Raw genomic sequence first — 71,483 nt, 5'->3', positions numbered from 1 at the left:
AATCTATTAGTTATATATGCCGATGCAATCGGATTGTGGATCCGAAACTTATAATTGTCGGAAAATTGCGGTCCATTGTTGTGTTAAAAGTAACGCGATAGGTGTACGTTGTAGTAGTTTTGTAAACTGTAAACCGGCATATGTTTTAATAAATAAATGTTGTTATTATTTTCTTAATATATGTGATAGTCCGATATATTTTATTTGTAACACGTGGGTCTCGTTAACCCGTCACACCACAGACTGGTTATATTAAAGTTTTATTAAGATAGAACAAACCTTCTGTCTCCAATAACGAAATAGATAGTGTCCGATAATTCATCATAGTCTGGATAACAGTCTGAAAAACCAACGAGAACAAAATTGCGGATGATTTTTGATTCCTCGAAACACTTGGTTGACTTCTGTCCATTCGTCTTTGACTTCCAGTTGATATTGGGAGATAATGTAGGAGTCTTCGATCTTCTAAACCAAGAATTTGAAAAGCATGATTCTAATTCAAGACTATATAAATACAGCTGAGTACTGAAATCCTGTCGACTGCACCAATTTGTAATATCACCAAAAGTTATGAATACAATGATTAAACTAAAAAGACAGGTGACCACACAAGCAGATGAATTTTACATCCATTCCACACATGTCCAGAGTGAAAGGTGGAACGTTTCTCTCCTCTATCCCCAGACCAAACTATTCCTTCCCCTTCGTGACCCCTAAGTTTTCCAAATTCTTCACAATCTGCAGATGTGGAGTTATGGGGAAGGGTGCTAATGAGTAGCAGATTTTAAACTCTGCTGACATATTATATATTCAACAACTAAACAATAATATTTCTCTTGGAATCAACATTCTGCTACATCACATATATTTTTTGTAATTTTTATTTTTTTCCAATTAAAGCAATTAAATAACTTAGAAAAATGGTGTGATTTTCAATACTTTTTTTTAAAAATTATGAATTGTATGTCATTATTAAAACTAGTACAATGGATTGAAATTTTAAACTTAAATCAAAAATAAAAACTTAATTTAAATAAAGACAGATTATATGATGATTTTTTGATCTTTAAAAAGTTTACAAGATCAGATGAAACATTTTGAAAGTCAATGTTTGCTGGGTTGAGTTTTTAAAATACAGTGGAATCTCGCTTAACAAGCATAATTCATTCAAGAATCTTCTTGAATGAATTATGCTTGTTAAGCGAGATTCCACTGTATTGAGAAACACTTGTTAAGCGAAACAATTTTTCCCATATAAATTTCATGCCGAAAAAATACTCAAATATTTTATGTATAATGTTTATTCAAAGAAAATTATACAATATATTACTACATTGTTAAGGAGTGTGAATCATCTTCATCTTTTCTTCTAGTTTGGTATGAACCAACCTGGAATGTGAATTTGATTTGCAGAAAACAAAAAAAAAGTCAAAATACAGTAATTTCTAATATTTAATTATAGCCTTTACATACCATAAGAATTTGGCATATTGTTTGGTGTGTTTATTATATAATGTGCTATGGTTGTTGATGTTTATATGTAATATGTCTGAACACAATTTTTGAAAAATGTGTGATCACAAGTGACACTAAGATGCTAGCAGAACTAGTGCTAAACAGACTGATGTAGCATGTGCACAATCCGAAACTTCCCTTCTCCTCGTCACTCATTATACAAAATGTCGCTCATTAAACGAGTCATTGTTTTACAATTTGTTTTGCTCGTTACGCAAATTACTCATTATGAGAGATGCTCGTTAAGCAAGGTTCCATTGCAGCAAAAGACAGAACTGGCCAAGAACTAAAAAATTAGTGTGTTTTGTATTATCTCTGTCATCATCTAATGCAGCCTGTAAACAAATATTTAATTCCCTAGGGCAAACTTGGATGAATGAAAGAAAGAAATTAACTATTGAGGACTGGTAAAAGCCAAACTGCAGGTTCTGTACAATTTCAATTTGAACTGTGAAAGATTTTATGAATTTATGAATGAAAATGAAAAGCTTTTAAAAGTGGTACAAAGTCAGAAAATATAAATTTAAGTAAAAAAGGGTTTTTTGTTTTCCTTTTTACTTAATCATTATAAGAAATTTGTGATTCAGTGTATTAATTTTTTAGTTCCTATATTGTTTATTGCAATATACATGTGTGTGTAATGCTGTGTATTTATTAGTTGTTTAATAGAATTGTTAATATGTAAATAAAAATTTTTAAATATAATTTTTTCGTCCACTTGATCTCCCAGAATGTCCTTAGACAAAATTGGCAATGTAAGTTGTACAGTGAATTTGCTTTAAAGGTTTTCTCCCAGAATCTCCCAGAATTTTCTATTCACGAAGTTGTCATACCCACAACCAGCCATTTAGAAGGTGGAAACTCTATTTAGCATGAATAAACAGGTGAAGTGGTGAAAGACCTAACTGAACTTTAAGTGAACTACTTGAGGTAACAGACAATGTCCTGTTAATGACAAGACATATGCTGTAAGCATTGTAAGTTTTTCTGAGATGCATCTTAGGACACCAAATTAAGACAACATAAGCAAATAAGCAATTTTGGTCAAACTACCATGGTAAATATTCAAAATATGGGATTCCCAGATCCCAGATCCCAGGTTGCAGATCCTAGGATTTTACCAAGAGCACTTCTGCACAACCAGAAGACCTACCAGGTTTTGTCTAGCACCATCTCAAAGCACAAAGTCCATAAAAAGCTAGAGTCAAGCAATATTCCAAGATACTTGACTGGAAAAGAAACCCATACTTTTACTTCAGAGAAGGTGGCTCAGCAAAGCCCCTCAAAGCTCTCTTGTGAGTAAAGGAACAATAATACTGTAGTTTTGTCAGGACCAGCAAGGGCGTTGCCAGGGGGAGGGGCAGAGGGGCAGTTGCCCTCCCCTAGAAATTCGAAAAAGTTATTTAAATGCTAAGTTTTAATTAAAATAATTTTCTTAGGCTTCTTGTAAGTTAAAGAAAATGTTTTATTTGAGATATTTCTTTTCTGGTACATAGTAAATGATTAAAACTTTATGAATCGTTTCTATTTTACCTACATACAATTCATATCCTCTATCAATTTACATCATCTTGCCCCCCCTTACCCATTGGCTGGCGTCGTCCTTGAGGACCAGGCTGTCAAGAGGAAATGGGTGCTGGAGATATTTTCCTGGACCCGGAGAAAAATTATGAACCCATAGTGGTCCCTACTCCTATAAATTATGCTTTTTATGGACTTTGTGCTTTGCGAATGTTAATTTTACTAATAAAAATAAAGAGTGCATTTTATTAATAAAGAAACATTCTATGTATTTCATTTGTTCTAAAATAAATGACAAAAGGGGCCCACTCTACACCCAGACTCATGTGTTCTTGACAACTACACCAACTCTTGCACATTGGACAGGCTTCTTTGGAAAAGGTTTGACAGAGTGCACATAAACTTTCAACACAAATTAAAACATCATCATCAGCATATATCCCTGGACTTACAACTCAGAACCAATGAAATCTCTCAAAAGGCTATCTAAAACAAGACACCACAACAAGAGAAAACAAACACCACCTTCAGAACAACCTTACAGGACAGATACTCTTGGAAAAATTCCAAAGAGGGATATCATTATATTATGACAAAAAAAGCCTAAAATCAATCCAGTAAACAAAAATAAGATTGAAATCATGCTCAAATGCAGCATATTTACTATCCTTAAATGAAGTCTTATTTAAAGCACCCTCCACAATATTAAGAAAAACAGCTAATGCAATTTCTTTGAATTCAAGATCTCTCACAATTCAGAAAATCAAATTGTGTAAAGCAGTCTCATAAGACGTGTCTGGTTGATAAGTGAAAGAGCATGGACAGGAAACCTACCTAAACATCCCTCATATACCTATCAACAAGCTTTTGTATTGTCTTTAACATGAAAGACATGCATATACAATCAACTCAATAAACATTACTAATTAGACAATACTGAAAGATTCATAGAATTATAGAAACCCAATATGAATCCAGCTATATTATTTGATTAATATGAAAGACATTAAGCTAATGGTTCTAAAAGCCTTAGCTTCAGAGTAAGACTTCTAAATAAATATCACATTAACAGACTGCCATACAAAGGCATATAGCCAAATGCTAGACAAGCACAGCAGATGTGATAAAGAGTGGAAACCAAAGTATCAGCTCCAAATTGTAAGTGAACTAAAATATCAACATCAATTCCACATTACTTAAATGGATTAAGTGATTTAATAATCCACTTAATCTTAGAAGTTAGAGCCGCTGCAAACTAGCACTTTGCAAGAGCAAAATGCTAGCAAATGTGCCCTAGCACAACCAATGACGTCAAAGGCTCAGCCCCTCTCTTCTTGCTCACATGGTTTTTCCTTTGCTAGAGCAGCGATACGAGAGTACTCTCACTGTTCACAGAATTAAACAAGAGCAGTTACGCTAGCAAGAGAGAGCAGGGGAAAATGGATGACTACATAAACATGCCACATGTTGAAAAAGAAATAATAGAATTTTATCGATGTACATAAATTACATGATTAATACATTCAGTATTGAAAAGAAAATGGTATAAACGTTGTATATTAAAACAGTAAATAGTTATTTATAAATAGGCATAAGCCTAGTTAGTTAGATTTAACTAGTAGGCATATTTTTTTCCATGATGTTTCAAAGTTCAGAACAAAAACTGACTGATTACAAGTATAGGTTATAATAAAATCTTTGTTCTATAGCCAATTCACATCATATGGACTATGTTACGCAGCAAATGTTGTGTAGTTTGCGGCTGCTTCGTGTCTGAGTAGCTTACCTAACAAAAATGGCTCATAGCATCATGGGAAAAAGGCGGGGCTTCAGAGCACGACTGAGCGTACGCTAGCTCTCGCTTCCTGTAGTTTGCGGCGGCTCTTAAAACCACTGCTAGCCAGTTCAAGATTCCCTATTAGGCTTGGATAGAAACTTAGAAAATGTCAAAATCTAATTATAATCATGAATTATGGAGTTTGGAAAATGAATCTTAAGCAAGCAGAGGTAAAACCTTACTGATGGAAAGTTTCAAGGAACTGAGGGGTCTTTAGCTAAAATCCTTATGACTCTGGAACAGATGGAAACTTCAGAAATGATTGAGCAGAAGTTTTTCCCATTAAGAACTTTTTTTTTAAAGCTGTTTTGTAGTGAGTGAGAGTTTTGCAATAAACCTCCCACTGACCAATACATTTAGCATGGTTAAATAACTTCCAAGTAGAGACTTCAGAGAGCTCAACTCCTTGTTCCATGAAGGAGCCAAATAATGAATGAGCAATAATTGTTTGAATGGATAAAAGACTAACACTAGTAGAATGTCATTGCAATTTGCAATGTTATACAAGATATAATTCATTTGAGATGTAAAAATCAATCTGTAAGTGCCTGCCTCTTGTTTTGGGATTGTGATAACAAAAGAGGATAGGTTGCAATAAAGCTGTATCTTAATGATGTGGAAAATAAAAGGAATAAAATGGACAATAATGGTTGTATACAGTACACCTTTAAAAATTATGGCAGGAATTTAGTCTGGACCTGGATCAGTTATATTTAAATTGGCAACTGCCTGTAATACCGCTGAATAAAACATATCAAATGAGAAGCTAGTGGTAATGTTGGATGTTAGAGGAAAAAATGAAAGGCAGAAAGCCTTAAGTTCTTATTTCATAAGCAGACCAACTGATTGTTCTAAACAATTATTCAAACTGCTTTAAATTGATCACAATTCTACAGAAATTACACCAATTATTGAAATATATTTATTGTTCTTGCAACATGTAATGCCGATATTCAGCTTAACTGTTGAAGAACTAGAGAAGAATGAAACTTCTGCTGCAGATGTTTTCAATATTTTGACCAATGTAAGAAATAAGCTAAAATCTCAATATGATGAGGAATTTTTTGGTTTTCAAATTTGTCATATTTAAAAAAATTTGGTAATGATGAATCTTGAAAGATTATCGATGACATAAACCATCAGGCTATAATTATTATTGAGAAATTATAACCTGACAGTTTACAGCAGTTGAAGGTGTTATTACTATGTATTAGGTTTAGTAAAAGATGTTTATATGTATAAATGACTGATTATTGAATATTGAAATTATTTCTTCAGTAATTACTTAAAACACTTTAACTTTGATGAAAATTTGATATTTGGAAAATTGTCAATTATAAATCTTTTTAAATAATTCATTTCCAAAATACTAGAAATTTGTTGAACTTGTTGAAGATTTGAAGCCAAAAGAAAAGTTGAATTTGAATATGGATGACTTTTTTGATGAGGTACCATTAATTCAAAAAAATTTTGACTCTTCAAAGTCCTGAACATTTTACAAGATGCAAAATAAGTAGCAAATACCACTTGATTTAAAAAAGTGCTGATCATAAATGCATGAATATTTTAAAAAATAATTTCATATGTACTTTCAATTCCTGCAACATCAGCATACTGTGAAAGGATTTTTAGTGTTATGTCAAATAAATGGCAAAATGAAAGTAGGTGTTCATTTGAACTTATGAAAAATTAACTTTTTATATATTTTAACTGAAAAGAAAGTTGTTTAGAATTTGCCAAAAAATAAGATTGATGTGCATTTCCTCAAGTCTTAAAATTATACTTGTTCTGTTTTTGGCAGTTAAAATTTACTGTTTAGCAATATAAAAATCTTTCATTTTATTTTTTAGGTCTTTTCCAAAAAAGATGCTATTTTTTAATGATATTGATAATAATAATAATAATAATAAAAGGAATTAAAATATTGGGTTGTTCGGAAAGTTTGTAGCGATTTTTGATAGCTGACAGTTGAGACGCCAATTGACACAAAAATGATTAGAATTGTACAAACCAATGAATATTACGATAAATGACCTTGAGATGCGTCCGTTACACAAAAACCGTTAAGATTATTCAAATAGCATTTAATTTGTCTCATTGCAAAAAATGGATGCGAACAACGTGCATTATCAACACTTGTTTCTTTTCTTTTTTCGTAAAGGCAAAAATGCTGTACAAACAGCAAAAAAGATATGAGATGTTTATGGTGGGAGTGCTGTATCAGAATCAACTGTTCGAAAGTGGTTTGCAAAATTTAAAACGGGTAATTTCAGCCTTGAAGATGCTCCTCGCTCAGGAAGACCTCCTGTTATTGAAGAGGACCACATCAAAGCATTATTGGATAAAAACCCTCATTACACAACTCGAGAGATTGCAGACATAGTGAAGTCATCAAACAGTACTGTATTTCAACATCTAAAGAAACTTGGATACGTGAATCGTTATGACATTTGGTTACCTCACGACTTAACAGAAAAAAACTTACTGGATCGCATCTCCATTTGTGATTCTCTTAAAAGACGAAATGAAAATGACCCTTTTCTGAAGCATTTAGTGACAGGTGATGAAAAGTGGATCATTTATAACAACATCAGCCGAAAATGATCATGGGGTAAGAAAAATGAATCACCATTAAAAATTCCAAAGGCTGGTCTTCATCCAAAGAAGGTCATGCTCACTGTCTGGTGGGATTGGAAAGGAATCCTGTACTACGAGCTGCTTCCACAGAATCAAACAATTGATTCTAATAAGTATTGTTCCCAATTGGATAAGCTGAACATGGCAATTAAAGAAGAACGTCCGGAACTGGCCAATAGAAAAGACATTGTGTTTCACCAAGATAATGCCAGACCTCACACGTCTTTACGAACACGCCAAAAATTATTGGAACTAGGCTGGGATATTTTATCCCACCCCCTTACTCACCCGACCTTGTCTCGTCGGACTACCATTTGTTCCGTTCTCTACAAAATTCCCTTCATGATAAAAACTTTGATACTTTGGAAGCTTGCAAAAACCATGTGGATCAGTTTTTCGTGGGAAAAACTGGAAAGTTCTATGAAGAAGGTATCATGAAGCTGCTCCATAGATGGCAACACGTCATTAAAAACAATGGCGCATACATAATGGAATAAAAGTATATTTTTAGTTTTAAAACAATTTCTTTTATTTCTCTTAAAAATCGCTATGAACTTTCCGAACAACCCAATATATTTTGTGTGTTCTTTATTGTGAGTTGGCAATCCTATTTAAAATCACCATGTAGAAGAAACAGGTCTTCACAGGTCATCCTTCTAATACCTTGTGTTTCTTCTACATGTAAATTTTATCTCAATAACATATATTGTATGTGCAGATGTTATCATTAACTAAAAATATAGTCTTAAATGATAATATTAAATTAAAATAATTGCAAGAATATTTTTTTAAACTATATGACTTAAATATCTTTATATCTTAATATCAGTTATAAAGAAATAATTTGATTTTATGCAAGCAATTGATATCTTTTATGTCCAAATTCTAAATCAAGAATTAAGAGTTAATAAATAAGCATTCGTGTACATAAAGTAACATAGGTAATTTGTTAAGTTCTAACTCTACTCTTAATTCATGATTGAGAATATGGACATTTTACTTTAGCATATAAAAATAATATAAAAGAAAGGGTTAAAGTGTACCTAGGTAACCCCTATGGCACGGAATCTCAATAGCATTTGTGATTATAAATGTAAATTTTTAATTTTTGTGGGCCCAGGGATGCACGTTCTAACCTAACCTATTCTAATAAATTACCAAATTATTCTTTTCTTCTGTTTGCTGGAATCAGGGAACATGTTCTAACTTATTCTATTCCCTAATAAATTACCAATAATTTGGTAATTTATTAGAATAGGTTAGGTTAGGTTAGAACGTGAGTCCTTGGGCCCACAAAAATTAAAAATTTGTATTTCTAATCGCAAATGCTATCGAGATTCTGGAAGTGCAGCCATAGGGGTACCTAGATACACTTTAACCAAAGAAAGAATAAAATTAATGTGTATTAAATTAATTGCAATTAACAATTCAATATTAACTACAGAAATAATATGATGGTATTTTATTGTAATAAACAATTGTATAAGTGACATCAGAAAAGTTATCAATTTCTATTCCATCAAACCTATGTATATAAACAAAATTAAATTACATACAAGTGATATAGCTGACCAAAACATAGAAATCAAACATATATATTGCATCTTTCAATTAAATAACTACCCCAACAAAATTATTAGCAAATGGCTACATAACCACACGATAAAACAACTGATACCTAAAATACAAATAATTTAAAGAAAACTAGATTATACCCCCATAATTTTTGAAAACATCCAAAAAATATTAACATCATAAAATATCATTCTAGCCCCCACACTGAATAACAAAATCAAAAATTTCTTAAAAATCAAAGAACCAAATTAATAGAAAAATAGATGTAATGTTAAATAATATTTCAGTTTACAGCTTCACTGTACTTGTCAACCAAAATATTATTACATAGGTGAGATGAGTAGAATGTTAAAAATTAAAATAAGAGAGCATATAAAGGCCGTGAATTATAATTACACCAACTCAGCAGTTGCCACACACTGCAATCATGCTGGTTGCAAGATCTCACTTGATGGTGTCAAAATTCTTAAAAAAGAGAAAATATTAATAAAAGAAAATTTTTTGAACATAACTGTACCATATAAAGTATCTGATAAACATCCAGTGAAAGCTTTTACACCTTGTTTTTAACCAGTTTTTATTGATTTAAGGATATTATGTTTTTACTACTTTTATTAGTCAAATTTTTTATATATTTTAACCAAAATATTTTTATTTTTACAGGTATATCCTCTTATTATTTTTTAAACATTTTATTATATTTATATATTTACTTATTTTTTAATTTATTTGTTTTACTTATTTCTCCCCACGATTTTATTAAGTAGTTATTCCAGCTGTCACTATAATTATTTTTAGGTAATTATATTTTAAAAATTTTTGTACACATATGTTAAATATAATACATTCTGTAATTTCTTATAGTTTTTACCAATATACATAATATAATAAGAACTGAAGAGGGACATAAAGACCGAAATGCATATCTGTTCTATATTATAGAAAAGAAATCTACTTTTTCCATCAAAAGGAGTGTTCCTGTATGATTTGTTCTCAATAGCAACTTTATGCTAAGTTCCAAAGAACATTCAATTGTATGTGTTGAACCTGAATCTTTTGAGGCATATTGTTATATGTAACAGACAACAATGAAAAAGAAATGTCCTCAAAGAAAAACTTTTTTGTCAGAATCATTCCTTGCAATTTAAAATATTACTCATATTATTGAACTTGCATACTGCAACCATTTATATAAAGAATTTCAATCAATGTATTGATTGAAATTCTTTAGATATACAGAAGTTGTTTATCTTCAGTTTTGTCAACTCTGTTAAAGCATTCAGCCCAATTAATAGAAAAAATATTCTTAATTCTACAATATTATGACCAAAATAGTAAAGGAAAAATATATTTTGAGTTATCAATTTCATTGAATCTCTGATAGAATTTACCGGTATATGAATTCAAATAAATTCTTATTTTATATATGTAATTTTAAGTTAAAATAACACATCTTTTTAATCTAAAAGTCAGAAACAATCTTCAGTTAAATATATCCTGTATTTGATATTAAATCCTTTTAAATTTGTTCAATCATTTCATCTTTTTTTAATTTGTTTGGTTCACAAGAAACTGATCTAAATCTGAGAGAAATCTTGAAAACTGATATCTAATATAGGATTTCTTCAGTGTTTATTTGGAACGTTCAATTTAATTAGGAGAAGTAAAAAAAAAGGACTTAATTAGCATACTTTTATTGAATATAAAAATTTGTACTGAAGAATATATCAATGTTTTCAATAATTGATCAAAATAGATTTAAACAGCATATATAAATTATAGTTAGATTAACTTTATAAAGTTTAACTTTATGTATTAAACATAGAGACTGTCCATAATTATGTAATTTAGATAAGTGGATGGATATGCAGGTAATCATTACAACGGGATGGGGTGTTTACAAAAATATTGCTTAATGATAGGCAGAGGCATAGCTACCGTGGAGCAGTTGGAGCAAACTGCTCCAGGTGCACAAATTATGAGGGTGCCAAGTTAGAAAGGGCAAAATAAAAACTTGTGAAAACATTTGTAAAAAATTTTTGTATTGAATCCGTTCGACAATTATGTACACTTTTCAAGTGCTTATCGCCTGCATATCTTAAAATTGTGTCACCTGATAAAAATATTCTGGGACAATCAGAATTGTTACAATCGGCATATCCCTTTGACATTCGCCCACTTTTGGACCTCAACTGTTTTGATTTAAAATGTGTTTTTATAGTCAGGTAAAAGAAATTACTTCTATAAGCAAAGTTGCCTGAACAACTTTTATTTCACACCACAGCCTCAAATAGGTTCTCCAACATTATTGCAGCATGCTTCATTATTTTAAATTTACGAGCAACGACAATGACAGCATAATGTTTTTCAAAACTGAAATTAATCAAAACTTATTTAAGAAGCAGCATGTCACAACACCGTCTTAACTCTGGTTACTATATCCAGGGGCGATTCCACATAGAGACTAATAAGGCACCCCAAGTGTTAAGGGCCCACAAAAATTGAATTATCATCATAAATTTTTAATACTTTTTCATTAACAATAAGCATTTATCATATAGTAAAAACTAGTTAATATTAATAATTTATAGTATTATTTGTACTAACAAAAAATGAGTCCCCATTGGACTTCAATAAGCCCTAGGCCCCAAAAAACCTAGATCTGCCTGACAATTGAAAAACCAATAGCTTGTCAATGTGATCTGAAGAAAGTGATTGACTGATTTGCAAACAAAAAAGCAAGAAAACAATTTTGAAGTTTTTTTTAATGTATTATTATGTACAGTAGACCCCCTATAACATGGGTTCTTGTAAGACGGATTCATATAACACAGCAGAAAAATTGTGATCATGTTCGTATAACACACTAAAAGAGGTTCATATAACACGGTTAAAGAATGAGAGATTTTCATGGCCAACTCATGTCTCGACAGGAATGACTCGACATTGGTCGAATCCGGACCAATAGCGGATGAGCAGTGAACCTACTTGATAGCTACCAGCATAGCGAGGACACTGACTGGATGACCGCCGTCCAGCGGCATGCATATATATGGACAGTTTAGGTGGGAAAGTTGAGTTTTCTTGTGGAAAAAAAAACATTTATTATTCAACAGTCATAAAAATTGTTGTCATGTAGTGCCTTAAGCCTGATTACTAAAGATAGTTATTTTAAATATAACAAGTAAGTTAATCGCTTTGGGCAGTGAACGGCTCATATATTTGTAAAATCTAAGTGACTCATACAACACGGATTCATATAACACAGAACATATCTACCGTGTTATAAGGGGTCTACTGTATTTGTTATGAAACTAAATTGCTTACATTTTGTCAATACAGTTTACATAATATGTAGTAAATATTATTAGGTACTCCATACCTAAAGAATTATATTTTGTTTTATTATTATATTTATACTAGCAGATGAGCTCGGTGTTGCTTAGGCAAAAGTAACGATAGCAAAGATTAATATTATTAGATTATAGGTGATCTTACTTGTTTTCACTGGGTGCAAGAATTAGGTCCCAATCTTCTGAAACTAATTAGAGAATTTTTAGATGGGTCTAAAATATGCTCGACTTCTCGCAAATACGCAAAATATTGCATCTAAAATAGTACAGTAGAAGCTAAGTTCTTCAGTAATCCTTAACCCTCTTCCTCTCCCCCTGCGGGGAGGGGAGAATTTCGAAAAATCCCTTCTTAGTATGCATTGACACGGTGTACCCTGTGTACGAAATTTCAGCTTTTGCCTTCTAACCGTTTGGGCTCTGCACTTATTATTATCATTATTAATGTTATCAACCCATCTTGATTATATTATAAGATTTATTAAATTGAATATCTTATTGTTGAAATGCCTTGAATCTCAAATAAATTGTTATTAAGTAAAGTTTTAAATCGAAATAATTAGATATGTTTTTAAATTAAATGTTCAAAATAAATTTTGTGAGACATCTTCCAAGGAACAAGGGGGCGCACCGATTCTACTTGCTCCAGGGCATTAAATATGTAGCTATGCCACTGATGATAGGATTTTTAAATTGGCTAGTTTTGTTTGTAAAATATGTAGGAATTTATTAAGCTACCAGTATTTTTTTCATCAAATGACAACAACTTATCCTGTGCTGTATATTTTTCCTTAGTACAATTAGAGGGGTTGATTGAGGATATGCATTATGTAATCTTAGGGGTGGATATGTGCAACAGTGTTACAGGTGGATGGGATGGTAGTTGAAAAGCATAAAAACAGCATTTTGTAATTTACAGGTGATTCCTCAAGATAGATTCTTTTGAGCACTCTGTACTCCATCTGGTGGCATCATGAGCCAGATATTGTCTTTTTTTGGGGGGGGATCTGTCTAGAAATAATTATACATTATCTAAAAAATAAGAATTTTATTTTTATGAAATTAAAAAAAATTACAATTGAGTTTGATGTTTTCAAGAGAAGAAGATTATAAGAAATATTGAAGGATAGTGGTTTTAAAGCCACCTTTCCTGCTAAAACATCTGCCTCAACACTCATCCATATGAGAAACAAAGTTGTGATCTATAAAAGCTGGTCTTATATGTGTTAGTTATGGTATATTTAGTGATGAAACAAGTTTTTCACATTATGACAATAATGGAGACTTGAGTGTGATAAAGACATTTCATCTCTAAATTCTGAATTTCAACCAGACAAAGAAAAGTTTGAAAAATTTTTGTATGTTGTTCTATGTATGTGTATTGTGTATACACCAGTGGTTCCTAACCTTTTCTAGGATGTGGAACACTTTTGTGAGCAATTTTCTTTAGCGGAACACTTACCTAAGTTAATATGAAATACATAAGCTTGTCATCAGTTATTTTATTATAATTGAGCAGTTATAATTCAAAATCTCTACTCATATTATTAACGCCAATTCTAAGACAGGAAAAAATATACCTAAATAACTTAAATGGGAAACTTGTGCCTGATGTTTTTTACATATTTCATTCAGTTTTTATCATTGCCTTTATCTTATTCGAAACAGTAGTACACTCCATAAGTACGAGTCGTACATATATATTTAAGTTTATAAAAATTTTATGATTTTAATTTTTTGATATTCGGCGGCTCGAATACGATTGTACACTTTCTGATTTGCGACTAAATCTGCGGAACATTTGGGAGATGCTTACGGAACACCAGTGTTCCGCGGAACACTGGTTGGGAACCACTGGTATACACAAAGTCACACGTGATACTGATACATATGCATGTCCTCATTTTTTAGAAGTTTGTAAATGGCCACCCTAATTAAACAATCTTAACTGCCCAACAATATTATAAAAATCAATAAACAATATATCAGGAGAATCTAAATTTTATCTTTGTATAGAACAGATTCATAAATATATATTCATTTATATAAAATTTTTGATTAAAATTTGACAAATTTTAGGAAATTTGGTATATATGAGTCTTTAAATTTTTTTAATATTTGAGTCTAATATTTTTGCATTTCTTTTCTATATATCAAAATGGATATTTCATTATGTGTTCCTTCACTTTGTGTCAACTTGTATTCTTCAGACCTAACAAACTTTATTTAGTTTTATAAGAAAGAAGGAAAATAGAATATTGCAAAGCTAGAATATTAAAAGATGCTAAAGATCAACAAGTTATAAACAATCAAACTTGCACATATATTCAAATAGTAGAGATATAGAAGCATTGTCTGAATTACAGAAATTTTTACTTATAGAACCATAGAACCCATACTTTTTGAATATGTAGTTCCATAATAAAATATGGATATTTTTCCTTTCCTGTTTATAAGAAAATAATGATTCAAACTCATAGGATGTGATCTGTTCAGTGAATTTATGAACTTCTTATATTATTATATGTGATTGCTATAAACCAATCACATACAATAATATATATATAACACATGTGTATTTTTGCATTGTATTTGTGTAGTTTTATTCAAACAACATTCCATACTTCTTAATTATTTTAGCTTCACTTCCTTCAAATTTTTGGCTGTTGTATTCAAACCAGCGCCGGATTAAGCCTCTAGCGGGCCCTAGACAAAATTTAAATTGGGGCCCCATTTAAATAAGTTGCTTCTAAACAAATCTTATATAATGTGACATTAGCGTAGCTAGCATGGGTGACATCCGGTGCGGATATCGTGGTGTCACCCCAAGTCACACCGTAGTGTCACCCTTTTTAACTCTTTTATAAAACACTATTGAATTGTAATATCTTCGCACTCGAGCAACTTGAACGCTACATCCAATGTGCGATGTCGCGACATATAAGTTTAGATTTAGAAAATAAATCATAACCATACATCAGTACTACCACGAGAGGCGGCCCTACGAATATTTCTAGATGGTGCGAGAGATCTCGTGGCGCACATTACTTCTGAAGCACGGGTGGTGTTGACCTTTCTTTTTTCTTTTCTTTAGATAATGGCTAGTCGAGCGGAGCTTAGTAGGAATTGTTAAATACAGCCTTTTCTGTCCTATCTAATTTCTTAAATAATTTTTAACTCGTTTTGAAACAGAGAAATCTTCTGCACTGAAGCCGGGCCCCTCCGAATTATGGGCCCTAGACATTTGTCTACTTTGCCTATTCGATAATCCGGCCCTGATTCAAACCATAATAATTAATCAGTATGTGAATTTACGAAAATAAAATTATAAAATTAATCCAAAAAACAAAGAATCATTTATGAAAAAAAATATAAAATTAAAACTTTTTTGATTTTTAAAAATTTTATTATTATTCAATTTAACTTTAAAAATTAAAAGACAAATAATTTTTTAAAAAGCACTTATGCACTTATATATTAAATATTAAAAAAGAATAAACGATAAATAATTTAGAATTAAAAACTAAAAATTAATTTTTCTGATAAAATGGATGTTAAATTTCAACTCTTAAAGAAAAAAACAATAATTAGTTAATTAATAAAAAATTAAATATATGTTTCTTAAATCGTAAAAACATTATGTAACATTTAAATCAGGATAAATAAAATAAAAATAAAAATAAATTTTTATGAAAATTCCTTCTGTTAATTAAATATGTTTACTTTACTCTAAATTACTTTCTAAGCTCTTCACAATTGACTTATTATTTTCTTCTTCCTCTTCTTTTTAACTTTTTTTTTTATAATTTCGAATTACCCGATCAGACAATTTAACTTGTTTATTAAATACTTATACAAAATTTCACCATTTGTCGCAAATAGCAGAAATTTAATAAAACAAAATGTAAAGCAGATGTTAAAGTTCCCATTTTTAAACTTAAAGAAAGAAGGAAAAAGAAAAAAAAAAGCGCATCTTCCGTTCGTCACATCGGTCTGGCTTCCGTTTAACTTCCGGTTATTTTATAAGAAATTTTTGATAGAAAATAACAAGTTAGTTCTAATATATCCTTTGTATTATTCTTTTAGTTAATCTAAGTCATTATACCCGATAAGCTACGAGTTTTTTAAAAGAATAAAAGCTGGTTCTCTTAACGCGTCACCGACATAGTGTATGTATGTATATATATATATATACATACATATATAGAAGTCTACATGTTTACTTAAATTTACTTTCGAAAATTAAATTTGGAAAGTAAAAATTCTACTTATAAACTATTTACTAAAAAGGAGAAGATTCCTTCGAATACTGTTTATAAACAAACTGCTATAAATTATTCCGAATAAATGAATTTTCTTACAGCTTCAGTATACATAACTATGTATGCTTACATGTATTTATTTATTTTTTCTTTGTTTATCTTTGTAAACGAAACTTATATATATATGGCTATTGTAAACTGTGTTTTAAATATTCAAATTAATAATTTTCGTGCGTAGTTGGTGTAAACTAGTTTAGAAATCCTTATGCAAATATTCAAATTAGTTGGCCGGTGTTTGATTGCGACAATGCCTCCTGGCACAGTTTGAAAGTTGAAATATTTACATCATCGCTAGCTAATTCCGAAAAGGTTTTCGGAATTAAAAGCTGTTCGATGGAATAATACAGAAGGAAGGAAAAGAAAAAAATAAATAAATTTGTAAAAGTATCTTCTATCCGTATTTTTATAATTCATTCCTTCTTTTTTAAATCAAGAGAGTTGAGATAAAACAAATCTAGATTAGAATTTATGTAAAATAATTTAAAATCTAATCAAGTTATCACTATTTAAAAAATTCAAGAATGCTTTTAAGTAAATTTATTTTTTATTAAAGAATATCACAACAGAAATTAAAACTTTCGATTCATTTCACGAAGCATAAACATATCGAACCCTACATGGTTACAGACACGTGCTTACTATAAATAACAACACCTAATACAGCCTTAACTGTAAAAGTACTTATAGTGTTTAACGCTAGATGGTAGCACGTCCCATCGAGGAATTAATAACAATCATTACTGTGACCTCGTTCCATATCACTTCATTGTGTATCCAATCGTATGAGCTATTCAACCAAAGAGCGCAGTAACTAGGGAGGGTGAAACATACACATCGTTCATCTAAACCACAACCTGTTGGCATTTGAACTGAATCCAGGAAATGCTGCAGAAAATCAAGAACGATGCCTGCAAGTATTCATCTTGCATTTTTGTTAACAGTACAAAAAAATAGATATTATTTTTTTATATTTATATAATAAGTTATATAAATATATTTTACAATTATTGTTACAAATCTTATCAAGTTACACAAACAATCATTTATAATGTATATATATATATAGTCTGTACTCTTCCTGTATAAGTGGATATCAGTTTTACTCTTACGCCAGATTATATTATTATAACTGTTATCGATGCAAGACAAAGTACTCAATTCTACTCTATATTTAGCAAATTAATGATAAAAAATTTCAGTTTAAATACGAAATTATTTTGTAATCGTCGATGCTGTTTTTGAGACAAATTTTTAAAAATTATTATTCCTTACAAAATACAAGTTAGTAATAAATCGCCAACGGAAAAATAGGTTAGGTAGGCGTAGAATAAAATGTATTGAATTGATGTTTTCAAAATGTTTAGTAACATCTATACTGTAAAGCGGATAAATATTGTATATCATCTTGTCTCAATTGTTCGAAAGGGTGTTTATTTTTAATTCCTTTGAAGTAGGAGTTGTTAAATTTATTGACTTTCAAACAGATTGCTTTAAAAAATAATAAACACACAACATACCAACTGTATTATATATATTGTATATAATCTTATAATGAGCTTTAACCTGTAAAAAACATATAATTTTAAGCTTCAATAAAAGAATAAATATAACATAAAATAAAATGTAGTTTAGAAAAAATTATTACGTAACTTTTTAATAAAATATTCCAAGATAAAAGGCTGCCCAAAGTCAGTTAACCATTGTAAAGTCTAAACTTGTTTTATTCGAACACTTAAACACTTAATGGAAACGCAATTTAAAGTAGTAATATTTTTTAAAGAATAATAAACGTTGTTTTAATCTTGATTTACTAAATAAGTCCCATTTTGAGAGGTCATATATCGAAAAAAAATAAATGGGAATAATTTTCTCGTTACGGAGTATACAGTAAATTATACAGTAAAAAATTCTATGTATAAATAAACAGAATAGAAATTATTGTATATTATCGAAAGATTAAAATAGTTCATATAACACCAATCTTTATACAGTTTTTTAATAATGAAAATCGAATGAGATCATAAAACGACTCCTTAATAACATTTGCGTTATAATATATACTGTATTATCTCCATAGAAACATTATTGATTATTAACGAAAAGATTTTAAAATTTTGCTTCGTTTTATGCGTGGAGCCAAATTTGATCAAATAGTAATAGTAATAAATGTCTGAAAATTATACACATATTTTATAAGTATGTATAAGCTATATTAGGCTTGTCAAATGAATAAGCATGGCATTACTATTGTATAGAACAATTGTCTATTCTGTTAAAACCTGTACCGCATTTCTAAATATGATATACTCAATAAGAAAAGTGGAACACGGAAACAAATGATGGAATGAAGTGCAGCGAGAACAGAACACGCCAAAGTCTACTTTGTCTAGATCTGAATTTGATCTAATACGGGTTTTATATATTAGATTAACCTTAGATTGAGACAGAATATCGAAAGAAACTCTTTTGAAATTCAATGGATAAACAAACGTTGAATGTTAGGTTCGATCTGGTTTTATATTCGTCTTTCGAATTTTTCCTGTTGTTAAGGGGAAAAATATTTTTAAACTTTTTATTGAAATTTACTCATTAATTAAACAAATTTAAATTTCGATTGTTTAAAAATGATAAAAACTAGAAGTTAATTAGAAAAAATTGTTATATAAATCTATCGCATATTTTGCAATTTTTAACAAATAAATTTACAAATTATATAAAAATATCGAATTATTTAATTAAATTAGATATTAATTTATAAAAATATATATACATAAATAGGTTGATATAAAATATATAAGTTTTATTGAACAGAAATTTAAATTTTATTCTAATCAGTTTAATCTACTTTTCTAATCAGTTTCATTCAACCATCGCACGCAACTACCAATTATAATTCGAAGCAAAGATCACGTGGAGCACGTAAGACTGGTTATTGAGAGCAACTATCGAGTTAAAACCGATATCGGTCTTCCTTCTCAGCTTTAAATATCTTCAAAGAATGATAATATTCGATCAGTATGCAATCTATAAAAGTACTTTGCTACATATTCTACAAATTTGCGGTAATTAAAAAGTTGCACAAAATAAAAAAAAATATTAAATAAAGCGTTTAAAATCACACTTTTCCATTTGAAAATGTAAAATTCCTCATACTTTATACACATTTATAAAATCAGATATGCAACTTTCTCGGCTATAATCCATTCTTGCGTAAATATTAAATATTAATATTGAATATACAACTCACGCCAGACATATTTATATACGTATATATAAAATTTTGATATCGTTTTAATCTGACATACCTAAAGGGTATTTCACAATACAAACAATATAAAAAATTAAAATTTTTAATCTTAAATAATTTAAAATAATAATTTTACATTCTTATAAATTAACTATTAACTAATTTGCATACTTTGCAATTTAAAAAAATAAATGATGATAAAATGTATAAATTGAGATAAAAATTTAATTAGAATGCATCGTTTCGGTTTACATACATTTTGTTTTTTTTATTTAATTTTTTTCTGTGAAGAATTGAAAGAAGTTGCATAATAAAGCGAACACAATTGGCCCTTTGATTACCATTTAATAAAAGCATTAATAATGGTTTTACAGAACTTAAAGTCATCCTAATTTAGTTATTTTTCTGTTTTTTTTTTTTTTTTAAGCACTAGAAAGTGAAATAGAGGGGGGAAAGGAAAGAAAGAAAATTTAATTAAATTTACTAAAATTCATTTAAGATCTAATATTTAAAAATAAAATATTAAAAAAAAGTTTATTTATCGGTAAACTAGTTATCGGATTTACTGCATAATGAAATCGTTAAGGATTCTCTCTCTTCTCTTCCATTTCTTTTATTGATTTTTAAATTTGCTAGAATGAAGTACGAATGATGGAAATATGAAGACATACCCGATCTTTTTATTGTCATTAATGTAAAGAGAATAGTTCATATTTTTTATATTATTATTATCAATCTTTAAAAAACTATATCTTTATATGATAGATAATAAAATCTATTTATATAAATTGTATTAAAATTTAAAAAAAATGTTTTCTCATCCTGGATAAGAGGGTTCTTTACAATATATATACTGTATGTATATACACAGCAGCAGGAACATCTTTAACTTCAAGTGGTTAGTCTGGCTTCATCTATAAATGTGGAGTTGCAAACCGCATTATTGTACGCATCAGAATCTTTTTTTATTTAAAGAATTATATTTCTGAGGCAATTGTAACAAGTGGTTGGGTTAAATTCACGTTGACAAGTTTGATATCACGCGCCAGACTAAAAGAAATAATACTTTTAAAATAGAACTATAGAGCCGTCATCTACAATCAAAATTTAGCTTTATTTAAACTCACAATTCTTAGAATCATCGAAGCGATATGGTATATAAATACACTTCGTATAGAAGTCAACAGCTAAACATCTCATTCTTTTTTAAAATATAAAAAAAAGGGTAGAAAGATATATTTACTAGACTCTAATAAACTTTTTACGGGGCCCAGAATCCCAATTTCCGTGCCAGGGAACCATCTCGAAGCCTCGGAACGAAGACCTATCAATTGACTGTAGAGGAAATATCCGCAGCCATATCTGACAGTAACAAACATTTCCCGAGCTCGAAATTCGATAACAAGACGCAAAAAACAAACAAACAAAAAAAATATATATAAGAGAATTAAACCATTGAATCGATTTATGTTTTGCCAGTATAACGACACCGTTTCTAGTTAAAACTAATAAAGGAAGATTGTTACGAATGAAAAGGAACTAGACAAGTCTAGACATCATCACTCCTCCTCCGACATCACCAGTTGAGAACGTAAAATCTACACACCAATTCTTATTGTAATCTACCGTACTAGATCGATAAGGTAGAAGCCGACTACTACACGAAATCGTCAAGCGGCAAACTCATCCACCTTTTCCGGCTTCAACCGGCTGAGATTGCCGTTAATTCATTTTCTCTTGACACGAACAGACTGTATCCTACTTGTTTAAAGATGGCGACTTTCTTCTAAAAAAAAAAAAAATTATAATTCGAATAACAGGAAGACTAAATAATACACTCGATGCCTTGTAATGTAAAACAGGTTATACCAGGTTGTGTGTTGTTGTTATGTTATTGTCTAAGTACATCATCGACATAAAAAAATCTTTCTCGTGTTTACTTTTTGACGTGTACAATGTTTGTTTATACAAGAACTTCACAAATTTGTTAATTCATTCTATATAAACAACTCTAACAAAATGTCTGGCTATATTCTAACAAATATGCATTCGTTTCGAGACGGACGGCACTTCCATATGTACTGTACTGTGCGTACTACTACTACGTTCTTCATCTGCATCGATCTTGTAGCTACTACTCGTTCCTTCCGAATTTTAATAAGCCAAACCGCGTACGTATGGTACATAAATATAAACCAATCTTATTATTTTTTTAAAAAACCCTCTAATTACGGAAAAAAATAATAATTCCGTGACGTCTACGTTACGGCAAGCCGATGTTGTTTTAATTAAGTTATACATAAAAAGAGATCGTTCCAAGTTCCATTTAGTTTATTTCAGCTCAGAAAATACAAAAGTCACGACAGCACATTAAAACAACTGTTTCACTAAACAACTTTTTTCTTTTTTCTTCTTTTTTAAAACTTTACAGAAAACGAAAAAATAAAAAAGTAAACTTCATGGGGCATAGTCTCCATGTTCAGGAAATGATTGGAACAATTGAAAGGCACAGTTCTATTAAAGTGGTGATTTTTTTTTTGTAACTTAACAGTAGAAATTTATATCTTAACAATTCCAAAAATTTCACAGAAAAACGGACAAAATATTGACAAGTTAACAATATATATCTTTTTTCTTTAACTGGTTTTTTTTGTACGAGTCAATATTTTGGCTTTCGTCAATGTTTATAAATTTATATGAAAAACTAGCTGTTGTAATACTTAATACATCAGAAAACAATAGAATATGAACACTGACAAGGAAAAAGCACTTGTTTCCTTGTTAAATATATTTTATATATTTATATATATATATATGTATATAGTCTCTTCAATTGTTCTAACTGTACCATGGTGACAAACTTTGCTGCTTGTTTATATTATACATTATGAAAAATTACAAGATATTAAGAAATATTTAAATGAGGTAACAAACAGCAGCCCCAAATGTGATGAACTCAATGAGCAATAATTCAAAAACAAAATGAATAAATGTTTACTTAGGCATGTGTGATGACTTTAGCTTGTCTGTAGCAATCACCGAGCTGTTAAGCAGTGAAGTCTACCAAACATTCAAAAAAATTTTTTTTAATAAAATGATTGCTACAGAGAAGCATATTAGGAGAAAAATGCAAAATTTTTACACTTTTTCCAGGTAAACCATCTACATGAAGAGGATTTTCAACATATCTCCGAATTCACGCCTAAGTACATAAGCATGTTCACTTGATGAGCTGAAAATTAATGACATGATGACATGATACACAGGGTAACAAACCTACTCCAAAAATCCCCTACATGAAGTATCATAGAACTATGAACAGGGAGTTAAGGACAGCAATAATAGTGTCCTTTGGCCAACTTCAATGCTAACAACACTGTGAACCACAGATGCTTCACTCATCATCCTCGTCCTCTTCCTCCTCTTCGTCTACGTCGTCCTCTTCTACCACTTCTTCCTCCTCTTCCGGGGATTCTTCTTCCTCGTCGTCCGATTCGTCTTTCTTTTTGGCTCCTCCGGCCTTAGCACCGCCACCTGCCTTAGCCTTCTTTCCCTTGTAAGCCTTTACTTCCTAATTGGTTTTTTAATATATAATTAGTTTACTTATTAAAAAAAGAAAATTTATTTGAAACACACCTTTTCGTATCTGGCTTTATCTTTAGCAGCGAGAGCTTCGTATTTTGCCTTGGTTTCGTCTGTAACTTCGTTCCACCGTCTACCGAGTTCTTTGGCAATTTCACCAACAGGAGCATCTGGTAAACTTTCCTTTGCCTTTGGACGTTCATCATTACAAAACCAAAAGAAAGCTGATCTAAAGGGCGAATAAGATAGTTTCAACAAACAAAATAATTTTTAATTTATTTGTATACTTTCTGAAATAACATCTTACAAGGCCCTTTTGGGAGCATTTGGATCTTTAGTACGTTTACGCTTCTTGGTTTTTTCTCCCTTTACCGGTTTGTAATTTGCCATTTCGGACTCGTATCTCTTTTTATCCTTTTCGGCCATCTGATGGAAACGCTGCTTTTCCTTCTCGGACATTGTCTTTATGGTAATGATTAAAATAAAATAATTTAAAATCTGTCACGCGTAAACAGAAAAACCGACTTAATTAAATACTCTAAACAAGAAACGATCTCACCTTCCACCTTTCGGCACATTTTTTGGAAAATTCGGCAAAAACGACATTTTCGTTAGGATGCTTCTTTTTATGTTCCTCACGGCATGTCTGAACGAAGAAAGCATAAGCAGACATTCTGCCACGGGGCTTATTGTCACCTTTGCCCATTTTTGAATACGAAGACCTGATAGTGTGAACGCCAATTACGATTCAAATCCCCCTTTTTTTGTACGTGTAAACACTTGTAACAAAACGAGCGAAGATAAGTCATTTACACTTTATTATTTAACACTTCAATAAAATGAATTATTATTATTCCTTCCATATAATTTAATAAGAGCAATAAACAATATAAACAAACAAGAGACAAGTGATCCACTATATAAACAGTGATCATTTGCCTTAAAAATAAGATATAAATAAACAAACGAAAAATTTCTCTTATTTAATTGCACTTAACAGTTATTCGGTCTCAATCAGGGAAATTTTCTACTTATTTTTTAATTTCTTTTTAAAAATCACCTCGGCCAAATCAAACATTCTGATATTTATAAAACTACGGCAAAGGCAAACATCAATTATTTTTAATTACCTAGTTCGATAAAGGAAGATTAAACATTAAAACATTCCTTCTTGTCAAAAAAGGACGATTCTCCAACAATCCTATTAAACCTGCATCATGCAAACCAATTAAGGGCAATTAAAGATTATAAGAGCGATTTCCCTGAAATAAATTATATAAAATATATTACATACATACATATTCTATTCCTACATAACTTTATTTCTTTTCTTTTTTTTTAATTATTAAATTTGTTTAAATGTCATACCAGCAAAAACCGTTACTATTAACCAGTTCAACAACCGCGAGAATCAAAAACAAAAGAAAAAGAAAAAATTAAAAAATAAAAATGGCTAAGAACCTGGTTTTCATGAATGAAACCCCCGTTATATTATGTCCTTGAAGTCGAGAATGTATTGTACATTAAAAAAAACCAAGCGAAAAAAGGTTTTCGAAGCCATTTTTGACGAAACATCGCAACCGCCGAGCCTATACTGTAGGATTCAGTCCGTACAGTACTGTATGAGTTGCTATCTAATAACGTTGTTGTTGGCTTAGGCAGCCATTGACGACTAACAAAGAAACGATCGTTTTTAAAACGAGTTATTTCCTTCACCCGTCGTATAATCGTCGAAATTAATTAAACCGTAGCGTAGTACCATCCTTCGTCTGTCGATTCGACCCGATAACCAACCGATCGTTTAATTTATTAATAAGAAAAATCGTCAAATTGCATCCTTCTACTCGGCCTCCATTGCTACACTATGGCGACCCTTCTTTGTGCAACGTTCATACTAAGCCTATAGCAATGACTAATAGTGAAGTAGTAGGAAAGGCGTTTGATCGTCGAAAATACGATCTGACAGCATAAAACTTATTCTTCTACATTACCTTTTGTCGAAAACGTATCTTGGAAGTCGATTTCTGAATCTCTTTAACGATTATTTACAGCAAAAACATCTTACCTAAACAACTGCCTAGTCAACGCCGCGTTGGCAAAACGAACACCTCACGCGCTCGCTTGTACGTTTCAAAGGGAGAACCGTATCATTGGTCAGTTCGCTACCGGGATTACGAATTTAGCCAATGAGACGTCGCCTGGCTATCACGTGACGTGTGACCGTCGCTTTGTTTAACCAATGGTATCGAGTATTTAAAACCGAAAAGGAAAGGCGCGGAATACGGAATCGTCGTCTGCTTCGGTTAGGGACTAACAATCGTAACGGATTTATAATGGCTGGCGGGTGTACTTACTATTACATTGTCTCCTACCTATAGAATTAATATATAAGTAATTTTACGTAATAAAAATTATTTAATTAGGATTTATTACGACATTTGAAGGGAGTTAATCGCCATCATCATCACTTTAAAATTTTATTTTCGTATCTTATAACCTAGAAATTTAAAAATTTCTTTCAAATTAAACTTTAATATCGGTTTATTATTTGAGAAAAAATATTATAAAAATTATCTAATATTAATTTAGGGATAGAGAGATATTTTTTTCTATTTTTTAATAAAAAGTTTCCATTTTTTTCGCTATTAAATGGCATTTTTTGAAAAAATGAACGCAGTATACAGCTTATAATTATTTTTAAACGCAATATTCTTAATATAAAATTAATCTTCTCGATTCGATATTTTTTAAATTAACTTTTTAAAATTTTAAATTCAAATAAACCAATCGTGATCGTAGCGTTTACGTATATATTTGTGTATATTCTAAAAACACTTAATTTAAATGCAATGCGTTAAAACGATAAATTAAAAAAAATGAATAAAAATAAAATGTTTAATCAACAAAATTTTATATATAAATTTCATGATAATGCTATTATCCTCATATACATTTTTAAAAAATAAATTAAGTTCCCATGATACATAACATATTTATATAAAGGATAAGTGTTAATCTATAATTATAAATTTTCGAGGAGAAGAAGAAAAATTATTATAATTATTGTTATTTTTAAGTTTATAAGCCAATATACATATGAAAGGCACTCGTAGGGGTCTATTGTATGAACCCTGCACTCCCATGATAATCCAATGTGGCACACGTGTATGAGCTTGTCAGATACGTTTACAAGTATTCTTAGGTTCTTTGTAATTGCACACGCCTTAAAGAATACCATTTACATATATTTTCCACCATAGCTAACCTTTTATAGCTATTCGAGTTAAAATATCAATATTTATACTACTTTTATAGCTTGTATCGACGCGAAATACGACTTTAAATATACGCTTTTAATACGATTTTTTTGTGTCTTAATGATATTATTGATAAATTTTTATTAATTATGAGTAAATGTAGACACTCAATAGGTAGCCGGAGACTTATAAAATTCGTTTATAAATACTGTACTGTAATAAAAATGGCAGCCATGTTTTTTTTCATTTTTTAAATTACGCGAAAGCGTTATATAAATACCATAATCTGATTGGTTAATTTTGAATCAGATAACGAAGCCGTTTTGAAACGGTTGACGCTACTAGTTATTTTTTGAATTTAAACCGTCCAATAAACGCTTTGATTAAAAAATTATTATTAAAAAATGTGTTTCTAATTAAAAACTCTATTCGATGATTCCGACGAAACTCAATGAGCGCATTGTTTAATTAATAAAATATTTTTACTTTTATTAAATTATTATAGGAAAATAAAAATAAAAAAATAGAAAAGAAAACCTGTTTACTTTAACATTAATTTTAAAAGTGAATGAAAATTGCCAATTTTGCAATTTTTATCCTTTATAAAAGATAAATATTTGCATCAATAAGATCCATTAATCAGGATTTATAGTTTCTACATTCAATTGAGTGATTTAAGAAAAAATGATGACTTATCAGTGAAATTTCTCTGGATTATGATTCTTGGATAAACATGCGAATTGGAATCATTTACACGATATAGCTGATGTTTTCATGACGTTCACTCGTCTATCCAGACTTTATCGCATAAGATATCATTTAATATACTTGAACAAAGAGCGAAGTGCACCGATTGGGGTATCTCAAGTGGTAACCTTTTCGATGCAGTATTAGCTGGGATATGATATAATTCTGTCAAAAAATAGATATATATAAAAATGAAGTTTAAATAATAAATTGAGCTTCTTAAGTAGTTTGCATAGATGTGAATATAATTTTTTCCAATTTCTGCGTGTATTTTTTTCATTTAATTAAGAGAAACAGACGAGGTTCTAACATCTACACTGCATCTATAGGTTAACGTTCTATTATGAGAAGCAGTCACAGCAACAAAACCCGTTTTTCTCAGACTTCCTCGTCAAATTTTGAAATGCCACGCATTTAATTCTTTAAAGTCTAATCCCTTGATAAAATAACTAATTTCTCCCTTCACATAGGTATAGAAATACTTTCATGTAATTCTAAAATTTGTGATAAACAGTGTCATATATTTCTTTTTCTTTTATATAAAGAATACTAATAAACATGCTTTTTTTTCTCTCCGCCCTCTCTCTAGAAAAAGAAATCTAGATTGAATTTACAGCTTTAAAAAATGAATAAGAAATAAAATTACACAAGTATGATTGAGTTTTACCACAAATAAAGCAATATGTAACGAAGAAACTGATAAAAAGTCGAAAATAAACAGGAAAAATTTGCTATTAATAATATTTTTTAAATTTTCGTTATCGTTACAACTACATACTATACAGCACAGAGATAAATACTGAAGTATATATGAAAGTAGAGTAATTTATAAAGACGATTGTATCAAGAACAATCACAGGAACAGCCGCGGTCCCATGAGCAGGAGAGTCACCCCTGGGTACTCGTAACACGTGGAGCCATTGACCGGGGTCAACCCAACAAACGAACACCGGAACTCGTCCTATAGCATTATCACAACTCTCACGACCGTGAAGTTTATATATAATAAGAAAATATGTAAAAACAAATATATTTTTTCTATATTAATGCGTACGGTTTACAAAAGTTTACGTGCGTTTCGAAATGAAATACCATGCTGTGAATGGAACATATTTTATACTTCGTAATGCGGCAAAAAAACGAGTGATGCTGCAATATTAATAATGAAATACATCAAAACTACGCGTACAATTTTCATTTTAAATGAACAAATAATAACAATGAAAGAAATCGTAAAGTTTAATTATTCGTATAAGGCCTATATACGACGGTTGATTTTTCGAATTATATAAGTCTACATTTAGAAAATAACGAGTCGGCAAGAGAAAATTATTTGGTAGCCGCACGGATCGATATACATGAGTAATTTTGATGTTTACTGTCGCCATATGTATTGATTCTCAAAATCTGAATCTAAGAGAGATTTTCCATGCGAGGCCGTATAACTGAAGATCTTTACAGCAGATGGCGCCACACCAAAATAGGTTCATATGAAATATTTTTTTATAAATCAAAATTTCTTACTCATTAGTTTAAAATTTATTACTCAAATGAAACTTGTGTGATATGATTATTACAGATTAAATTTTCTAAACACTAAAAAAATGATTAATACATAAAAATTGGCTTTTATTTTTTCTGAACAATGAATGCTAGAAAATTCACTGTGGTGGCGGACCAGGTGGCTGAGGTGGAGGAGGAAGATGTGAAAAATGAGGTGGAGGAGGAGGCATGTTTGGAAGTGGAGGTGGAGGTGGTGGAGGTGGAGGAGGAGGTCCCACCGGTCGAGGCGGAGGAGGATGCATCATTGGCGCCGGTGGCGGAGGCATGCTGAGAGGTGGTGGTCCCATGGGACGTGGACCGGTGGGTGCCATCATAGGCGGTGGCTGTCCGGGCATCAACGGTTTGATCTTTTGATCTACTTTAAAACTAAATTGTAAAAAAAACTGTTTAGTTTCTCTGTTCCACATTGTCCAAAACTTTTCTTCGCTTTTATCAACTTCACGACTTGGTACTTTAAATGCTATAGTTTCGTATGGTTCGGCTGCAAATAATAAGTATTGCCATCTCCTATCTGGCGGTTCTACTTTTTGTTCGTAAGCGGACATGAAACGATGACGAGGGGTGACTGTTTCTGCAATTTCTGGATAATCAATTTGAAAGAGAAGGCTTTGTTGGCCGGTTTCGCTTTCTCGTTGTTTGGTTACCCGATAACCGGGACGACCGATCTTTACAAATTTTTTAATGTCAACTCTAGGTTTTGCGGGAGCTGGTTGGGCTGGTGATTCTTTTGCTTCTTTCGCAGCCCTTCTAGCTAGATTAGCTTGATGTTTCTTTCCTTGAGTGTGAGCTAAATAACTCCCCTCATTATTATGAAGGGTCAAACATAACTTGCATTCATATGAACCTGAAAATTAAAAGTTTTCAATCATTTTTTATATTAAATAAATATGAAAATTGCAATAAGAAATAAATAAATAAAAATGAATTGTATAAAAACGAATTGTATAAAAACAAATAATTAACAAAATAAATAAAATTTTTAAATGAAATACAAAAAAATTTTAATAAAAATCGTGTTTTTCATAATTTGATAAGCATTGTAAAATTTTATGGTTTTCAATACACTAACGTGATATCTGTTATTACACAACAAAAATTAGTAATAAACGTCAATTCATAAAATAAAAATAATTCCTTTTCTAAACTAAAGTAATAACATGAGTGATAAGAAGTTATTATTTAAGTATTGCTTAGCAAATGGTTACAGAGAAAGCTTGTGACAAATATGTAAAGTAATTTTAAGAGAGTTCAGTTTACAGAAAAGAGTTTCAATCATTTTTCTCTTTGGATACTAAGTATTCAATATAGTTAATTAATATTAAACATAATTAAAAGCATTAGACAACAAATGTAGATTTGTTAATTCCTTCATAAATATTTTAAATTCACGATAACTACAAAATCTTATTTAACTATTAATAATGTTCATCTTTTTTAGAAACAAGAACTTATAATCGATTTACTGATCTATTCATTTAATTTCCAATTAAAAATTTTTATCTGCTTTTACAATCACAACAACATCATATTGAATCAGCCAAAGCAAACATTATAGGATTATTTACATTATTACAGATTACTTTTTAAATATAAAATAATTTTATGGAATGTAATAAATTATTATTTTAAATTAATTATTAAATAATTACTTACAGTAGTAATTAAGTATAATTTTCAATTATACAATTAAAAAAACTAATTTACAATATAAAATTTTTAAAAATGCAAGACATGCTGAATTAAAATCTCATAGCAAATTTTCTTGAACAAGTTATTTAGGAAGGATATAAAGGAACTCATAATGTAATACTAAAAATTATCTAGTTAGACTACATAAAAATTTTATAAAATAATCTTATTTTTAATTAATAAATTTTTATTTATAGAATTTTATTTTAAAAAAATACTGGCTTAGAAACAATAATCTTGGCAAATGAAGAACATTAAAATCAAATTATACATAAAAATTCAATCCCCATCAATACTGATAAAATTTCTTAAGGAGCGAGAGAGACTATATGCTTTCCCATATACAATTTATATATACAGTAGAGCATCGATTATCTGACTCAATTGGGGACAAGTTGGTCGGATAACTGAAAAGTCGGATAACCGAAAAGTATGAAAAAATACATTATTAGTATAGTGTATTAGGCCTGGTTTAAATACTAGCCTACCTTTCATGGTCGAGCCAGTGCTGCCAGCTAAAACATGCAAAAATTTAACAAAAATAATATTAAAGTAGCCAAGACATAACCAAATATTGTAGCGCCACATCACTAGCGGACATTTGAATTTGCCGACTAGAACGCGGTCGGTTAACCGATAAGTCGGTTAATCGGGGGTCGGATAATCAATGCTCTACTGTACTATAGTGTTTTTGCTTTTAAAAATTGAAAGCTTTAAATAGTTAAATAAAATTTAATAGTGTGTTAATTTATATGGTATTATTTATATTTTATGCCTATTATCAAACTAAAATATTTAGAGAAATGGTTACTTTATCGAATTCAATGAATGATACAATTACTAAGAAGTTGCTAACAATAGTGCTATCTATTTACATATCAGTAGATTATTTATGCCAGGGGTGGCGAACCTATGGTATGCGTGCCCAAAGTGGCACGTGGGAGAAATTGTCTGGCATGTAATGTATCATATGATTTCTGTCTTTTTCAATCATCCTTTCTGTTTATCATCTGACCATCCTTTTTTCAATCAGATTTTTTACATTTATTCAAATTAAAGCGTATTCTTTTAATTTCTTTAAATATCATTACTTGAAGGCTAAGACTTTGGCACACGTTAACATCTTTAAAGCTAAGTATGCTTACAATATGGCGCACGGACTCAAAAAGTTTGCCATCCCTGATTTATGCTAACAAGTAATGTATTCCAATATCATTAAGAAATTCCTGAATTGTTTATTATAAAATCAAACTGGAATCTAATATCCAAAATAAATATTTAAAGTAAATCTATAATAATTCTGGATTTCATATTTTGATTAAGATTTTAAGAAACTATTCAACATTGTCTATTGAATTAACATAAACAATAGCTGACAGATTTGAGATATTTATTCAAATTTAAACTTGACAAGGTCTGCACTATCTCTTGAAATTAGTCGAGTAATCATATAAGAAAAGAAGTAAAATGGCAAGGCTATTTTCGGGATGAGACTATGTCTCAGACTCAAGGCTCGACTGTGAACCATTTTCTAAGGAAAAGAGAAAAATGAGCACTAACCAATGAGGAAAAGCTGACATTGGTACTCAAGGTCCTGGCGTAGATTACGGCAGGCTTTGATGCCGCCATGGTTACAACGAATTGTGTTGTCTTGGGCCTGTTCTTGGCTATGGTAAGCAGAAAGATATTTGTACCCAAATTGTCCCAATGTTGCTCTTGTCATTTTGCAAGATGGTGAAACGACGAGAGCAAGAGAATACATGCGTAACGTGTGTCACACATTTGTCAAAATTCGATTTCGCAACATTTGCATTTCAAAATTTCCAACAAGCAACACATGCACAAATCTCACACTAGCGCCTGTTTGTAGAAACAGTGTCACCATTTTGTATTTTATTTTGACTCAGTTCTTGGTCCCCTGACTACCTACAAGTCTGGTTTTTTTTTGTGTGTGCATGATTTGAGCACCAAAACACCTTAGAGATATAAAGGAGTACATGTCAGGAGTTGCCAAATTGCAACTCCTGACATGTACTCCTTCATATCTCTAAGCTGTCCAGCCATTGACAGTAGCATGATTTCATAGACAAGACATAATCTCAACAATAAATTATTAATTTAATTTACTTTATAATATACAAAATACAGTATAATCTTTGTTATCAATTTATGGTTATCTAGCACTATCTTTTCTGATAATGCATAGATAAAGCTGAAAATTGGAAGGAAATTGTAGTAAAAAAGAAAAATGAAATAAAACAATCATCAATTAAATTATTATTAAAACAATAAATAATTATAGTACTCATTTTATTTAAATGCTTTTTTTCCCTATCATAATGGTGTTTCATTGTAAGCTTACAGATGTTTCACATTATATTTTGTTTTTGTTCAAACAAATCTACAGAGAGGAAAAAAAGTTTTTTTTCTATTCAACTTCTGTTTTAGCCAATATTTTCAGTTCTATGACATATTTCTGATGTCATTAACACATCAGATAACTGACTCTGTAATATATTCAAATATGAAAAGAGTCATACACAAAGTATAAAACCAAGCCCAATATCCTCCAGTGATATCATGTAATACCACTGGATTTTTACTGAATTCGGGCTATAATATGGCTATTAATTATTTGATTATATATATTGCCCAAATAATATTCTGGTAGTATTGTATGAAAAGAGTTATTAACCAGATATAAATTGTTACTAAATTATTCAAGATAGTAAAACACAAGCACTGAGTAACAGATTCATTTTATTTCAAATTAACTAGCAGGATAATAGAATCATCTAGTCAATAAAACTGACTAAATGAGTGTATTGTCTTTCAAGTTAATACTACCTTTAACAACATTTAACAATTTAATTAGAGATGGGAGAATGCTATCTATGAATACTCTAATACTAGAAAGTATTCAAGATTTGAGATCTCAAATATTACATTAATAAAAAATAAATCTAAATACTACAAATGCCTCCAATATCATGTCATAAATGATATTGGAGGCATTTGTAGTATTCAGAATGGCAGATCTCTCTCTCTCTCTCTATGTGTGTCATATCAGAAATCCTGACATCAGTGAGCACCTGGCGCAGGTTAATAAGTGGTTAGTAAGGTGCCAAGGTGTATCCCGGAGGAAGTTACAACCAGAGTGGTTCCCATTGCCTTCTCTGGTGCGCGAGGGGAAATGCCTTCCAAGAGGTCTTGTAAGGGAAACTGGTCCCTATTCAGGTGTTACAAACGTGAAGAAAACCCAGAAAACTTCATGTGATCAGCCCGTCTGAGCACAGTGCAAACCTGCGACTGAACTCCCAGTGTTTAGCGACAGAACCACTTGGCCACTGGTGGGCGTGGCATATCTAGAAATACCCAAATAAGGGCTAACTGAAAAATTTTAAATATTTGAATATTTAAATAGTACTTAAAAATATTTAAGAATATTTATAAGTAACTTTTATTAACATGTGCATGATGATCATATTGTAGCTGGTCTGATAAATTATATTTGTCATTATAAATGCTTTTAAAAAACAATTTTTGAAGTTCAAACAATAATCTTTTTGTGTCAATGGTATCCCTTTATATCTGCCACTGCATACAGACATCACCTCTTCAGCATCTCTGGTTTAATTTGTGACAAGAAAAGAAGCAGACTAGAATCTGAACATCCTCAAATTCTTGTTTTTTTTTTTTTTAAATAAAAATCTGTAGCATGTGAGAATGAGAGCATTATTTCTCTAAAATTCAAAATTAAAAGTTTGAAGTTTCATTTCTTAAAATTTAATATACTGTTTTTCTTTTTACTCTGATTTAGTTTAATACCAGATGATCTGCCAAATTGTCTTGGTAATTTGGCATAGCACAATAATTCAACAGATTATCTGGATTTAATCAGAAATCAGGTTTGTTAAGTTTTTATTATACATAAATTTATTAATATATTGAAATAAATAAAACAAGTTAAATAATAAATATTAAATAAATTATTAGCTAATTAAGTTCATTAAGTACTGAGTATTTGAAGTATTCAAATTCAAGAAAAGTGATATTCACCCATTTCTAATTTAATCTGAATTAATTTAATTTTTAAATCTGATTAATGGTTTTTTTCTCATACTTTCAATAATTTAATTTTTATGGGTATATTTTTACATTCAAAATTTACTTGCACAAATATTATGACAAAGTAGGTATATTATAAATAGAATTTAACTGACAAAAGTAATAATAATCTTATATTTTTAGCTAACATTGCTATTATTATTGGGTTGTTCGGAAAGTAATTTAGTTTTTTTCATAGAAAAATAAACACAATATTCTTATAATAAATAAATATTTTATTGAATTATATATTGACCATTTTGGTCAAATACCTGTTGTCATTGTTTCTGGTAGTAGCATGATTTCACATTCATAAAAATTTTGATCGTTGTTTACAAAAAACTGATCCAAGTGATTTTTGACATTGTCATTTCAAGTAAATGTCTTAGTTAAAAAAAATTTGTATAGACCGGAACAAGTAATAATCTGAGTGTGCCCGATCCGGCGAATATGGTTGGTGTGATAACACATCCCATCTAAGCTATAACAGTTTCTGATGAGTTACCAAACTTGTGTGAAATTTCTCATTATCATGGTAAAACACTACACTTTGTTTGTTGATCAATTCTGGCCTTTTCTGTTTGATGATATTACTTAATTTGTTTACTCGATGGCAGTACACTTTCGAATCAATTGTTAAATTGTCTGGTAAAAGCTCAAAAAAAAATTTCTTTAAAATCCCACCATAGAGAGCATCTCCCTTTAATAACATGTGGAACCCATATATCAAGCTTTGAAACGAAACCAATTCGTTTTAAGTAATAATAAACGGTTCAATTTAACAGATTTAATCTCTTAGTGATTTCACGTGTTGTTATATGGCAGATTGCTTCAATCAGTACGTTTATTTTGTTTTCATTGGCTTCAAATGGCCATCCAGAATGTGGTGTATCTTTGATATTAAAATTGCCAGAACGCAATTTTGTAAACCAGTTTTGGCACTGTCTTTCTCTCAACACATCTTCTCCAAACATGTACCACAATTTTTTTCTTGTTTGAACAGCATTTTGATTTTTTAGTTATAAAAAAGCAAAATATGCCGAAAATGATGCTTTCGATTTTCCAAATTTGATGGGTCACCGAAAAAAAAAACAATTGTACAGAATCAAACAAAATTTTTTACAAATAAGCCTTAAAATGTCAGCTGTCAAATTATATAATGAAAATGTGGTTTAAAATCAAATTGGCTGATAAAAATACATCTAATTCCTCTAGTAATAACAAAATGAAATTGCTTTCCGAACAAGCCAATATGTGGACACAAGTTATGTGATAATATATCCTGCATGTTGTAATAAATTAATTATGTAGGATAACAAAACACATAAAAGTCTTTAGTTTGAATAATTCTTAAATTTTACAATAAAAAGTATTTTTTATCACAAAATTTAAAAATCTGGATGAAAAAGTTTTTAAATAATCAATTTTATCAGATTTTATTAAATTACAAGTTAGAAACACATTATAACTCTATAAAGTAAGCAATGTTTGGAAACTCTATTTCCATGTTCTTTTATATAAATAATATATTTTCTTTTAAAATTCAAAGAAACAGATTTGATGAACATTAAAACTGGAAGAGATCAAAAGTCTGTTCATGAGCAGCTGATATAATGTGTAACAATACACAGGATTCCCACTTTAGCTTTTTAGTCTCTCTTTCAGTTCACTCCTGGCATCACTATGGAAGAACAATGAGTGTGTGTTCAAATTCAAAACGGTCTTACACAGGTTTTATTAAATCAAATTCTTCTATAGTGATATTTAGTGGAACACGAAAAATGTTGTAAAAAAATTTTATTGTTATACAAACCTCAGTTTTTAAACTTAATTTATTCCTAAACGTTCAAAAAGACATTTGTTCTCAAACTGAAACAAATTTTCCCATAAGAAACAATATAATATGCAAAATTTAAAAAATATATATATATATTTAACATTTTACATATTGAGGTGGACCAGTAGCTTCAAAGGAAAGGTTGACTCCACCATGGAACTGTTGATTTTCCTCATGTGCATGCAAAGGGACAATATAAGAAAACACTTATGTATTGTCTACTTTATTGAATTTTTAAAAATTTTGTAAATTTTAATATAATATAGATTAATCCATTCCTGACCCCAATACAAAGTTGTTTTTTTTTTCTTTTTAGCTGTATTTCATGCATAAAAATGCCTACAAATGCAATATAATATTATGTGTATCTATATTGACAACGACTTTATATGTATATTAAAAGCAAGATGATTCATCACCGTCACTTTACAAAAAAGTGCTATAATTAGAGAGACCCAACTCTGCCTGAATGAAAATCAACCAAGATGAATAACAAGTACTTTATCCACACTTTCTGAAATATTGTTTCAATTGATTTAATTTAAATTAATTAATTTTGATTTTAGTTTTGGTGTAAAAATCTGAGTTTTAATTATTATTTTATTATTTTTGGAAATATACATCAAACAAAACCCAATATCATAAGCAAATACACCAACAACTGCTGTAAATGATCGGGTTAAATTTTGGATATATGATTATAGATTAGAGATAAATTTGGCACTAGAGTTAGGCGTTAGGCACCATCTCTTATTAAAATTAATAATTATAATATTTAATTAATTAATTTAGATTAAACTGGAAAAAAAGAATCGGCCCGAAACGGGACTCAAACCCGCAACTCCTGCTTACCATGCGGACGCGTTGCCAGTTACGTTACCAGTTACGTTACCTCTTCCAGCATATATAAGACTAAGATATAACCATTGATGGTTATTAGTCTTAGTCTTATATATGCTGAAAGAGGAGATTGGACAGAAGGTTCGGGTAGCATAACTGGCAACGCATCCATTTGTGACATGCCATAACAAGGAAAAATTGAAAAAAACTAATAAGTAAGATTAAAATTAATAAATACAAATGTATTCTGACAGTTTATGAGTTACTTACACTTTCTATTGGCAAAATTTCCACAATCTTAACATAAAATAAGAAAAAAGTGAACTTTTAAGAAATTTGCGGATTTCCCAGGATGAGAAGAATTTCCTGGGTTAAAAATCCTGTTTGAGAAATCCTAATGTTGATATTATTTTTGTTTCCAAATAATATTGTTTTGCAAAAAGTACAGATAGAAAAGTATAAAAGAAAAAATTGTTTTAAAATACAAAACACTAGAATATGTTCCAACTATTTTACTGTAGTTATTATTGACTATAGCGTTTCTTTTGCCAATTACACACGCTTTTTATAGCTATTCAATAAATATTAAAAGTAAAATGGGTCACACAAAAATACACTATTAAACAAACTGTTTTCAGCGTTAAAAACACCAAAGACAGTTTATTTTATGTTTAATATTCAATAAACAGTTTACAAGTGGAATAAATGTTATAACTTATTTTTTACTTTTGAATAACAAAATAGACTGTATTACCTAAAATTTTAAATTATAATGGCATAAATTAACAATTAACTTTATCATGAAGGAATTATTTATGTTTATGATGATTACAGCCTGAAACTTTATGCATTTATAATCACCAAAATATGCATTTAAATAGACATTTTTAAAATGTGATTTAAGAATACTAATGAACACAGAAAATAACAACAAATCATTTACTGATATTAAACATAATTCCTGAACAGTTAATAGTTGTAGTGGCACACTAAATACATTTTCAAAATTAAACCTTTGCCTTTATCAGAAAATACAGATTTATATGTACAGAAATTTCTTTCCATGCAAGTTGACATGATTGGTACACATTTAAAACATTAATCCTTCAATTGTATAGTCAGTTGTTAGATCAGAAATACAGCCTCCATTTCCTTACAGAATGTTGGATATAATTAATCGTTCTAAAAACTTTTTGTTCTAAAAATCCAGGATTTTTAGAACTTCCTGCAGCTTTTTGTACAACTTTTCAGATAGGCTACTTTTGTTTTTCAGTACAGTGGAACCTCGCTTAATGAGCACCTCAGACAACAAGTGTTTCGCATAACAAGCAAAATAAATTGTGAAAAAATGACTCACTTAACAAGCGATGTTTCGCATAACGAGTGGTGAGGAGAGGGGAAGTCCCGGATGTATGCATGTTCCATCAGTCCGTGTTTAGCACTGATCAGATAGCATCTTAGTGTCACTTATGATCATACATTTTTCCAAACTTGTGTTCACATATTACATATAAACATCAACAACCATAGCCCATTATATAATAAACACATTTAATGATATGCCAAATTCATGGGCTACGTAAAGGCTATAATTACATATTAGAAATTAATTAATTTGACTAGAGGTAGGCAGTTATGCTTCCATCTCATATTAAATTTAATGACCAATTCCAAATTAAGTTCCAGAAATGTCTAAATTAAAAATTTATTATTTATAATTATTAAATTTAATACAAGATGGAAACATAACTATCACCTACCTCTAGTCAAATTAATTAATTTCTAATATTTAATTATAGCCTTTACATAGCCCAAGAATTTGGCATATTGTTTGGTGTGTTTATCGGACAAATTATCTGATTTTTTTTTTTGTTTTCTGCAAATTGAATTTGCATTTCAGGTTGGTTCATTCCACACTAGAAGAAAAGATGATGATTCACGCTCCTTAACAATGTTAATTGTATAATTTTCTTTGAATAAGCATTATACATAAAATATTTGAGTATTTTTTTTTTGGCATGGAACGCATTATTGTATTTTACATTAATTTTTATGGAAAAAATTGTTTTTTTAACGAGTGTTTCGCATTACAAGTAAGACTCTGGAATGAATTATGTTTGTTAAGTGAGGTTCCACTGTAATGTGTTATGTACTTTATCCACAATTTCAATCACTTCACTCATTGGAAGATGTGATTTCCAAACTGGTAATTGAAGTAGGTAGAAACCTAGTGACAGCTCTACGAGATGATCTTAGATTAATGAATTTGAAAATTCACCTTTGCAAATTGCAACAGCTGCTGCTTCCAAAAATCCATGTTATCAAGAATCTGTTTTATGTTCTTGAAGTGATCTTCATAATAAATGGTAGCTTCTACCCATATTCCCCAGTAAGAACTGGCTTGGGAAACAATCTAAAATTGGATTCACAATCTTTAGAGCAATGGTTGACAACCAGTGGTCCACGAGAAAACTGGACATTGATCAACTGAAGGTTATGTGAAGGATTACGAAAGAAATGCAAAATGCTTAGTTGCTTTATTCATTCATTGGGGTTTTTTATTCGAATCTAAAACCAAATACGAAGCGATTGTTATCAATAAATAATGAACAATAAACAATATTGTGAGTGCAATTGTCGTCCTTCGTGGAAAAGCGCTAAGAATCCATTTCAAACAAGCAGCAATGAACTTTAGGCTTGCATTAATTTGTTATAATTAAACATGCAAGTTTCACATTAATATAGTAAAATTGAACTTTTATGATCATTATTCTACAGATTTTGTATTGTTTAAAAAAATTTATGTTAGTGGTCCATGGAATTCAAAATTGCAAGTTTAGTGGTCCGTGAGGTGAGAAAGGTTGCCGACTGTTGCTTTAGAGAATTTAATTCAAGCTGGACATTTGGTGAATGCTTTCTTCATGTTTGATATTAAAAAACTACTGAATATAAGGTGATGAAATTTAGTCAGCCAATATAAAACTAATAGAAGGATAATCTGTTGAAATTTCTGTACTAACATGTCAAAGTTTAGTGTGAGAAGAGTTTAATTGAATCTGTCCGTATCACACACAAGCTTGAACATTTTTGGTAAAAGAGGGTGCCAGTGTCTGACACTTACTTGAATTGTATGAGGTAAAATCCCAGTAGAATTAAATTGATAATTTTTTGACATATTTGAGTAAACTGTAGTAAAAAAAGATAACAAATATGCATTTATAAGAAATTTAGCCTAAATATGCATTTTACACATGCTTCTGTGTGAATGTGTAAAGTTCCAGACCTTAACAATGATTGTATGATATCACTGTCGTATGTATGATAGAAATAGCAAAGTAGGCAATTAATTAATTAATTATACATTATATTATATATATAAAGATATAAAGTACGTATATGAGATTAATTAATTAATTGCCTACTTTATTTTAACTAGAGACAAAATATTAAATTTATTGACTTAACTGTTGTGAAATAGAAGAAAATAAAAAGTATTTTATTCAAATAAATTTAATCAGTTATTTTTTATATAAAATAATAAAAGGAACAAGGATCAAACTCAAGTCAGTGAGCCATAAGCCGCAGGCATTATTAATCAGAAGATACTAAAGTTAGCTTCAAGATTGTCAGGCAAACTGCTTATTAACTATGCATGTATTTCTTTTCAGGTTCTCTTCTTTGATACTGCCTATAGTGACAAGAAATGTAAAAAGTGGAATGTCAGACTAAATGCTTCAACATGATGTCAGATAATCACATGATTGATTCTGGTAGACAATCATTAGTTTTCTAGGAGTCTGTTTAGAAATGCCTACTGGTTCACCACTGAGCATCATTCAGAACATTATATGTAAAGTTTCTGGTAATTTACCAGTTGCTAACAGATTCACCAATCTTCAAGGGGGGGTTCGAGAGTGAACAAAACTACTGATGATGTCATTCACCATTACCAACCAACTGATCAGTAAGCGTCTCTGAACAGATCCTACATCAATGATAAATGTCATGATCAACTAATGAACATTTTATTTATCAATATACCCTGTTTACAAAATAATGAACTCCAGTGATACAACAATTAACAGTTAATTGTTGCTCCAACTGTAGCTTTGTTTACTTTAACTACTATTTTTTTTTATTCAGATAATTAGCAAAAACTATAAACTCTCTTTTATAACTGATCAGCAAGATCACAATACTTGCACATGGTGTATATATTCACTATTTCCTGACAGACTGAACAATAAATCATCAATTGGAATATTGTTTCTGTAAATTAAATATTAAAAGTTTTACACTATAACTTGTAAACAATTCGTCTTTTACTTACAATACATACAATAAATATTAACTATTTTTGAATATAATTTTGAAACAGTCCAAAAGCAGAACATTTTTCAAACAGTTTAAAAATCAAGAAATTTTTGGAACAGCATATTAACCCTTTGATGAGTGGATTTACTAGTGGTCCCTCTCCTTCAAGAATGAGTGAGTGAGTTTTTATACCAGACATAGTTCATTTTCTATCCAAACACAAGCCAAAAATTGAGTTGACATGCAAGCAAGTCAATAATTGTTTTGGGCCTATCTACAACAATTACTTGTCACTATGATGGCAATGACATCACTATCTCCATATAAAAGAAAGAAAAAAAAAGTATATATAATAAAAAGATTAAATATGCTCATGCTAGTAACCTTGGACATTGACATGTTGACCCCACTGCATATCAAAAACAAAATTGTGAACTCCTGATTTTTATTACATTTTTATTCATCTCTTATTATGAAAAGTGGCAAAGTTTAAACTTATGCAGAGATTTTTCAAAGTATTATCTCTGCTAAGACTAATAACTTAAGTTTCATCTTATGTAGTCAGTTTTAATAAGGAGACAAAGAACCCATGATTAAAACTGACTACATAAGATGAAACTTAAGTTATTAGTCTTAGCAGAGATAATCCTTTGAAAAATCTCTGCATACATTTAATGAAAAAGTCTGCCATTGCAATTTGTCTAAATTGTTCTGTGTACAAAGTTTAGTAAAAAATCAACCAATCAACTTTTGAAAACAAACTCAATTCTATAAGCCACATTGAAGAAGCTTCACTAATGTTCTGCCTTAAAAAATACAACATTTATGAAAAAATTCATATCTCATTTTCTAATTCATATTTTTTAATGAACTAGGCAATATTTTCTTCAAAGGGATGAAGCAAGAGAGAGGAAGAGGGTTGTAAGGTTAAACTTTGTAGATCAACTTCCATGTAGAAAGAAAGAATCTATATTATCAAAAGCTTATAGCAGCACTTTTTCTCATGGCTTTGTAAATTTTCTAATTGTTCTAAATATCTAAGCCATTCTTTGTGGGAGGTGCTATGTAGGAGGCATGCATGATCAAAATGTACATCTATGTCAAGGTTGCTAATGCAGCAGTGACCAGTCCTTTTGTGATGAAAGTCCAATGACCTTTGAGTGAGTGTTTAAAGGTTGCCCTGTAGCACCCATGTATTCTAAGTAGCAGTTGGCTCTGTAATCTGTAACAGGGATAATATCATATATAAACCAGGTTGGACGTATATAGCAGTCCTTAGCATTGTGGAAGATGAACACTGAGGGACTTCTGAAAGCTAATCAAAAGTTATTATTTCTGAAAATTTCCTTGTACAGGGTGACCAGTCTTCTATTGTATATGATAGCCTTGTATACAATGTCATGGAAGCAATTTTTTTGTGGCAGAGGAAGGATGACGAATTAGACCTTTTACAGTGATTGGAAAGTAGTCATTTAGTCTGGTATACTGAGCAATAGTTTGGAGCTCCTTACTCCTGTCTTGAGTGTCAGACAAATGGGTGAAGGCTTGATGAATTAGAGTACTAAAGCTGCCTCTCTTGAAGATAAAAGATTATGGAAAGAGGCAGGGATAATCGGGTGGTGTGTTGACTTCCTGTAGAATTTAGTTGAGATGTGTCCATCAGATAAGGTAAGAAGGAGGATATATTAATAGTTAAATGATTGCAAGACAGTAGAATAAAGGAGAAGTATGATATAAGTGTCAAAATTAACACTTTTAGCTGAACTAGGAATCAATGTTCATATTGCACATGTATGGAATTTGATTTTAACAAATTAGAATAAAAATGTATAGTTTGAATTATCATTTGACCATCAAAAATGTTCAAATTCAATTGGAACAGTGATTTGTGTATGTTAAGAAGCTGAACCTGTCCTAAAACAAGATGAAAACATTCCTTCAAGAAAAATTTAAACAGTTGGCTACCTGAAAGTAAGCATTTTATACCTGAAATAATATGGACCCAGAAACACATGACGTAATATTTGATTTACACAGCCACAGGAAAAAAACTGTTGCTGGAAATCAATGTACGAAGTTTAATCTTACAACCCTCTCCCCTTCCCTCTCTCACATTGTTCCTCTTTTAACACATGGATGGTAATCCCTGTTTTAACATCTGCACTTGAACTACAAAGGTCAATTAGTCTGACTAACCATTTAACACAGTTGAAAACATTTGCTCTCTTGTAAAATTGTGCTGGAAATTGGTTTCATATGCTCTGTTTATTATTGATAGAGATTATATTACTATATTGGAAAGTTCTAGACTTTATATTATAACTTTATCACATCCATCTCTTCATCTAAAATTTATTTCAAGGCTTATTATATGAAAATTGGAAGATTTTACAAACACCAATATTTAACAAATATATTCCAATATTATTTAAATAATTGTAGTGTATTTAATAATATTTTTTCAATTCATTATTGAACAAAGTTTAAATATCTTATTTTATTATTGCAGAGTAAAGAAATTTGGTAAATTAACAATTCCAAACTTAGTCTGCAATAATAAAAAGAATTTTTATTAATTATATATAAAATTTTGAATTGTTCCATTTTGGAACACAGCATAACTCCTTCTAATTGGAACAGCTTCTAACCTAAAGAAGGCCTGTATATCAAGCCAAAAATGTTTGTCAGAACTATAAATACTTGTTGGAAACATATTAAAGGCATATTTTCTTATATAAATAATAAAAGATTAATTTACATTGGTGCCTCAGTATGGAAGACTTAAATTAAAGAAATACAACAGAGATCTACAGACTAAGATAATCTCCATCAAGTTGGACATGTTAGCCCCAAATGATAATTGCCAAATGTTTTGCGACAAAGTAGATCTTATGAAATGTGAAAAATATGCTTATCTTTTCCATCCAAATGTATAGTAATGCTTGCTCTTCACTGTAAGGCCGCGACTCCACTAGCCGTAAAAGCTTTTAATCACGTGACCCATTTGCGTTTGTGCTCGGATTGCGTTGGAGGTCCGGCTAGCGAAGCTTTTTACGGCGACAGTACTATTACGGTGTATACGTGATATATAGATATAAAGACAATGATTAGATTCTACGAGTTTTCTCTGTACTATAATTACAAATGTAGTGAAAGTAATATCTTTACTTTCATATATTGACTTTTATTATTATATTATTAAGATAATATACAGTACTTATAAGCTTAGCTATTTTATTATATACTCCTCTAAATTAGAATTAAACAAACTTAGATTGCACGGCTATTTAAATTAGAATTACGCTGGGGGAAAGAGGACTCTAGTGTTTGTAATTTTAGTCTAAAAAAGTTTTTGTATTTATGTCAATTAGTTATGTATATATATATAAAGTTGGTTAATTTTGTAAAACTGTTTATCATCATCTTATATTGTGTTTCTTTTGTAATGATGTATAATTTTGTATTTTAAAAAGTTTTGTATTCCATGCTCGTGTACATAGAGCAAATTGAAAATATGTTCTATTTTTTGAATTATTTGTGTTCTAATTGCCACAACACCCGAGGATGACAGTTATATACCATCGAAAGTGAATACCATCACTTTTGATGGTATTTGGTTCTTAGTAATTAAATTTTGCTTTGATAACACAAATAGACAGACACTTTCATTTGTTTTGTCATCTTTTATTTCCAACATTAAGATAAACTACATTTTTATTTTGGCAATTTGGTTTTTCCCCTTACTCGCCAAATTCTTAATTTTTATAGTGTTATATTATATTTTATATAGTTTATTTATATTCTGTTGCTATTACAAATATTGTTTATATTCCAAGAGAGTTGCCAATGACATGATTTTTTCCCATATAAGGTTCACAATGATGAACATACAACTAAATGACTAAATTTTCAGTCAATTGCTCTATTTTGATTTTTAAATTTCCTTAAAGCAAACTATTTTTTGTTTTAAATTTTCAGTGTTACAATGAATTCATAACACCTTTATTTTCCAGCAGTTATTCTTTCCAGCAAATGTTTTTGGCCTTATTAACAGGGTGAGACAAAAGCATCATAACTTTTGAATGTAAAAACATAATTTTAAAATCTGTGCCAAAAATTATGTCATATCACATGTTCAGTTACAGCATGTAGATTTTTAAAACATTCCTGAGTCAGTTTGGAAAAATGGCTTCAAAAGAGGACATATTAAGAAAGCATGTTCTACAAATGCATGCAAATAAAGTGAAACCACTTTAAAAAATTGAAGAATTTTTTAGCAAAGACCATAGCAAATCAACTGTATATAATATTTTGAAGAAATATGAAATATCTGGATTGTGGATAATAAGGCCAGGACGTAGAAGAAAGCAGGTTGTTATGAATGCTAAAAACCAAAGAGCATTGTGACAAATGTTTGACAATAAAGATGCTTCAAAGCTGCAGCTAAAGCATCTAAAAGGTTCAATTGCCACAGGACATACATTAGTAAGACACTTAAGAAGATGAGCACAAAGAAAAGGAAGAAGAGGGCTAGAGTACATTGATGAAATCCAAACACAATGCAGATGGCTCTTAAGAAATTTTGGGCAATGGGAAGTACTTTTCTCTCTCTGACATGCAAATGCCAGGAAATAAAATTTACATATATAAACATCTCAAAGTTCAAATTCATAATAAAGCCAAACAATTGCTGGATTAAATTGGGCTAATTTACCACTACTATTAATAAATAATTTGGCAGTAGAGGTGAGCATTATGCACCATCTCTTATTGAATTTAATAATTTAGAATATTCTGGAAAAAAGAATAGGCCTGGAGTGGGGACTTGAACCTGTAACTGCTGCTTATTGTAATTAAATAATTAAGTCATTTAATTATTAATGGTACGAATTTAATCCAACAATCATTTGGCTGACTTTATAATAAAATTTATATGCAAGTAATGAAAAACCCTCACCTCCTGAAGTGAAATACAAATTTAACACTAGAACTGCCATATGGGTCACATTTGACCTATATAACTTGTTGAAAGTTACATATCTTTTGAATTTTTAAAGCTTTTCTTTCAAATTTTACAAATTTGCCAAAAATTAGATCATCTTACAATGAAACAATGTTTTTAAAAAACTAATTTTTTTTTTGCTAATAAGTATAATGATATACTGCAAACTGCCAACTATGGGACATTTTGATCTATACTTTATTTATTGATATCTGGCAAAAATTTTACTGATACATTTTTAAAATGATGTTTTTCAATAATGAGAATACAGTGGTACCTCGACATACGAGTGCCCTAATATATGAGTGTTTTGAGATACGAGCCGCCGAGCGAGCGATATTTTGCTTTGAGATGAGAGCAAGATTTGAGATACGAGGAATCGCACACTACACCACTGCACACGACCCCAACATGCGCCCCGCATGTTGGGGTCGTGTGCAGCGTCTAACGGTTTCTCCCACCTCAGACTAGACCTCAGTCTGTGTGCTTGTTTCCCTCGTTTTCGAAGAATTTTTGATAAATTGGGTTCGCGTTTTACGCTTTTTGTACATTTACAAAACATTATCACATTTATTTTTATAACCATGGGTCCGAAGAAGATGATGATGTCTATTGAATTAAAGCGTGAAATCATAGAAAAACATGAGCAAGGTGTGCAAGTAATTGACTTGGCGAGGATGTACGGGCGTAGCACATCAATGTGCTTAAACAGAAGGAGTTGATAAAGCGTATAATGCCAGCTAAGGGCGTTACAATAATTTCTAAGCTCCGGACGTCTCTCCATGAAAAGATGGAGAAACTACTGATGGTGTGGGTGACAGAGAAGCAGCTTCAAGGAGAACCTTAACACAAAGCATCATACATGAGAAGGCACGAGCGATTTACGGTGATTTGCTGAAGCAGATCCCACACACTTCCACAAACGAGGAATCGGAGGACTCGTTTAAAGCCAGTCAGGGCTGGTTTGACAACTTTAGGAAAAGGACCGGCATTCACTCCGTCGTCAAGCATGGTGAGGGAGCAAGTTCGGATGTGAAGGCAGCTGAGGTTTAAATCAAAACGTTTTCCGAACTGATAGAAGCCAAAGGATACATCCCCCAGCAAGTCTTTAACTGTGACGAGACAGGGCTTTTCTGGAAAAGGATGCCAAATAGGACTTACATAACAGCAGAGGAGAAGACGATGCCAGGTCACAAACCCATGAAGGATGGATTAACTCTAGCACTTTGCGCCAATGCGAGTGGCGACTGCAAAATTAAGCCTCTGCTAGTATACCATTCGGAAAATCCCAGAGCCTTTAAGTCACATAAGATTTTAAAAGAAAAACTGCAAGTTATGTGGAGGGCAAATCCGAAGGCGTAGGTCACCAGGAAATTCTTTGTGGAGTGGATAAACCTGGTGTTTGGCCTTTGTTAAAAAATATCTACAGGAAAACAACCTACCCATGCAAGCCCTTCTCGTCCTCGACAATGCCCCTGCTCATCCACCAAATCTCGAAGATGATTTACTCGAAGAGTTCAAGTTTATAAAGGTTCTCTACCTACCACCCAACACCATTCCTATCCTGCAGCCCATGGATCAGCAGGTGATTTCTAATTTTAAGAAGTTGTACACCAAGCACATTTTTCGGCGCTGCTTTGAGATGACGGAGAACACAAACCTTACCCTTCGAGAGTTCTGGAAGGACCACTTTAACATCGTGATATGCCTAAGAATTATTGATCAGGTCTGGCTGGGTGTTACAACGAGGACCTTAACCTCTGCATGGAAGAAGCTGTGACCTGAGGCTGTAGCTGAAAGAGCCTTCGAAGGATTGGAACCCGAAGTGTCAGTGGTAGAGGAGATTGTTTCTCTGGGAAAATCTATGGGTCTGGAGGTGGATAAGAGAGATGTGAACAAACTCGTCGAGGAACAGTCTCAGGAGCTGACAACCGAGGAGTTACACGATCTACATTCGCAGCAGCATACGGTGGTTCAACGAAAAATTAGTTCTGAAGAGAAGCCAGAGATGGAGGAGGTTATCTCTACAAGAGATATAAAGGAGATCTTGGAAATGTGGGAGAAAGTTGTGGAGTTCGTGGATAAAAATCACCCCGAAAAAGTTGCAACTGGTCGTGCATCGGAGTTGTTCAACGAAACTTGCCTAACTCATTTCCGCAATATCCTGAAAGGGAGGAAGAAACAAACCTCCTTGGACAGTTTTTTTAAACGATCTGCAAGTGAAAATGAGCAAAGCGTGACGAAAAAAGCGAAGACCAGTGACAAAAATTAAGAGCTTCTGTAAGCACTTCACTTTTTCTTTTATTATGTTTTTATAGAATATGTATTTGTTATTTATAAACAAATGTTTCTTCTTGTAAATACATTTTTCTTATTCAAAAACACTTAACAAAAACAACTGAGGTGGTGTTTTGGGAGCTGGAACGGATTAATGGCATTTCAATTAATTTCAATAGGGAAAATTGCTTTGAGATACGAGCAAGGTTACGGAACGAATTAAACTCGTATGTCGAGGTACCACTGTATTCTAAACATTATTTGTTATATATATGTATAATTCTAAGTGTCTGTGTGTGTGTGTGTGTGTGTATATTAGTGATGTAACGAATATTCAGTTACTACCCAGTATTCAGCCTATTCAGCCTATTTTTCACTATTCGGCCGAATACTGAATATTTAGTCACTATTCGGTCAAATACCGAATAGCTAAGAACAGGAGTAAGAAATAACAAAAATACAGTAAATTAATCATTTTGGTAACTTTTATTAATGCTGAAAATTAAACTATAATTATTAAAGTTAATAAGAAATAGCATCTAACTCTAGTATTAAATTATTTCGTAATTAAATAATATTATAGCCTTTATCTAGCCCGATATCTTATGGCATTGATGGCGTGTAGGTTAGAATGTATCGGGCATTAATATTATTGATTAGTTAATTATGTTATATTTGTATTCGCGTATATTTTAATATTTTTTTACGATATTTTAAAATGATTTACGAAACGTTTTATTGAAACTTATCGCATTTAATGAAAGAATTATTTATCTATTTCTAGAAGATGAGTAACTAATATATAATTTATTTTATATATAAAGCAAAGAATGAGCATTTCTCATTATATACAAAAGATAACATTTGAAATCATGTTAAATTTTAAAAATATTGACAAAAACAATAGCAACAAAATATCACAAAACTTCACAAATAGAAACCCCCAATAATATATTTGAACTGTTCCACAACTGGGGAGTAACTATATGTCCCCACTGAAGTATATCCTTAGGGCACTATTCAGTCTACAAATACGTATTAAAAACAAAATTTTAGAGTTAAAAAGATCGATTGCAAATAAAATAACTTATAAGTTATAACTTACATCTAAATACCAACAACTGCCGAATCATAGCGGGCTATTTACGGCTATTACATAAATTATAAACTAATTTGGCAGTAGAGGTAGACGTTAGGCTCCATCTCATATTAACTTTAATAATTATAATTTAATTAATTAATTTAAATAATTTAGACCTGGAAGAAAAAATCGTAGTGACAGCGGGCCAATAGAGAGCAGAGTGCGCAATCCTTGCCATAATGCGGTTTGTGCGCCAATTTTCGTACGTGTGTTAATCAAGCCAAATAGTTTGGCCGAATATTCGGCCATTCAGCCACGCTCCTGGCCGAATATTCGGTATTCGGCCTTGCTCCTAGCTGAATATTCGGTATTCAGCTGAGGCCAAATATACTATTCGTTACATCACTAGTATATATATATGTGTTACAGTAAAAACCCGTTTTTAGTTAAAACACGTTTTAACTAGTTGAAACTAGTTTTTACTGGATGTCATTGTTATAACCCGTTTTGTCAAGTTAAAACTAGAATTTACTGTTGTACATGTTTTGATTTTAGATAAAACTAGTTTTAACTTTTAACATAAGTTAAAACTAATTTTAGCTACATAAATATGTTTGGGGGAAATAAATAAAGTGATGATTGGGATTAAAACATTTGTATTATTTAATACAATATTTATTGAAAATATTGGTCACACATCTGTGTTATTAACATTAATTAACCCTTTGTCCCTGAAGGCACCGATCAATCGGTACCCTGGCTTTTTAAGCAAAACTTCGAGGTACCGATTCATCGTCACTTTGGTAAATATCGATTTTTGTAAAATTTATTAACAACAGATATAATCTCATTCAACATGAAGTGAATAAAGTATAATAATTCATTATATTAGTTGATAGCGGTATAAAATTTTGATTTCAAACAAATGTTTGATATAATGTGTAATAATTTCGCAACAAATAAACATACATGCATAAGTGTTATATCGAATTGTACAAAACAATACTCTACGACTTTCTGGCTCAGTGCCAGCAAACAACTATGTAACTAGACAATGTTAATTTTCACAAAACGTTACAAATTATCAACTTTGTGTGTCAATTCTGATATATATTTTTTTTTTTCTTATAAATTTTTCTACTAAAATGTATTAAAAAATATTGTATTTAAAACTAAAGATATTAATAAATGTAAGTGATTTTTTTCATATAGATATTATGATAATTTGATTTTTGGTGAACTTTTAAAATAATATCGCCTGACTGACCTATATTGCCTTAGGAGGAATCGCAAAATAAACGTAAACAAGATGTCGGGGGAAAAGGGTTAAAGTGATATGAAATTCATCATACACTATAGGAACGTGTTAGCTGAATGACCTTGGTCAAAAACAGTTTTTACTAAGCCATTTTGTTAAAACCCGTTTTGTCTAGTTAAAACTAGTTTTAACTCAAATTCATTTTTGACTAGCAGTAAATTCTAGTTATAACAATGACATCCAGTAAAAACTAGTTTCAACTAGGTAAAACGTTTTTACTGTAACATATATATATATATATATATATATACTGTATTTTACAGACTATAAGATGCACTTTTTTCTTCAAAAAATTGCCTCCAAAATTCAGGTGCGTCTTATAGTCTGTAAAATATGGTATATATATATATATATATATAAAATTATTGAAAATTTTTTTAATGCTAAAGCGAGTGAGTGCATTTTATTTTGTCAGTACATAATAAATGAAATGCTTCAACCCAAGTGAATCTGTTGTTGTTGATGAACATCTGTTCTGATGCAAATTATGATGTGCTTTCATTCAATATAGGCCAAATAAATCCAACAAATTAGGCAGCAAGTTCTGAATTCTGGCTGATGAAAAATAAAATTATTTTCTAAATGGTTTTCTTTATGTTAGCAAAGATGAGTCATGTCCTGGAGAAATATCATTGGCACAACATGTTGTCAGGAAACTTGTCAAGAATTATGCGTATTCATGTATCACCATTAAGTGTGACAATATTTTACGCCTCTTTCATTACTAAATTACGTACGTTCAGTGAAAGCTCAGAATAGTATGATACAATCGGCATAAGCTTCCTAATGTGAAAGCTATCATGGATATCATCTATCAATATGTGCTCAGTATTGGTCAGAGCCAATACTGAGAACATCTTGAACAATGAAGCTAACACGAAATTAACAATTTATAAATCAAAGAAGGATAAAAACATAATTGTCATAAGTTCACTTCCTGACTCTGTTGAGATTTTTGACAGAAGAACAAGACAAATAAAAGGAAACCAGAAATTAGTGATGGGACAATTAATTGGAATCTGAATCAGAAAAATTGGAGATTTTCAAGTAATCAAAATTGGGATCTAGCAAATCTCGTCATGATCTATGATTCTTAAAATGATTCTTTCACATTTAATAAGAACATTAATTATTTTTTTCAATTGAAAATTTAAAATTTTTAAAATTATAATATTAACAATCAAGTATTAATTTATTGAAAACTTTCACATTGACAATGAAGAGAGTACATGACACCCCATACACCATGATGTCTGTCATGGCAGACTTTTCTTTTGTGTAGTTAGAATGATGAGAGATTGCACTTGGTCAGTACGAATTGTCCCCATTTTAGAGGAGATAGGGTGATATTAATGTGGGAAACGCCGGGAGGTAGGACGGAGTTGTACCTCCTTTTTGTCGGCGAACAGGTCGGCAAGACCCACCCCACTGTCAAGGATGACTAAATTTTGGTGATATCCCGACTTGTCGGGATCGGGTAATTATTTGTCAGGTCGAGTGGAGGAAGTGTGTGGGTTCGTCGATAAGTTCAAGGCGATATTCGAAGTAACGGAACCACGAGGAAAACAAATAACGATTTATTTAGACGGTAAACAGATACAAAAGATCTAACGCGTTTCGTTTCTAACCGCGAGAGAGAGAGTTCACAAATGCGAGGGGGGGGATCATACCTCTTCCTAGGATTAGTCGAAGAATTAGCTGCAATCGTAGGGTTAATCGTCTCTGTTCTCCGGTTGTGGAGGGAAGCGGGAGGATCGGGCGGGCAGCTCGTCGTCGGCGGACTTCGGTGACTTCGTGTTTCGGCCTCGCTTCTCGGGACGGATCCTACGAGTCGGGTGTCTTGTGTGGACCTTCAGTGATCCCGTTCTCAGCTTTTTCCCCCCTTATATACTCCAAGTCCCGTCCGCTGCGATCACCAATCGCGACGGAGGGCGATGATTCGGGCTCGTGACGCAGAAGTCGAATCCAGAGAGGAGGGAAGCGAGTTTGACGGCGGAAGACTGTACATCCTTTGACTTGTGATTGTTATCTCCCGAGGGGATTTGAAAAAAGAAATTTTAAAATCGGACCGGCTTAATTCGGTCCTCACATTAAGGTTGCCACCTGGCTGGTATTTTGTTGGCTTGACCGGCAATGGTAGTCAACAAAAATATTTAAACATTGGCATAACAGTTTAAAATATAAAAAAAATTACATTTCAATTGAAAAATATATTATATAAAATTATTTTGAGCACCCTTCTCTACCTGCACTTAAAATAAACAACATAATCCCTTTGAGATGCACTATTTTATTTAAGCTTCTAACGTTTTTGATCTACTTTACTGACCTTCCTCGGGAAAAAATCAAATATTATGATTTATAACGAATGAAACCTTCATTCGTTATAAATTGTAATATTCAATTACCTAATTATTTAATAGGAATGGTGTATTAAGGACAAATTGAAATGCACTTGCCATATTCACAAAATTTGATTTTTGTCTTTATGGTTAATACAGTTGCCTAACTGGCATGCTTTAAAGCTCTCCAAGCCTTCGAAATCTCTGATATGGTCCCTATGATGAGTATAACATATTAAACTTGCCTGAAAAATTTAACTTCTTTCTTTAGCTCTTCCATCAATGATAGGCTCTTCAGAGTAGTGATAGGAAGGCTTCATTGTTGTATTTGAATTATAATGTACTGTACAGTACATATGATTGCACTGCTATCAGTTTTCTGTATAGCATCTTTAACCATAATATTTATATATAAGAAATCTACAGAACAATTGTGGATCTAAGTTTCAGAGTTAATTCCACAGTATTTCAGTTAGTTTTCACTATGATGTATAGATTTTATTCTTTCCAGACTATCAGAAGGGCATCTGCATAAACTTCTTCCCCTCTCATTCTTGCAGTTTACTAGCATAAATGCTAAACTGCAAGAAGTAATGTAAAAACTAAGCTTGGACATCATGCCAACACATGTATTTTAAAGAGAAGAATAAATCGACACAAAATGGCATTAAAGAGCTTTTCTTTGCAAGCGCTTTTGAAATTCCTATAAACATTGTCTTCAGGCAATAATTCAAATCAAATGCTTTTTCAGAACAAATTTTAAAGTACAAACTGCTGGTCAACAAGAGGTTCCACCCCACCTACTACCTAGAAAAAGCACTTGCCAAGCTGCTTGGTGGGCTTCTCCCTTCCTCTTGTGTCACACCTTTGTCCATCACAGCTAAGGCTGCAATAACTGCAATGCTTGGTGCCTTGCCTTGAAGTGCTTACAACTTCTATAAAATGGATATCGTTGCATTATATCCCTCTGTGCTTCACTTCAATGCAGTCATGCATGCTAACTTGTTACTTATCAAGGGAAGGTTTCACTGCACAACAAGTTCTGGAGGTTTGGGGGCTTTGCTCTTCATCACAGAGCATAATTACTTCTGTTTTAATGGGAGGATATATTTCCAAAAACAGGGTGTCCCAATGGGTTTGCCGTTGTCTGCTGTCTTAGCAGAGTTAGTTATGAGGCATGTTGAGTACAGGGTTTTTGACTTCCCACTTTCCATATCTTACCTCTTGTTATATCTGAGGTATGTGGATGACATCCTATTGGCATAGCAGGAAACAGAGGGTGCCTTTCTAGTTTTAGAACAATGTCTCGCTAGTGTATACTCCTCTATCAATTTCACCCGGAAAAAAGAGATTGACGTAGATCTTGTGTTTAGATCTACATATCTCCAGGTTCCAGGGGGAGTTTGTCTTCTCCATATTCCACAAATTCAACAGCATTCCCCCTATAATCCCTGCCAAAGCATTCCAACCTCCACAATATGTCAATGCAGCCATACCTCTTCTTATCAGAAGAGCTTTCCTAATATCCTCTATGCAAATTAATACCAACATCAAGCTTGATTCCATCCATTCAGCAGTGTGTGGCAGGCTACAGTACTGCCAAATACAAGATGTCCTGAACAGAGTCAAAAGGTTCATTTTTCCCCACTGCCAATTTGTGGAACCCAAGGGACTTGACTGTAGTCCACCCTTTTTTGCAATTTTGTGGTCACCTGTCAGCCTGTATTTGTCATATTTTTAGACAATATTCCTTGTATTTACCCATCTTTCTGTGCCCAAGTCTATGAAGACTCTTTTGCAACAATAGGGATGCACTTTCAAATTTGGAAAGGTCAGGAATGTATTCTGTCCCATTAGAAAATACAACAATTGGGACTCAACATGATACTGATCAAATATTATTCCTCCAAACTTTGAAACTCTCTCTTGTAATCCAACCTTTTCTTTACCTACTACATAGGGCTACCATCAAAATGATGTGCTGGTTCTACAACATGGCATTAAAATTCTCTTTATGAAAAATATTCTATTCCCAGTCTGTCACATCTTTTGTAATTTAAATAAATATTTATTAATTGTTTCTTAAAAATAAAACCTTAATTTTGCCTATGAGTCTAAAAGAATTGCTGACCCAATTTAGAACATTCTGGAGAAAAGACAACTGTAGTTGACTTTTAACTGATTAACTTGTATAATTTATGATCCAAATTAATATGCCTGGAAGTGAAAATAAGATGGGAGTCTGATCAGTTTAACTTCTAACCCAGCTAAAAGTAAATTCAAATTCTACTCTGCACCAAATTTTTCTATCAGAAGATTCTAATTATTAAAATTGATTCTAAAAATTAATATAATGAATAACATTAGTACAAGATAGTGACCTAACTGCTAACTAACAAACAAATAGCCTGAAAGAAACCCACCTTTTAGATGTTTAGAAATTAAATTTTTAAATCTGAAAGAGAAAACTGTTAAATTTTTTTATAATTTTCAACTTTAATAAAACAAGTACTGTATCATATAAATCAGTGTTTTTCAACCACTGGTCTGCAGAAAAATATTTGATCATACCAATGCTGGCATAGTTAATTATGGGTAACATTTAAATAGTAATCTATAGTTACTGTATGTTCTTTGTTATATACAGTAACTATAGATTACTACTTAAATGTTACCCATAATCACACTAACATCTACACACACACACACACAGAAAAACCCCCAAAATTTTTTGCATTTCTTGACATTTTAAGGTCCCAAGTCACCATTCTTTCTTTTCATTATATATAACAGAGTTAGGAAAGTAAAAATTATGAACATAAAAGATTTTATATGATATATCAGCTTTACACCTCTTTTACACCTTTGTGAATTTAATCATATATAAGAAAAACAATTTTTACATCACTTATTGTATAGCTAATATGTACAATAGTTTTAAGAATAAAAATGTGTATTATTGGTAGTTATATTTTAATATCAATGGTTTGTTTTACATTAAAGTTAAATAATAAAATATAACAGAAAGAAATCATATTGTAGTATGTATTATCATTTTAAAGTTTCTTTTATAAATTACAAAGTAAGAAAAGTAGTGTATTCACTTGCAGATTTACCTCGGATAATGTGGAACATCAGTTAATCAAGTGTCTCTTAAATTTAATACAAAAATATCATTGTAAGACTATGTCTATAAATCAAGTGCAATAAAAAAAGCTATATCTACAGTATATATATAATCGAGACGAGTTGATAATAATAATAATAATAATCAGCGCAGAACCAAAACGGTTAGGAGTTGAAAGTTGAAATTTGGTACACAGTTAGGGTACGTCACGAGAACGCACACTAAGAAGGGATTTTTCGAAATTCCTCCCCACAGAGGGGGGGAATTAAGGCTTTACTTAAGGCCTTCCATTGTTACTTGACACTTCCATCAACAATGGAAGTGTCAGGTAACAATGGAAGTGTCAAGTAACAATGGAAATGCCAACAATGGAATTGTTAAGAGAAAGCGACGTGCAAGACGCAGATGCAGTTTTTTTCGTTTTTGTGGAAAATCAAACATATTTTTAGACCCATCTAAAAATTCTGTAATTAGTCTGGAAACAGGGAGGATCTAATTCTTGCATTCTGTGAAAACGGGTAAGGTTGACTGTAACGTAATAATCTTAATTTTCGCTAAAACGGTTAGGAGTTGAAAGTTGAAATTTGGTACACAGTTAGGGTACCAAATTTAAGTACCAAAGTGTTAAGTAACAATGAAGAACAAGAGAAAGCAACGTGCAAGATTTACGGGCTCTGGAAGAAAAGAAAAAAGAAAAAGAGAAATATCTTAGACCATATTCGATTTTCAAATTTAAACAGATTAGTTCAGTTTTTCTCGACCTTTCTTCTTTAGAACATTCGATGAAAATCGAACGATATAATCAGAACACGTTGTGAAAATCGAACAATATTAGAACATTCGATTTTCAAATTCGGCCTTTCTTTCGAAATACTTAGTTTGTTGATGAAATTACTTTTTTTCTTTTGTGACTATAACTTAATAATCTTAATTATCGCTATCGTTACTTTTTCCTGAGCAACACCGGGCCTACCTGCTAGTTAATAATATTTTTATCATATCTGCACTTTCCAATTTAGTTCCTTCATTGAATTACCTCTGTTATTAGAAAGTTTTTAGTTAAACATTATTTATTAAATATAAAAACATTATTTATATTTCATATACAAGGAAAAGTCACAAGCAAACATAAAACAGAAAACAATAGTTTCATTGTGAAGAATAGATATAAATTACAGTACATTCCCTTCAAAATAATGATCATTTGACATCACACACTTTTGCCAACATTCATGACTGAAAATGAAAGCAGTCTGAAACCCATTTTTTGGGTTTCTGACTGATTTCAGTCATGTTATGTATGTTTAATTGCTTGTGCTAGTGTAGTATTCTCAACTTCTTGCAATAATGCAAAACTACAGAAACAACCACTCATACCTTTAAATGCAGGTCAATTTTACCTTTTCTAATGTTTTCGGTTGTTTTAAACACCCTTCCTCAGGATAAAAACCAATTGCAATTTAAAAATAAGAATGAAAGCTATCCTTTGAAACAATTTGCATTTCAAAATTTTAATACTTTAGAATCCCAATCATTTGACTGAATGTATTGGACTTCCATGTAGATTAAAAATAAATTGACAAAGATGATGTATTCAAACATCAAAAAATAAAAACAACAAGAATGACAAATGCATGTTATCTTCTAAGATTGTGCTCTTAGTTTTTCATTATTCTTGTTGTTTATTTTTTATTTATCTATATTTAAATCCGACCATTATTTTTCAATGTTCAAATACATCATCTTCATCAATTTATTTTCAATCTGCATGGAAGTCCAACACATGCAGTCAAATGGTTGGGATTCTAAAGCATTAAAATTTTGAAATGCAAATTGTTTCAAAGGACAGCTTTCATTCTTATTTTTAAATTGCAATTGGTTTTTATCCCGAGGAAGGGTGTTTAAAACAACCGAAAACATTAGAAAAGGTAAAACTGACACTGCATTTAAAGGTATGAGTGGTTGTTTTTGTAGTTTATGACAAATGCAGTTTTACTAAATAGTGATCTGAATCTTCCCAAAGCTGATTATAAACAATTAAATAACTCCACAAAACCTTAAAAAGCACCAGCACAATAATATATTTAATACAAACATGTTGAGACAAATGTTTTCAATCCAATTAGGATCTGCTTCAGGTCATTAATGTTCGAAAGAATTAGAATGCAGGATGTTCGAATTCAAATATTTTAAAATCATCAGAACTGTAAAGCCTTATAACACATATACAGCAAAAATCACATCTAGATGTTAACATTAATGTTAAAACTAAAATAAAAATTAGCGAATACATTTTTTTAAAAAAATCATATGCGAATTAATTGATTTCCTACTTTTTGATGTTGCCAGGATCGTCAAAAAAAGGATTGCCAGGCATGCAAGATATTCGCCTCCTCCTTAAAATTGATGCATTTCCTCTTTAATTCAACTTTAAAAATTTCCAGAGCCTCTAAAGTTTTGATTTGATCCGTAAGAAGAGAGCAAAACAGACATTTACTATAAACCAGGGTACCAGCCATTATTCAAACTAACTGCTTCGAATGATCCTTATAGTTAGAAAATAGCAGCATTCAGAGCTTTTATGGCCCATCAGTAGCGAAGCAGTCTTCATACCCTAAATACTGGGAGTTCAGTCATGGGTTCACGCCTCACTCAAACTTTTCTGGGTTTACTCCATGTCTGTAACACCTAAATAGGGGCCAGTTTCCCTTAAAAAGACCTCCTGGAAGGCATCCCCCCTAGGCAGATCGCCCAAGTGTTGCATTGCCATAACTAAGCAAACAAACAAATAGAACCCTTACAAAAACAGCCTTCACACACTGCACAAGCATAATTAGTATAAAGCAAGAATTAAAATGTATAGAGAAAATAGCAGCTACACATGGTTACCCTAAAAAAGTGGTACAAGGTTTAGCAAAGAATTATATTAAAAGAATGAATGAACACACCACTTCCAATCTTAACAAGGGCAATAATAAGGGTTTGACTGTACTAACAAACATATACCAAATGATTACAACCAGGGATTAAAGGCTTTATACTAAGATATTGCTATTCATAGAGATTGTTCAATAACATACATGCATAACCTGTCAGTATATAAGTTATTAAGAAATGGCAAGGACGCCATTAACGTCTACAACGCACTGGGGTATATAGTATATAGGGATTGCAATCCAGCAGTGTTTTCAATCCAGCTGGATTTTTGCTGGACCAACATCATTCCAGCTGGATCCAGCACAAATATATTTTTGATGCAATAAAGTGTTATCTATCTATCCATATATCCAGAAATTTATGGTTTTTTTTAAAGAAATAAAGCATTTTTTTTTAAAATGTTTAAGAAATTTTTATTATTTAGACTGGTCACTATAAATCAGTAAAACTTCTTACACATTTAGGTAGTAAACATAACTTTGGTTCGGTTTAACACTTGAGATAGAGATAATTAACTTTAAATGTTTAGGTAGATTATATTTATAATGTAATCTTTAAGTTAAATAATAGCAAAGGTAATTCTACTAATTAATTTATATTAATATATTATAATAATGTAAGGATGGATAATCAGTGGCTAAGGGGCTATCAGTCTTACTAGTTTTCTTATATAGGCTCTACATATCAGTCTGTAGTTATTTATAAGTAATTTAATTATTAGTGTTAGTAAAGTAGTGAGTAAGTAATTAGTAATAGTCTAGTAGTTAGTTATTATCATCACAATCATGAATCACATGCATTCATAGCATCATATATCTAAGATACTGATACTCATTAATTTAATTAACTATTTAACTAACTAGGAAGTCTCAGTTTCTCACTAATTTTCACAATAAAATTGCCTAGCCCATTAACCATTTATAGAATAAAAGTTAAAAACTCTTACTTAATAGAATTAGAATAGAAGTTATAAAATATTAGTCTTGTCTTGAATAAAGTATTTTAAAGGATTAAATAAAATTAAATCAATCACTTCTGTCATTTTTTTGACTTTTTTGGAAGTAGAATCTCAAGAAACAAATGGTATTGATGGTGTTGTCTCCCAACCTACTTCTTAACGAACTGCATATATGCGCTGCGGAGAAGGCCCTTTCTGCCTCTACACTAGTTGGTTTCAGGGTCATCAAATAATCATAAAATCGTTCTGTCACGTGATTCATTGATGACACAACCAACCATAAATTAGAATTATGCACCAGGACTAGGAGAGGAGTTACTTATTTTATTTAGCGTGAAGACACTTTATTTAGCGAGAGCAGAAAGTCAACTGGCAATTAGATCAGCAGATGTAAAAGGGAGGGTAGTGGAGTGTAGAGAGGGCGTGTAGCACGTGCTGCACTGAATGGCAATGTCACTCTCGCCGCCGAGCGATAGCACACGTAGCAAAGCGGCAATGCTGACAACGTATACTTCTGTGCCACCATTTAGAAAGTTAATTGAGTATTTGCGGATCCACAGTGCTGGATCCAACACCTGGTGCTGGATCCAGCAGACCGAAGAATGTGCTGGATCCAGCTGGATCACTGGATGAGAGATCCAGCAATTGCAATCCCTAATAGCATACCTGTCAGGAATGACAGATTTCATAAGGATCTTGTGTACATATGTTCAACAAAGAGATCTCTTAAAAAATGGCTAGCGGAACGTAGATATGATATACAACACAAAAAACAGACTACTGCCCTAGCAATATACGCTTCTGAAATGGACGTAGAAGCTAAACTACAGCAAGCCAGTCTCATTAGACGCTCTCTTTGCACAGATCAAATCAAAACTTTAGAGGCTCCAGAAATTTTTAAAGCTGAACTAAAGGGGAAGGAAATGCATCAATTTTGAAGAGGAGGCAAATATCTTGCATGCCTGGCAATCCTTTTTCGACGATCCTGGCAACATTAAAAACAGGAAATCAATTAATTTGCATATGATTTAAAAAAAAAAAAAAATGTATTCGTTAATTTTTATTTTAGGTTTAACATTAATGTTAACACCTAGATGTGATTTTTGCTGTATACGTGTTATAAGGCTTTACAGTTCTGATGATTTTAAAATATTTGAATTTGAACATCCTGCATTCTAATTCTTTCAAACATTAATGACCTGAAGCAGATCCCAATTGGATCGAAAACATATCAACATATTTGTTTTAAATATATTATTGTGCTGGTGCTTTTTAAGGTTTTGTGGAGTTATTTAATGTACTGAATAATGATATTGAAAAACCTTGGAAAGAGATAAAAAGCCCAATAAAACCCAGATGAAGGGGGTAGAGCAGCTGTGTAAGCCCAAAAATTCCATTTTTTGGCAGGTAGTATTTAATACCAAAAGCTTAATAAAGTATTTGATAAAAGCTTAAACATTCATTACGCAACACATAATGTTGCGTAATGAATGTTGAGATTGTCATGGAGGATCCTGTGTACAAATCCTCAAACACATTTATTATGGGGCAGATTATCTATTGATTGCAATGATCTCATCTAATATTCTCCTACATCCTAGCAATTACTTCTTCATTACATTGCATCATTACCTAGATTGAATCATCATCCAAACTTTCTACACCTTCTATATGAATCTCTTGTACTATTCATACACTCTAATCTTCAACATAGTATCGAATCGTCACTATATACCATTCTTAATATTTTTAAAATTACACTAACTTATTTTAAGTTTACAGCAAAATTAAATGTTTATACCTTATTCCAATTTTAATGTTTCAAATTTTGGAAGTAGCCACCTGATCTACTATTTCTGTTGATATAGTATTCTCATATAAAGGTAAACCTATCTTTATATGAGAATACTATCTCATATAAAGAAAACATGTTTTGACAAGCTGCATTAAGTATAATACAGCTTGTCAAAACATATTATATATCAAGCTTTCAACTGTAGCAGATGTAATTGTTGTTGTTTTCAACTGCTATTGCAATTTCCATTTATTTTTGGCATTACCTTGTAGATTAATTTTTATATACTTTCTGTTATAAATAATTAATAATGCAGTAAAGCATCATTTATATGTCTCTTTAGGAATCAGACAAAAAACATGTGTAACTGAAAAGTCATATAGTCAAAGTTTAATTCATAATGCACCACAAGACAGCTGAACTAATAGTTTTTAATCACAGTATTACATTAAATTTAACAATAATGTTCACCTTTAAGACTCGTATGTCACTGCTAATGGATAGTATACTATCATTTACTTTTGTTGTTACAGAATACAGTGAAATTCCATTAACCTGGCATCTGGTATGCCTGCAAATCTGATTATCCAGCATGTCTAGCACATTGTTGCGAGTCCAGTGCTTCGCTCTTTACCATCATCACTGACTACTTTCAATATAAACATTGTGGAAACAGAGAATGACCAGGACAACATGATGATGCTACATAAAACCAATTGGCTCATGCATAATTTTTCTAAAAACTTTTCCAAAGACATTAGTGCACAGGTTTGATACAGGAAGAAAAATATTTAAGATACTCAAAATCAATAATTATCATGGAAACAGCTACAGTACAATACTTTTAATGTACTTTGATGATTTAGAGTGCATCTGTATTTATATGCAATAAAAGTGCACAAAGCACAAAGAAGTGTACTACAAACATGTAGTACACTTCTTACTTTCCTCTATGTTATGATCACTTCACACTAATCTAAACTAACCTATCCTTCTCTGAGAAACAATACATGTTGTGAGGTCAATCCTGTCATTTAATTTCAGAAATATGAAGAGAAGAGTGTGAGAACAAAACAAAAAAAATGTGTTCTAGAAATTCTAAAATAATATTGCAATATGTATTATCTTTATAAGAAAGGAAACAATATTTAAATGAAACTTCATAATGAATTCAGATGTATTTAATTTTTCACAATTGCAAATAATATGGAGATTTTGGAACCAATTTCAAATGACAAAAATGTGAAACATAAATGATACACCATTGTAAATATATACAGGGTGGGCCAACGAAAACGAAACGGCAGAGTGTTCGTGTTCGTCCAAGCAAATCGCTCGGACAGGTCGATTTTATTCTCGAGAGGACATCTTTTGCAATAAAGTTTTTGTGATTCTGAATACAACAGACAACAAAAAATTTTAAAAACTCATTTATTTTGTATTAATTAAACAAACATTTTTTCGAAAAAAATGTTTGTTTAGTTAATATTCAGATTCGCAAAAACTTTATTGCATAAGATGTCCCCTCGAGAATAAAATCGACCTGTCCGAGCGATTTGCTTGGGCAAACACGAACACTCTGCCGTTTCGTTTTCGTTGGCCCACCCTGTATTTTTACTATTTTCTTTGCTTACGTTCCGCTTAAATTTTTATATACATTAATTCAAAATAAAATAGCAATAATATATTAAATAATATTAAATGAAGATGTCAAAACAGCAAAAACTGTGTAAATATCTGACATTTTGGATCTATTTAAAGGATCATCTTCAGTATATTTTTGTATTTGAACAAATGAAAAGAAAAAATTTGAAAGTAAATATTGAAAACTATTAACTGAAAATAAACATATGAATAATAATATAAATTAAAATGTCTTATATACATAATAAAAATTAAAATTACAAAAACATTTAAGTAGACTAAAGATTTATAAATTTTTCAAAGAATATTTGTTATTGCCATTAGAATATATTTAAAAAATAATTGATGGCTAAAATTGCATAATCCTGGAAATTTCTGAGCTTTGGATAAAGCAGATTATAGTCCCAAGAACATTAGAATGGCCGAGACTTAGAAATCCTATATATGATACAATGTTATTTTAAAAACCAATAAAGTTACACTTTTGAAAATTTGACTGTGTATTGAAATACATAAATACCAACTTATAAAGAAAATTAAGATTTTCTGCCTATTAGGAAAACTTTTACTGAAAAAGTTAAAACTAAGGCTCATTGTGGATGTATTCTCTCTTTCATTTTATGTTCATATAACAACAATAAAATATCCTATTAGATATTAAACATTTTCTTATTGTGGTGTTGTAATATACTACAATGTATATATGATAAGCATTAATAATTGCCATGACACTTGTTAATACTTTTATATACATATGAAGTTTATTACATTTCTTTTGTAATTGATAAAACAGATGTTCTTAAAAAAATCCGAATGAATAAAATCAAGCTTACCAAGATGGTTTTTCATAAAATATGGATCTTTGTTCAGATCAATAGTTTCTAAAGCTAACTGTCGTTGACGTTCTCGTCTGTCTCTATTTGTATCAGACCATGATGCTACTCCTCCTGAACCAGTCTTTCCTCCAGGTCTGTGTTGAAAGTCCATTGTTTTATTTTACCTTTATTAAAAATATAAATATTTTAAAAAAAATTAATTAATTAATAATACATTTATTAGTATAAACAAAGTATATTCAAAATATAAATGTAATATCATCATAAAAATGTGTAAAAATTAGCACCATGTTGAAATCAAAAATTAAAATATTTTGTTTAAAGAAGTCAAAAAATATTTAAACATTTTCATATATTATTTTAGCTTGTCAGCTTATAAAAACATAAATGTACACACAATTCCCAACTTTTAGATATATGCTATTCCTAAAATGTGTACAAAACTCAAATATCTAAAAGTTAAATAAAGAATTATGTTACAAAAATAATTATGTACTGAGAGAGCTAAAAAGAAAATTACAAAACCTATTAAGTAGGAAAGTTTTACTATTTTTATAGTGATTATATTATGATTCATAAATCATTATTTAAAACAATAAGCCAAATGATTACCATATTGAATTGGGCTACTTTACTGAAACTGTTAATAATTAAATTCTGACTAATTTAGTACTGGAGGTAGGCATTAGATGCCATCTCTTATTAAATTTAATAATCATAATTAAATTAATATTTATCAAAAAATTTAGAATATTCTGAAAGAAAAGAGTTGGCCTAGAGTGGGACTTAAACCAGTAACTGTTACTTATCATGTGAATGTATTGCCAGTTACAGTACTTGGACCTCTGTCTGATCCTCAAATTCCAACATATTTAAATGTAGATATGACTTACAGGACGATGAAGTCGTCCCCAGCCGTAATCACTCATTATGACACTCAGCTGATTTTGTTTTATCCCAACATTGTGTGTGTGTGTGTGTGTGTGTGTGTGTGTGTGTGTGTGTATAAACATCTCAAGACCTGATACATTAAAACATCAGGCTTTGAGATTAGTTTAATACCTTTTAATTTATTTAAATCTATAATGAAATAAAACAAAAAAGCAATTATTTTAAATGCTTTTGTCAAAGATTAAAACATTATTTTTCTGTTTCATTATAGATGTAGGCTTACCATAATATTTTTTTCTCAAACTGGGACAAGTTTCAGAAAATACTTGCAACAGAAAATTAAGCCTGCTAGGATAAGCACCTATGATTGAAAAGACTAAATAAAGTAGTTGTTAACAAAAACAACGAAAGCAATTTTTAATTACTGAACTAAACATATCTTATTATTAAGAAGTTATTAATATTTATCACAAGTGTAAACTTTTTTAAAAATCCTTTGTCACTTAAATCAGTACAGTTAAAATACGACAATACATTTGAGGAAGTTCCCATTGCTTGCCTTATGTTTCGCACATTTCAAGTGATTTTTAATGTTTGAATGCCCACCATGAGTTACGGAAAATTCTGAAAAGCAGTTCATATTTCACTTGGTCAATATGATCACAGACTTTTTTCAATCATCAATAAAAACATGGTTTCTTTTCGGCATTTTAGAGATTAAATGGATTTATTGTACAGTACGAAATAATCACAAATGCCAACCAGCAATTTGAACTCGATTAAGATATGTCATGCGCAGCAATGATGTGGCCAGTTTAAGTTACAGTATTGCCAACTCTAATTGAAACAAAATATCTAAAAAAATGAAATAAAAAAATCTGATCTCATAGGCTACATGCTATTATAAATTCTGTGAAAAAATAAAACATCTAAATTCATTAGGCCATATGCAATAAATTTTGGGGAAAACATCTAGACAACATTAAAAGTACTTAGATCTAGATACGAAATATTTTGATTGGCAACAGTGAGTGTAATTGCCAAATCGCCATTTTACTGTTTTTCAGAAATATTGGGCCCTTTCCTCATTATCCAAATGGCCTCACTGTGGGCTTGACCATTCCATGACAGGCATGAAAAAGTCCTCTTAATGCACACATGATGAAATAAAGTTTAAATAACAAAAATTAAATTAAATTTTTAGATTTAAGTGATTATGATTAATTTATTAAAAAAAAAAAAGTACTATTCTGTTAACTGGGTGCCAGTCAATTGATGAAATCTAAATTGTGTTTACATCTTAATATTTGCTGTATTTTAGATTTAATCTTATGTAAAGTTTTTTTGAATGCAAACTTAAAGGTAAGTTTGCATTCAAATAAGCTTTCCTTTAAGTTTGTATAAAATTTATAACAGTTGATTATGAATTTAAACAATGATTGTTGATACACGTTTGATATTGAAAATGATTGACATATTTTTGCATTGGTATAATTAAAAAAGTTAAATTTCAACTTTTAGTTGTATACTTTATGCATAACTTGTTATTTTTTGTTATTTGGTTGTAAATTCGAAATAAATAAATATGTACTTGCTTACTGAAGAATCAATAACATAAAATAAATAACCATTCAAACTTCAGCACAAATTCTTTAATATTAAGAACGTTTTCAAATGCATTAAGCGTCCATCATCAGTTACTTTCTTTAAATCAAATGTGAAATTCAAACAAATATTACGTAAACTAAATTTTAAATAATCATTAATAAATGCAAAAAATACAAAAATTAACGATAGGCTTAAAGTAAAATAATCTAGGATTCTTTGGGTTCAAGGACAAAACTCATCTTCAAGGGCAAGGCGTACCGATGGGTAGCCCTATGTCATCTATACTCTGCGAATTGGTACTCCGTAATCTGGAAATCAGTATCCTCCCTATGTTACAACATGATATTTTAGTATACTCGAGATATGTGGACAATATCTTTATCTTGTGGAAAGATAATCGCAACACCAAACGTTTTATAGATCTAATGAATCGTAACCCTTATGGTCTAACTTTAGAATTGGAGCAGCAAAGTTATAGCAGCATTAATTTTTTGGATCTAACTACAACGTGCATAGGAGGGGGAATCCGAACCAATATTTGTCGTAAGCCGACATCTCTCCCAATCATTATCCCTAAGAACCTGGCAGATTCTGAGCATATCAAAATGGCAATATTTCGCTCTTGGATAAAGAGGGCACACACGCATTGCACAGACGTTTCTGATACAGTTAGAGAACTACAATATATCCGAAGAACAGCTTTGCAGCATGGCTACAGAGGAGAAAAAATAGATGCTCTCATCAAGAAAGATCGTAACCTGGTGCGTGGGAGGAATAGAAACCAACAAAAAGAAAAAGTGGTACTCGATTACATACCTTTTCTTAAGCCATTTGTTAAGAGGATTTCCAAAAGTAAGAACTTGCAAATAATTTATCGACGCAATCCCACTATATACAAGCTATTAAGAAATGACAAGATGAATTATAATCGTAACTCCTTAACAGGAATATACTCAATACCGCTAAGAGACCATAGGTTCGACTCTAAATTAGTATATATAGGGGCAACGTTGAGAAATTTAAAAAAGAGGATTAATGAACATAAGCAGTCGGTGAGCAAAGCAATTGATAGTACAGTCCTTGCCAATTATGCCAAGCAACAGGGCATCACGGTCTTTTGGGACCAAGCCTCTATCATCAAGTCTACTAGATTGAAGCATGCGATAAAATTTTTGGAAAAATTGGAAATCCACAGGGTGCAGAAGAGCACACATTGCATCAACTATAGGGCCGCTGATGGGCTTTCCATCGCTTTGGAAGTCTTTTTGTGACGTATTGGCGTAATTGTAAAATTATGATAATCCTAGATTATTTTATTTTGTTTACTTTAAGCCTATCGTTAATTTTTGTATTTCTCGTATTTATTAACGATTATTTAAAATTTAATTTACGTAATATTTGTTCGAATTTCACATTCGATTTAAAGAAAGTAACTGATGATGGACACTTAATGCGTTTGAAAACGTTCTTAATATTAAAGAATTTGTGCTGAAGTTTGAATGGTTAGTTATTTTATGTAAATTCGAAATTAGAATAATATTAAAAGGTAAAATTGCATTTTTAAATTTAAATTAATTTTCAATTTAATTTGCATAGTACTGCATCTCATAGTTGCATCATTCAACATCCCGCAGTTATGTAAATTACAGTTCTTGATAAAAGTGACATACCTCATAGATTCTATATTGTCTTTTTTTCAAAGTTTGCCGTAACTGTTCCTTTTGGTCAGTTTATTATTCTTTGATTTAAAATGGAGGGGATACTATAGGTTACCACCTATGAAATTTTGGGACTGAGTATATATCTGAACTGAGGGGACCAAGACGAGTTCAATGATACCGTACTTTTGGACCGGAGACGAAAAATAAGAAAGTTATCATACTTTTTTAATGCTTTCATGCAGACAGCACCATAGTTGCTAGTGCTGCCATCTCGCAGTAAAGTCTGCAAACAAATTTAAAAAAAAAAAACACTCTGAAAGGCAAGAAATTGCACGAACAGTCGAATGCCACTTCCTTTTTTTTTCTTTTGTTCAAGAACTACTGTAAATCAATAACTAGTGACGTTAAACAATTGGCGGCCTGCCGGCGGCTCCCCTCCCAGGGGGTGTCCATCGGGAGCACAAACAGTCGAACACCAGTTCCTTTTTTTCAAGCATCGCGACTCCTGATCGCAATAGTGCAGTCAGCTCGTAGTATTTACTAGCTGACCACAAGTGATAGCGAGACTGAGGAGCCATAGCCCCCGAGGTCGATGAGTGCGAGGATGTGCAAAAAGAACTTAACTCGAACTGTAGACGATCAGTGTGCTCGTGGATCAACATCTGCCTTTGTTGAAGGTATATATGGCCGAGTGCTGGACTGCCTGTTAAACACGCAATAGGCTTAGCGGAGAGAGCAACGCGACTCCCGATCATTGCGCGATCGCCGGAAAAAGTATGATAACTTTCTTATTTTTTTCCTCCGGCCCAAAAGTAGGGTACCATTGAACTCGTCTCGATCCTCTGAGTTCAAATATATATCCAAAGTCCCGAAATTCCATAGGTGGTAATCTATAGTACACCCAAAATGGATTTTAGAATATGGCATTTGTCAACTGACGAAGAAATTGCATTTCATTTTTTACTAGAAATTGAAATCTTATGTGGTGAGTTAGGAAATTATCCCAGCACGTTTGTTGATTGGAATAATTATATAAGGTGAAAGAAGGTAGTATAACATCTTCAGACCATTGGAAAGCTTAAAAAACTGTCAAGTCAGAAGACGGATACGAATGTTTGCGAGTAAACCACAGGTATAAACTTTGTACACCCCGAAACTAGATGTCATGCTCAAGACGTAAAAATAATTGTAAGTTTATTTCTTTTTTTAATTGTTCATTATTTCATTGTAATTTTAAACATGTGTGAATTACGAAATAAAAATCGATTTCGCTAATAGTAGTAGTAAAAATGACTGGCGCCAGTTAACGGAATAGTACCAAAAATAAGTATTAGACACTAATAATTAATTTATATACAAATTCCTAACTCATATTCCCTTAATCTGTATAATTACCAAATTCCCTACAATTAACTCATACTAAAAATCCTAAATACGCACAGACTAAAATCGATCAATTTAATAATTCTTTAATCTTTTTCAAAATGAAAAGATGCAACACGTTAAAATTTCGAGAAATATGATTACACGAATAATGTTTAAACGGATCTAAATAAAAATGACAAGCTTAATAACGTATGAAATCTTCATTTATATTGATCTAATTCTCACTTCGTACTGTACATTGATACTAATTGCAAAATTAATTACATCACGCAAATGGAAAGTTATATATAATTGTATATCAACGTCTCATTAGTTTATTTAATATACCAAATTATTATTAATATTATTATTCCAAAAATAAAGAAATAATTAAAAACTTACTACGAGGAATATACAGAATCGCATAAAAACACGTAACTCGCCATGTATTGTCTGGATTAAGTGTTGCCAATTTAGATTTTTTTAAATTTTTTTTTAATTATTTGATAAATTTTATTTTATTGTAGTGTAAAATAGTATTTAAAAATTTTGTTTTAAAATCTATCATTAAATTATCGAATACAAACATTTTAAACGCTATTCGTAAATGAAATATTATCTTTGATTGCTTTGTTAAGATGGCTCCGGGTTCGAATTTGTTCTCACCATCAAAATTTGTTATAAATAGGTTGAATCTTAGC

General features: G+C 31.0%; 2 protein-coding genes across 4 annotated transcripts; both read right to left on the bottom strand.

Moving 5' to 3' along the window:
- Positions 1 to 22,317: 22,317 nt before the first annotated feature.
- Dsp1 (Dorsal switch protein 1) lies at positions 22,318 to 25,729 on the bottom strand. 2 transcript variants are annotated; one of them, XM_067273724.1, is made up of 5 exons: positions 25,652 to 25,729; positions 24,146 to 24,365; positions 23,894 to 24,048; positions 23,641 to 23,815; positions 22,318 to 23,575 (listed from the first exon to the last, which is right to left on the bottom strand). In XM_067273724.1, the coding sequence occupies exons 2-5, from the start codon at positions 24,290 to 24,292 to the stop codon at positions 23,399 to 23,401; spliced, it is 654 nt and encodes a 217-aa protein (XP_067129825.1). In that variant the 5' UTR covers positions 24,293 to 24,365; positions 25,652 to 25,729; the 3' UTR covers positions 22,318 to 23,398. The 2 variants fall into 2 exon arrangements, with proteins under 2 accessions (XP_067129825.1, XP_067129826.1); XM_067273725.1 differs by having other exon boundaries at positions 25,578 to 25,696.
- A 3,377-nt stretch (positions 25,730 to 29,106) lies between these two features.
- On the bottom strand, positions 29,107 to 71,267 carry Sf3a2 (splicing factor 3a subunit 2). Of its 2 annotated transcripts, none has more exons than XM_067273735.1 (3): positions 71,185 to 71,267; positions 65,255 to 65,421; positions 29,107 to 29,997 (listed from the first exon to the last, which is right to left on the bottom strand). In XM_067273735.1, the coding sequence occupies exons 2-3, from the start codon at positions 65,406 to 65,408 to the stop codon at positions 29,252 to 29,254; spliced, it is 900 nt and encodes a 299-aa protein (XP_067129836.1). In that variant the 5' UTR covers positions 65,409 to 65,421; positions 71,185 to 71,267; the 3' UTR covers positions 29,107 to 29,251. The 2 variants fall into 2 exon arrangements, with proteins under 2 accessions (XP_067129836.1, XP_067129837.1); XM_067273736.1 differs by lacking the exon at positions 71,185 to 71,267 and adding an exon at positions 65,783 to 65,877.
- Between the last annotated feature and the right edge of the window lie 216 nt (positions 71,268 to 71,483).

Source organism: Centruroides vittatus, unplaced genomic scaffold (assembly GCF_030686945.1).
Source record: "Centruroides vittatus isolate TY-2023 unplaced genomic scaffold, ASM3068694v2 contig_487, whole genome shotgun sequence".
Lineage (NCBI taxonomy): Eukaryota > Metazoa > Arthropoda > Arachnida > Scorpiones > Buthidae > Centruroides > Centruroides vittatus.
This window is presented reverse-complemented; position numbering and strand designations above follow the sequence as displayed.

Excerpts from the sequence above, each read along its gene's own strand:
- Dsp1 (XM_067273724.1), bottom strand. The coding sequence starts at position 24,292 with ATGGGCAAAGGTGACAATAAGCCCCGTGGCAGAATGTCTGCTTATGCT. Across the intron at positions 23,816-23,893 it reads AATGCTCCCAAAAGGGCCTT|ATCAGCTTTCTTTTGGTTTT; the intron begins GTAAGATGTTAT and ends TTCGCCCTTTAG. Across the intron at positions 23,576-23,640 it reads ATAAAGCCAGATACGAAAAG|GAAGTAAAGGCTTACAAGGG; the intron begins GTGTGTTTCAAA and ends AAAACCAATTAG.
- Sf3a2 (XM_067273735.1), bottom strand. The coding sequence starts at position 65,408 with ATGGACTTTCAACACAGACCTGGAGGAAAGACTGGTTCAGGAGGAGTA. Across the intron at positions 29,998-65,254 it reads TTTTATGAAAAACCATCTTG|GTTCATATGAATGCAAGTTA; the intron begins GTAAGCTTGATT and ends TTTAATTTTCAG.